Raw genomic sequence first — 71,230 nt, forward strand, 5'->3', positions numbered from 1 at the left:
TTCATTTTATTTTGATATACTTGATTGAAAGAAAAACTATTGTAAAGATAATGAAATATACTGTGATACTGTTATCCCAGTAACCTGCTGTGAAGTTCTGTACCAATTTCACCGTACAATCTTAGTTGGCTTTATTCTGTCTTGTTCGGTTGTATTTTACTACTTTCAAAATAAAATTTAAAATAAATAAATAAAAGAAAAGAAAAATAAATAATAAAAGTTTTGAATTTAGACAAATTTTCTTTTGGTGCTAGGGATGGATCCCAGCATCTTTGCTATGAGCTATAACCAGCCTCCCTCCTGGTTTTTTTTTTAAAGGCTCTCGTTAAGTTGCTCACACTGGTCTCCAACTGAAGCAACCTCTGCATCAAGCTTCCAGCAGGCTGGAGTTACAGAACTGCTCTCCCACTTCTGGATCTCTTATTACCTTTTCCTAGTAAAATCAAATACTTTCATCTTGTAAAGAACATTATTCCTCTTTTTCACCTTGGAATATAGAAGTATACATTAAAATTTTAACTGTCAGTAATCTTGAGTTTAGTCAAGACCAAAGAAGAAATAAATCTTAAATCTTTCTCTCTGCACATAAATGATTTATGAAAACATACTCAATAGATCCAAATATATTATCATTTTATAAACTGTAAAAAGCTGAGTACATTAATCAATTTATGCTTAACAACTGCTATTTTAACATTTTAACTTACGTAAACATAGGTGTTTTATTATAAACATTTACATTTATTAGCTACCTATTTTAACAGTTCTTTTAGATTATTCATAAAAAGTGAGGTATTAAACACACATAATTAGCTTTGTTTGATCAATGACAAAGCCCCAAAATTGTAACATTTGAATCAGAGTGTGATGGTCATTTTATCTTAAAAATTTAACACAGACAAACATTATCCTAACTAACATTTTGGGGAAAATGCATGTAAACATTTTTGTAGGTATTTTTTAATCTTACCAAGAAAATTAAATTTACTTATTTGTTAATTTACTTGAATATGTGAACTAAAGGATATCTTATTAATAGGTTTTGGCAAGGACTCACTTATCTATTTGTTCTAGGGGGGTTGTTTTGGGGTTTTTTGTTTTGTTTTGTTCTGTTTGATTTTGTTGCGTTTTTTTGAGACAGGGTCTCACTACATAGTTCAGGCTAGCCTTGAACTCACTCTGTGGCCCAGGCTAGCCTCCAACTCATGGCAGTCCTCCTGCCTCAGCCTTCCAAGTACTGGAATTACTTATGGTATGCCATCATACCTGGAGAGGACTCACTTATTTGTAAGCCAATTTGATTAGACCTTCCTGAATATGCTGTCATGTAGATACATCGTATAACGTGCACCCAGAGGTAGCAATTAGAAATGAACATCTACACAATCAGAATCACATCACTCTCTGCTGGATCTTTGTTTACAACGCACACTAATATAAGACAATAAATGTAGCATTCCATAAAAATATTGAATCCAAAATATCTTTATGAAAACTTATTCGATCAACTAAGATCACTAGTTTCTCTAGCAATCTGTAATAATCTTCCTCTGAAAATAAGATCTAATCAGAAAAAAATGCCAGATCCAATCAGCCTATCCCTGCCTTCCTTCTATTACAGAATGCAGCTGAGCAGGAGAATAATGAAGTATAATCTTCTGCAAGACACTATCACCATGGAAACCACCAGCTAGAACTAGTTCTAGTTAGATCATTCCAGTTAAGTCTTATTTTAAGGGAAACATGGTATTTGCATGTCTCTTGTAAGCTGTATACTGCCTTGATTTTTAACATTTCTCTCCATTCATATCATCTCTTTTTTAAATCAGTACTGGGGATCTAACTCATGACCGAACACTTGCAAGGCAGACACTTATGCAGCTGAGCTAAATCCCCAGCCCCTATATCATCTCAAATGAACATGAGTTCATTCTCTGCTGTTAACCTTCAATCAGGCCTGGCTAAAATAACAAAGTTCAAAGCTTACATAACAAAATTTTCTTATTAGAAGAACAAAACAAATGAGTAAGGTAATCATGTGATTTTCTATTAACAGATACTTCAAAGTTATTAAAGAGTTTTTCAAAGATATATTAAAGCAGGTATGCCTGATATAAAATATTAACAAGTTGAGGAATCCAAAAGCAAGTTTACCAAACTTAGTGGTTGTTATGATTTGGATCTACAGTGTGCCCCCAGAATCACATGTTCAGCAGAAGGGCTTTTAGAAGATGATTGTAGCATAGGACACTATATTTCAAAGATTGATCAACTGATGCATTCATAATTAAACACATTGTCATGAATGAGGGCCTGGTTAGAAGGGATGTGTCACTGGTCATGCTTTTCAAGAGACAGGAGATTAGGACATGGTAAACTGGCTGAACAGAAGAGTGTAACCTGTCAGTCCAAGAGCTGAAAAGGAGGTGGGGCAGTTGGAGGAACCTGTCAAGGATGGAAAAGATAGTAAATCATAGCAAGGATGTGTATGCAAAACAACTTCTGATAAGCCAAATCTGAGAAGTTACAAAAAACAGAGATCACTGATTTCAGGACCACTGTTGCCCTCCTGCTCTTGCAATGGTCTGCCCTGAATTTAAGATGTAGCTGTACTCTTTATTAAAACTTCTTTTCATCTCCTTCTTCTTTCCTTATTTTAAATAAAAGTTATGGGGCTGGGGATTTAGGTCAGCAGCATAAGCGCCTGCCTTGCAAGCACACTGTCATGAGCTCGATCCCCAATTTATTTTTAAAAAAATAAATAAATAAAAGTTATATTTCCAAGTTTATTGACTGCCCAGGCCAAGCCGAGATGAGTGTAAACCTAATGACCTCCTGCCTGCCAACATTGTCTCCCTAGGAGAGCAGGGAGGTAGGCAGGACCCGCAGCCCAGAGCCGTCAGTTTCCTTCTTTGTCCCTTGCCAGGGAGCAGGAAGCAAGCCAGAGGCTGATTCTGCCTGGCGCACTTCCACTCTCCTTGGAAAGGTGGCATCTCTGCCACCATCTCTTGAGGGAGTGGGCTGAAGAGCGCATGGGGGCCTGGGGTGGGGGGTCAACTGGAAAGGTTGAGGGAACAGTCAGGGAGAGAATGTGTATCTCCTGCTGCCTCTGTTTCTCACCATGCCCTAGTCAGAGCAAGGTCCACCGACCTTCACTGCATTATGTTTATATTTTAAAAAACCATTGTTTTATGTATTTTGCCTCTTCTTGGTTGTTCGAGGTGGGAGTTTTTAATGTAATATTTAGTACTATATATTCATATAACCCTTACGATCCTATGACTAAGATCCGATCAAATATTTGAAGTGCTTAGAAAGTTAAAGCCTTTATGCACAATGGGAACCTGTTCTTAGTCATTTAGAACCACTTACTAATCATGACAAGATACTTTGTTTTTTATTGAGTGTTTGTGTCTCTCCAGATTTAAATAGGGCAGCAGAGAGAGGATTGGCCTGATTGCCTGTGCTGTTTGTGCTCACTTTGTAGAATACTGCTTTGAGCTTGTTTATGGCATAGAGAAGGTTATGGAAGGATGTGCTGAGCTTCATTCCCACCAGATGCTAGTGTGCACATTTGTGTCCATCAAGGACATAAAGATAAGGCCTCTGAGAAGCTTCTAAATGATTCATAGTGGTAGTGATTGTCTGTGTCTTTCTGATGGAATCTGCAATATCCTTGTCCTGTACATCACTTTTTACTGCAACCTCCTAGATGATAGTTCTGTTATCTACAGTGTTGACATACCAATCAAGGATCCATAATGCACTATCTCCTTGAATCAAAGATTTCTTACAGATTGCTTTGACAGCTGTATTTGTTGATTTCTTGGAATCTGAGCATGTGAGAAATGGGATTAAATAAAATTTGATATTTTATTCTTGTAGTCTTGTGAACAGACATGAAGTGTGGGGTCTTTCAACTTTTTTCACATTTATAGAAAAGAGCTAAAGGCCTCATTTTCAGAAAACATGGGACTTGAGTGAGTCCCCAAGCAAAAAATCAAAGTAATAATGGCATTGAATATAAGGGATACTGTTTCCCACACAGTCAGGGAAAACCTGAGAAGGGTCCACCCAGATCTACTGTTTATCAAGTGGCTAAGGGAGTCCCAGGGGCTCCACCCTTCTCCTGATGGAGTGAGTGAACCAGGGTAGGAGAGTCCCAAAGCTGAGAGAGTTACTGTGGAGCTCAACTCATCAAGGAAGTCACTGGTGCCATCACCAGAGATTTAAGCAGAAATATCTGCTTGTGTATGACAAAGGATGCTTGGTTTATACAGCTGGTCTCATCTTTGTGCAGGGGGCACCCTCCAAAAGACCCCAGGTCTAGCTTTTTCTCCCCATAGGCCTTAAGACACACTGTGGGAAATACCCTGGAAAGCACTCCACAGATCCCAGTGACCTCCCATTATGCAGTATGCTTCCACAGTGGGAAACTTTGATCCTGCCAATCTGAAAAAGGAATATCTACTACTGAAAGATGGTTCAGGTCCAGCATAAACTAGGGAATGATGAGAAGTGGGTACAGAATTGCAGTTTATGTTATAGTATTATTTTATAATTAGCTCATTTTTGCAAAAAGGCATGGAAAGTGGAATGAAATCCCTTATGTTTGGGCTTTTGTGCCTCTTATGGTAAAGCTGAGAAACTAGGGTAATTACAGTGGCCACTGAGGAAGAAGGGAAGGATAACATTGACTATCCTGTCCTTGGATCCCCAGCTGTGTTTCAGGGGGAAATAGTTTTCTATTTAATGAAGATAACCACACTGGGAGGCCTTCTCCACCTCCTTATAATTCCCAGCCCATAAATCAGTCCTCTTCCCATCAAGTGACTCAGGTACTCCATCAGAGCCTACAGAGTCCCGGAGGAACTCAGTATCCTTCAGCCCCCTCCTCACACTCCTCAGACGGTTTCAACCCTTACAGGATGCACTCAGAGTGGTTTTCCTGCTCTTCTAACTCACCACTTGTCCTGCTCCTGAGAGACATCTCAGGAACCGAAGGGACCACTCAGACTCGGATCCCTTTTTCAGTTTCAGATATCCAATGATGTAAAAAACGACTAGGCCAACATTCAGAGGACTCTAGTAGGTTTACAAATGAATCTCAAGCTTTGACCCTCACTCTTGACCTATTGTGGCAAGATATCCAATTCGTCTTGGCTACTTTCTGTAGCCCAGATGAAAAACAAACAATCCTAGAAGAGGCCAGGTAATATGCAGATAAACAGTATACTGCAAAAAAAGGTTTTTCTGTTAGTCTGGCAGTTAATAAGCATTTGTGTTGACCTCTCTCATCCCAGAGAGGTTGCTGTGCCTTTGACAGAAACAAACTGGGACTATAACTGGTCCTACTAATGAACTAAAATGATGTCTGACATGATAACTGATCTTCTCGTGTGAATAAAAAGAAGAAATTATGAAAGAGTAAAAGAAGCCAACTCAGTTGTCTTCTTAACCTATTAGAAGTATTTCATAAAGATGTAAAACTAGATCTGTCTTCCAAGGAGGAACAGGCACTGATGGGACATCGTTACACTTGGCCATCAGCCCCAGATATTTAGCATAAATTTCAAACACTGCAGTTGGGCTCCTGGGCCCCTGTGACCCAATTACTGGACACAGACACAGCCTTTTCTGTGTTCAACAGTAAAGATCTAGATGAGGATGAGAGGAGAAGGGCTAAGAAAAAAAGACCAGCTGTCAATGGCAGTGTCACAATTGGTGATGCTTTAAGCACAGCCACGGCATCTAAGGATAACCGAAGGACAACCAAAGAGAGAGTTCCTGCTGTAAATGCAAAAAGACTGGATACTGAGCTCATGGCTGTCTGGGACAGGGCAGCAAGATCCTGGAACCACCAGACACCACATTCCCAGCAACCTTCTCTCTCTGGGTTCTCGCTTCACTTTCTACTCCCCACCTGCCATCAAGTAATTTTCTTCCAAGCTTGTGTGTGTGTGTGTGTGTGTGTGTGTGTGTGTGTGTGTTTTAATGCAGTGTCCCCCAAGCAGAGACTGAAGCTTCTGGAATGCATCTCATAAAGTTTACTTGATTGAGTCCACTCATCTTTTAACAACTGTGTTTTTGCCCAAAATAAAAAGTAATGGGGGATAAAAGGAAGTATGGTGGGAGACGATAGGGTTCTGGAGAAAACTGAAGGATTCACCAGGCCTAGAGAAAATTAAAACAAAGTAATCAGGCGGCTGCTTTTTCACGCATAGTGGAGATTTCTCCTAGCTTTCACTGGGTTTAAGGGTCCTGCAGGGTAAAACCCTTCCCCCTTTATATTTAGCCCAAACCACCTGCTTCGGTAAAAACAGCAGATGAAACAAACCAAAAAGCCTAAAGCACCCATCTTTAACTTTAAAATTGTAATCTAGAGCCGGGGGTTTAGCTCAGTGGTGTAAAAGTATTTGCTTGGCAAACGTGAAGTTGTACGTTCAAACCCTGGTACCAAAAACTAAAATTTCAATCTAAAAATTTTACACACATACAAAAAAGAAAAAGAAAAAGAAACATCGTGAACTCAAAAATCCTTTTGTAAATGGAGCAGCTTTAAGTATCCAGGCTTAAATCACTTCTGGCAACCCTGGCCCAGTTTTCCTTTGAGAGTTTTCACTCAATTGTTCAATGGAGCTGTTGTTGCTGGCCATCAGATTGTTGTGGCCTTTACTAAGTCAGTCATCACAAATGCTTATTAACTGCCAGACTAACAGGAAAAAAAACATAAAACAATGACATTAAATCTGCATACACTTTCAAAGACTGGCAGGATTTTCTCTAAGAAGATGAAGTAGAATTAGCCATTTTAAATGTGCTTATGTGACTCCTATCAGATTTGTTCTAACACCCTGGCTTGCCTGCTATTGTATTTCTTTCCTTGTTAGTTAACTTCCCAAAGCTAAGCCAAGGAGATGCAGAATGGGAGAAGAGGAAAGAAAAACTAGTAACAGCTGCATATCTTTTACACCCACCACTGGCCCAGGGAAAGAGAAGGGAGAAAGAATCACAAGGAAGTGCAGGGGCTTGGGCCACACCACCCAAAGGAAGAGTCCCAAGCTGGGTTTTTAGGGGGGAAAAACCTAAGTATTGCCAAACAAACAACCAGTCAGGACAAATGAGGCTCCAAAATCCAGTTCCTGCTTGGTTCAAAACCTTATGGGACTCTCCTAACCTCGAAAGGCAGTTATGGCATCAATCAGGCCCCTATATTCAATTATTTCCAACATCTCAGGAAATTTAAAGGAAGCATTAGAAGAACAAGGAGAGGTTTTGTTTTTATTTTTGTTTTTCTAGGGAAAAGAATCAAAACATTCCAAGTCAACAGCCAAATACAATAAAGTCAACAACCAATCAGGGCAACCAACAGAGTTGCCAATTACTAGTTATTCTGGATTCTTTGCTAGACTCTCTGTAGTCCCGGGGAATCCACAGGGGAGTTGGGGAAGAGAAAGTAGGAACTAGGAAAAAGACTATAGGGCTAATGACTCCACTATGGTCACTCACTCGGCCACGGTGTCCAATACTGTAAATACTCAGTGCACTACGGATTCTGGGTGACCCCTGAAGCAGGGCTTGAGAGGCCACACACCGGGCATCAGAGAGCTGTCACTGGTTTGTGTGGATCACAGCAAAGACATACAGAGATAGGATAAAATACATGATTTCTGCCAATGTGCTTTTGTGACCTAGACACAGGACCACCCAAGCATGATCAAGCTATTCCAAGAGATCAGAATACATGATGAACAACAACTGCATCCCATCTTGGAGGCAGCCACCTGCAGAGAGGAGGCTTGGAGAGGAATCACTTGGGTCACCTGTTTCTGCCAAAGGCATCATGTGCAGGAGAGCAGTGCAGGGAAACAGGGAACGGGTGTCTCCCTGGGGGGAAAGTCACAAAACTTCCTCTAAGCTGGGCAAAACACAGAGCGAGTGGGCAAACACAGGCTATATCTGTGACCAGAGGCAGGGAGGATGTGGGAGACTCAGATTACCACCTGTGTCCCCAGACTGTGGCATTGCCTGGGGCCCCACAGACACCAGTGTTCCAATGAGCATGGAGGACAGCATGTCAGGAACACAACGGAGTAGGTAGCACAGCTGTATGGCTTGTCAGTTATTTTAGCTACGTTTTAGCGCTTTGAGAGCAGCTGAGCTGGCGATCCCTCACATGCACAGAGCTGAGAGGGCAAAGTACCTGAGAAATGCCCTGAGGGCACAAAGCACCAGGCAAACAGGTGAGAACACAGGGCATGAAAGGTAAGCAAGGGGGCATCACATGACAAATGTATAAATAAATGCACTGCAGAGGTTGAGCAGTTTCTTTCCTCCCATCTGGAAAGAGGGCTCCACCTGACTTCAGTTATCTGTATATTGGCTCATCTTTATTTCTCCATCCTCTCAACATCCTTCCCCCTGGGGACTTTAAGAGCTACTTGGGATGCAGCAATATTGGCACCTAAACACATAACTGGGGTAAGAAGAAATAGGTGAAGGGACACTTCTCATTGTGCCCACAAAAGGGAGAGAAGTGCAATGATAGCATCAGTATTGATCACAGAGGTGTACTGATATTGATATCATCAGGCCTAAAATATGAGACAAAGAACATGTATATAGAAATGATATATAGAGAGATATATAGAAATGCTTATTGTATGATTCTTGTATTTACTTTCTTTTTGTAGAGAATCCATGGGAGAAATAGATTCCAGAAAAGTCAGAGAAATAGGCTAGAGAAGCCTATTTGGAAATGGGCTCACTAGGGCCATACAGAGAAATGAGCTCACTAGGGTCAAAGAGAAAAACATGCTCATTAGAGCTAAAAGAGCGAAACAGGTTCAGGAGAAACAAGCGGGAGAGAGGTGTATTGCTTTTATCAGGTATTAAATATGAGTAAGCTCTCAAGAACAACAAATGTCTACATAAATACTTGTTCTGTTATGGATTTCTGTACTTACTTTTTTTGGGGACTTGAACTAGGAGGTATCTTAATGGTCACATCCTTGTTGACTTGACTGCAGAAGATTTGGCTCAGAGAACTATTTTAAAATCAAGTCACAAGTGGGGTGGGGGGAGGTTGTGGCTGCCCCAATAGTCAGGTGGGGGACACAGCCAGCTGTGGGAGCACAAGTGGGAGCCTCAGGCTCCTAAATACAGGACCCGGGTTTTTCTTCTGCACTTAAGACTGACAGTGTCCCAGTCTATAAGAGCGATGCCTTTCAAACATTTTGTAAAACTTTTCATATTTCCCTTACCATGGGAATTCCTTATAACCCTCAAGGTCAAGGAATTATTGAACACGTTCACTGTACACTCAAAATTCAATTATAAAAACAAAAGAGGGACTCCTTCCCTATCATGGACTGATCACACCCAAAACCTCCCAGATGAGTGGAAGTGAAGGCTTAAATAAGAGACAAAGTAGTATGGTTTTGGGGCTCCAGGAAGATGAAAACCCTCCAGCAGAATTTGAGATTCTCTGGGGGCTGAGACAAAGAACTTCTCTGGTTGTCAAAGAACTTATTGGTTGTCAAACAAGGGAAGGGATTAGAGTGCACATCATGGGAAACTGAGTAGAATTTTGAGAATGGTCCAAGGATTTCTCCAAGCAACAGTGTTAATTTAATTTAGAACTATCTTATGTTAATTAGGAGAAGTATTTTACTAAGTTGTCTTTCACTGCAGGAGTGAAATGCCTGCAGCTCCAGTCTTTATTTAGTTAATTAATGTGGGAGTAAAGGCATCCTAAACTGTGACTTTATCCTGTCCTTTAAGGCATCACAGCATCACAAGCCACTACAGACCTCAGCCAGGACCAGTAACCCATAGAGTTTCACTTACTTTGGGTCTGCTGCCCATCTCCAGACAGAGGGTTTGGACCTTGCACAGACTCACAAGTAAATATACAAAACCAGTTTGTTAGATTTAGCTCTAACCTAACCTTAACCCTAACCACTAACAACAATGGTAACCCTAAACCTGAAACACGAACACTATGATGACGCTGTTAAAGCCTAACACTAACCCTAATCTTAACCATAATTCTAACCCTTGAACTAACTCTAAACCCAACGCTCACTCTTACTCTATCCCCAAAACTCACCTCACTCCTCAAAATAACCTTGCCACCTACATCCTCAGCTTCACTAACACTGTCCCTTATCCTAGCATTACCTTTCTTCACACTGTAGTAAAATTTTCTTCACAATGTGCTTAGGGATGAAAATAGTATACAATATGGCTACTAACCAAAACACTAGCATTAAAATTAGCAGTGAACAAAATCCCAGTACACCTACCCCTAAAGACCCACTCATGAAATAGGACCCTAGGGGCTGGAGGTTTAGCTCAGCGGCATAAGTGCCTGCTTTGCAAGCAGGCAGTCGTGAGTTTGATCCCCAGTACCAATAAAAAGGAAAAAGACAAAAAAAAAAAAAAAAAAGAAAGAAAGAAAGAAAGAAAGAAAGAAATAGGACCCTAACCTTGAAATTAACATAAAAAATGTTAACCTAACCAGGCCCAGTTTCCTAAGCCAACTTGTTCCAATAACCACTCAGCCCTACTTCAAGGACATGTCCTGATGTTCACCCTAAACCTAACCAGAGCCCTAGACACCACACTGCCTCTCAGTTGAATCCTTCACCCTGTGCTTCACCCACAGCAACTTCTAATCTATGGCCTGAGCCCCTCAACTTTAATACAAAGAAGGAGGGCCAGGCTCTTAACCAGCTGTCTCTGCCCATGGGAAGCTGGCTGCCCTGGGGTCTGCACAAGGTTAATAGTACAGAGCATGTTGGTTTGAGTATTTCCAGTTTTGCAAATAGCAGGTTGGGAAGGGACATCTAGCAGTTGGGGGGGGGGGGCATGGGACATTAGCAGTTGGAGGGGACATGGCAGAAGCAGCTAGGGGAGGAGGACCCCTGGAATGACTTCACTTCCTTGACAACACGCCAAACAGAATTTAGAATCCCCAAGGCTGGTTGGATCCTTGTGCAGAGACTCAAAAGCCAAGAGGACGCTATCCTGCTGTTTCCCAAGTGGCCTAGGATCCAGTCATAAGAGCTGGTGGAGGAAGGACCTTGTTTGAGGGCAGAAAGGCTTGGGCAGCCATCAGCCCCAGCTCCTTAGGCACATTGCCCCCAGAATCCCCAAGGTGACACAGGACAGCCTAGAACAGGTCAGAGTCAGCCTGGAGGGCCCAGTCCCCTGCCTGCCTGGTGGTGTGTTGGGGAGTGTGCATGTGTGGCTATGTAGAAGCCCAGGGACTCCCTTGGCAGCTGAGCAGCTGGCTCCCATTCCCAGGATTCAATCTTCCCTTCTCGCTGCCACCTCAGGGCCAAAAGGAATCCAGTCCAAAGCTGGAGGAGGCTGGCAGGATGAAGAGCCTGGATCCAGGCACCCTGAAGAAGCTGGTAAACCACCTGGTGCCCACCCATCTCCATGGAGACTCCTCCTTTGTGCCTGCCTTCTTGGCCACCTACAGGAGGTTTGCCACTCCACAGCAGGTGCTGGATCTCCTCTTCCTCAGGTTGCCCTATCTCCAAGTCACGGACCCACGGACTCCTCAGAGGCTCTTGGGGATGCCCTGCACCATTTCACACCCTGAAGAAAATGAGGTACTCAGAGGACTCCCCCTCACATGGTGTATTCATGACCAAGTAGGCTGCAGCCCCAGAGCACCTGGCCTAGGTCTGACTCTGGGCTGAGGGTGGGGTCCCAGAGCTGTCTGCCTTCCACAGCCCACCCCTTGAAGGAGTTGTCTATCTAGGGCCTCCTTTTCCTAGATTCCTGCCTAGGAGAATCCAGAATGGGGACCCCTAAGGGAGATCCAGCACCCTGGTGGCATCCTGAGATATTTGGGCACAGCTGGCTGGGCTCACTCACCACACTCATGTCTACAAAGCACCTACTGTGTGCGGGCACCTTGCCTGATGCTTTCCTGTCATTCAGATAACAGTGAACAAACCTCATAGCTTTCCCTGCCTGCAGTGCCATCCTGCAATCACATGGTCCCCCAGACATCCTGGCAGGTGGGGACACTTGGGTGCTCAAAGTACACATCCTCCTGGCTCTTCTAGATACCACTTTTTCTGTCCCAACTCTTGAGTAGGACCAGCAGAACAAGAGGTGAGAAGCCTTGGTGTAAGGGGAAGGGAGGGCTCCTGCCTTCAGAGTGGAATACATCAGATGAACTGGGTTTCAGGCAGGCTGAGAAAAACCAGGGCCCCTCACTGTTCATTGATTCCCATTAGAGGGCTGGGATCTGAGGCTAGACCTCCCGGAGGAGAAAGTCAGACAGCTGGGCTTGGGGTCCTGTGCACAAGGGACAGGGGTGGGCTGGGCACAGAGCAGGTCCCCATGAGGATGCATCTACACGCAGTCCATTCCCTGCTAGGAGAGCCCACACCATCCTGGATGGAGGCCGCCCAAGTGGTGTGGGGTGCAGACCACTGACACCTGGGCACCACACTTCTGCCTGGCTGCTGGCAGGCAGGTCGGGCTCTGTTAGACAGTGCCCTTCAGGCTCCATGACAGGGGAGGCTAGGGCATGGGGGGGGGTGGAGGCTGAGCCCCTGACTCTCCTACCCGCCTGCCCCTGAGAGACCTGGTTGCTCCAGTACCCAGGAGACTTTGGCCAGTGTCCAGACCTGAGCCTCAAGCAGCTCGTGGCCTATGCCCTCATCAACCTGCCAGACTCGGACATCATCCTGCAAGTGTGCAGACTCCCAACCTGACTCAGAGAAGAGTCCTCTAAGTGGGATCCCATCCCAGAGGTGAGTAGGAGGCTGGGGTTGGTGACTGGGGGTGGGGGGTGAGGTGTTGCAGCAGAGGTCACGTGGCCCCACCAGAGGTTCCAGAGCCAGGAGCAAAGAAACAGGACGGGACCACCCATGGGGCTGATGGAGAGTCAGGGTGGGGTCCTGCTGTGGGCTCAGCGCCTCGGGCTTCTCTGGCAGGAAGTGGGCTGCTGTGGCTTGGGAAAGGCTCAGAGAGGGGCGATCTTGCAGGAATTTTCTGTCCTGTCCCTCTCTTGCCACTTCTAGGACCACAACTGTTTCCACAGCAGCAACCATCAAGAAGAAGCAAGAGCAGGGGTGGGGTGGGATTACAGCGGGACAGAGACTGCCCAGCCTGACCCTGAGTCCGTCCCTCTCCCTCCTCTCGTGTAGCTGGTCATCAGGTTGCAGAACAATCCAGACCACCTCACCATGCAGGACTCCAGTGGCACAGCTCTCCCTCCCTCACCTGGAAATATCGCCTTTTGTTTTTTTCTGGTTTCACTTTAGTTTTTTTTCCATTAAATATTAATAAAATTTTATTGTAATATAAAATAGAACTGTCCCTCTATTTTAAGTGCACATCTAGTGGAGCTAAGTACTCATACTGTGCTGTGCACCCCGAAGCACTGACCAACTGTAACCCAGAGCCCCTGGCAGAGCCCCTGGTCCTAGGGGGATGAATCACAGCGCCTGCTGGAGGAAGGGACTGAGGAGCTGAGAGGGACAGGTAGACAGGTGGGCCCTGCCCCAGATGACCCAGGACTGGCTCTGCACTGGGCAGGCAGCCCCCTGCATCCCCACAGAGCCTCTCCTTCTCGAGTGTCAGCTTCCTGACCCACGAGGGGCACAGCAGCACCCTCCCTGGCCCAAGTGATGACACAGGAAAGGCGCTGGCATGGAGAGCTCCCTGCAGCCCTGAGGCTGAGCTGGGCCCGCTCCCAGTGCGCAGTGTACACAGGCAGACTTCTAAGGGCAAAGCGCATGCTCGGCAGGGATTGGGGTCTACAAGAGAGGTGCAAAGCGTGGGCGGTGCTCTGAGATGACTGTAGGTCCTCCACACGCGGGGACTGGAGTGTAGCTGGCAGAGTGGGGTCTGCAGGAATTTCACCCATGTATCTGCAGGAAGATCTGGGAGGAAACCCACGGAAGTGACCACACACTCAGGACCCTGCCTCCACCATGCCAGGGTTCACTGCTAAAATTCTCCAGTTATCTGAGGGCCTGGGCAAGATCCCACCTCACTGAGATAGCAGGGACACAACCTCACTGAGACAGCGGGGATCTCAGGAGCAGCAGCACCAGGACACAGCATAGGTGTGACCACACCATGCGCTGTGTGCCGTGAGCCACGGCCCTTCCTCTGCAGCACCCTGTGTTTCCCCAGCCCAGCCAGGGGACCTCTGAGCCACAGGCACAGACAGAAAGGGTGCAGGAAATGAGACACTGTTACCAAGGACAATCCAGAAGAAACCCTGGGCTTTGCCAGTTCCCAGTACACCTAAATCCCGGCCCCTAGCGGGGCAGTGAGTGCATGGCACCTCTGAGCAGGGTCTTTATGGGAGTAGCTGCCTGTGGGACTGCTGTTGCTGAGACTGCTTTTGCTAAGAGCACTGCCCTCTCCCTCTGCCTCCGGGAACCTGACAGCTGACTGAAATGGAAGAGGAGTTCCTCCTCTGTCTGCTCATTGTGTTTTTCTCTTGCTCTCCACCCTCGGGTCAGTGCACACTCATCTGCATCACTTACATGTTTAGTCCATCATAGACAGTCAGGAGACCTGACCGCACTGTTTCCTGCTCCCTGCACTGTGGCTGCACCTTCTGCCCTCTCATCCCCCTCTGAACTCCACTAAGGGCCAGCTGCCACTACCTCTGAGGGAGCCTGACTGTCCGCAAGATGGGTCTGCAGACAGGAAGCCAGAAGCTGCATGGGAGGAGGACTCCAGCACCTCTAGGCACAGCCTCTTCTGCAGGCAGGGGCTCATCCCTGAGCTCAGTGTGGGGTCTGAGACGTGCCTCCTGGCCCTCATCACTGTCCCCCAAGAGGGCCCTCCGAGTGTGTTCTTCTAAGCTGATGAGCATCTCAGAGGTTCCTTATCCTGGACCTCCAATTTCAGGCAGTGTTCAGGATCTCCATAATGCCACCCCATCATAGGAACCTGCAGACCCAGCTCAGGATTGTGCACTGCAACGTGTCCCTGAAGACTTAATGCCTCAATCCAAGAAAGCAAGACCCTGTCCTCAGCTCTCCCTGTCCCACATGGGAGCTATCTGGGGCTCAAGAGAAGACCCTGTGTCCCTTGAGAGCCGCCCCTCTTTTGCTGCTGTCATCCAGGGTGGAGAGGGGACGTGGACTGAAGAGGGCTGGAGGCTGCTTCAGGGTAGAACCTGCCATCAGCAGGAGAGGGTCTGCCTTGCAGTTCTAAAACAGCCCTGCAGGTTAGTAAGCCCACTGTAGACAAGGGCAGTCCAGCCTCCCACTGCAGTTTAAGGAAGTTCCATATAAATAAGTAGAGAATTTCGGGACAGAGCACTCCCAGAGAGGCATGGGGCACTGCCCAGCTGCAGCCAGGGACTTGTGCAGTGCTGGAATGTTCTCCCCTCATCACCTTCATGAACAAATCCTGGAACTGTCCGAAGATTACCATCCCAGAGTCTCAGGGTCAGAAGTGAGCTAGAGGGGACAAGGACTTTAATCCCACCCTGACACTGTCCACTGTGGCCCCAAGCCTGAATCCCTTGCTGGAAGTATGTGGTGCCCATGTGGCTACTGTATTTTGAGGCTCTGTGTATGCAGGATCTCAACCCCCACAGCAACTCTCCAGCACGTGGCCCCCGAGACAGCGTCTTCCACCTCTGGGTCCTCAGCTCTCATCTCTGCATCTTCCTCATCCCTCCTGGACTCCTCAGTTCGATGCCCCAGGGCTTCCTCAGAAGGAGTGTCAGGGCCTCTGCTGAGCATGGTCTCCGGAACCCTGTCTGTCATCTTGCCCTCTGACAGGTCTGCTGGTGGGGAGGCCCTGGGCAGGGTGGACCTGGAGCTAGAGGGAGGTTGGGATGCAGGCATATAACTGGTGTTGCCCATCTCAGCCACATGGAGGCCTGAGAACTGGACAGTCCACTGGGGAGGAAATTGTTCACATGCTGCCCACTGTCCCCCCGGGGGCCTCAGCAAAGCTCAGCACTCAATGTCTTCCCTTGGCTCCTCTGCCCTAGAAGGGTCAGTGCCCACTGCACACGGGTGCTGTGTGCATCTTTTTGAGTACATCCCCTTCACTGCAGTCCCAGCAGACAGGAGGACCCTGCTCTGACTCCTTCCTTTCTCAGTGCACCTGAGGACAGCTTGGTGCCCAGCACTTTGTACCACCTGTTCCTTCTGCTCTTTCCCTTGGGCTCCTCCCAAACACCAAGCTCAGCAGACAAGGATTACATGTTTATTCAAACAGAAGAGGCCCAGCTTCTAAGAGCAGCAGACCATTCCTACAAGCCGGCTCCAGAGGAGACTGCAGACAGACCAGGAAGGAGCCTTTCCCGGCACTGAGCTGGAGGCCGTCTCCTGATGCACAAAAGTTGAGTGGGGGAGGTGAGTGACGCCCTTGACCCCCTCGTGACGGTGGCACCTTCCCTTCAGTCTGCAGCCCACACTTTGACATGAGACTGTCCTCTTACAGCCAGAAATCAAACCATTCTCCTAACTCTTTTTGGTCCCTACATGCTCCTGGAGAAAAAGAAGAGATCTCGTTCTACCTCTGCCTACTGAGCATCTGCTAAGCGACTACATCACCCTGGCTCGGCCTCCTCCCGAGGCTTGGGAGCTGGGTTAACCAGGGAACTTGGCGAGCTGGCGCCGGGCCTGGCCCAGCCGGGTCAGCCGCTCCTTCAGGAACTTCCTCTTCTCACTGGTGTCGCTCCGCTCCTTCAGGAGCCAGGCGCAGTTCTCCTTCTCCTGAAGCAGCTGCAGCATGGCATTCTGCAGCCGCTGGCCAAACAACTGCAGGACATAGTACTGGATGATCAAGGGGATGTGGGTGGAGATGCGGCTGTGAACCTCCTGGAAGAAGGGACAGATCACAGAAGTGTTGAGTGGCAAGCATAAGGAAGGGACCCTGATGGTGACATGCGAGCATCAGAAGACCCAGGGATCCAGGGAGGGAGATCTTGGTCTGGGTTCACACTCAAGCATTCTCCGTGCTGGAGGCAGAAGGGGCTCCACATGGACAGAGAAGGACCTGCCAACCTGGGTGGCCTCTGTCCCTGGTGATGGCCTCTGTCCCTGGCTTCCCTGACCACCATCTGGATGCTGGAAGGAAGAGAGTGAGGTAGGCTCTGAGACAGTGAGGGGCCCACTCTGCCCAAAAGGACATCGCACATGCCTGCACCCCGGGAAGAATCCCAGGTTTGGGCTGTGACAGCCCCAGGCAGGAGCCTGAGTCCCCACGCCTCTTCTTCTGCCTATCTGTCCCCGGCATGAACCCTTTCAGACACACATTGATCTCAGGGCTCTGACGTGTGGCTCATCAAGTTCGGCTGCCCCTCTGTGACTCAGTTTTCTCCTCTGGGATGTAAGGACAGCATAGTCACCCATCTCGTCCAGCAGTGAACCACAGAGAACATGGCAAGGGCCACAGGCTTGGGAAGAAGCCAGGCAGGTGACAAGCACCCAGGGACAGTTACAGCAGGGTCAGTAAGAGAAGAGAGGAGCAAGTGAGCTAGACTGGCCTGTCCCCCAAGGGCCACGGAGGGGAGGAGACAAGGTACCAGCATAGGGTGGCTCACAGTAGCGGGACACACAGAAGCCTTGGGTAGGGACCCGGACACAGCTGTCAGGAAGGAGTGGGTCAGCACACAGAATTCTGACTCGAGTGACACTGTGCCCAGACATATCAACCAGCCCTGTTTTTACAGGCCTGTGAGGCTCAGGTCCCTAGAGACAGACAGGATGATGCTGGTGCTGGCCCTGGGGATGGGGACTCAGAAAAAAGCCCAGGCTCAGAGAGATGAAGGCACTGGGCGGGAACCATGCACCAGTCCAGGCCGGAAGTGGGGGCCTCTAAGCCCACAGCATCTCTGTCTAGCTGAGGTGGAGCTGCTTCCAGGGGCCACACAGAGCTCCACCTGGCACCCCATGACCCCAGATGGAGGGCTCTCAGAAGGAAAGGACTCAGCCCCTGGGGTCTGTGACATAAGCATGCGCACCTGGCAATAGGCATTCAGGTGCTGGAGGATTTCACCCATAGCAGTGGTCTCTGAAGACTGAAATACTTTTTTCTGCTTCTCCTCCTTGGCCTCCTCCTCTCTGATCTTCTGCAGCGCACCTCGGTAAGCCTAGTCCTGGCAGTAGACGATCTGCTCCATCTGGAAGTGAGTGCGGATTGCCTTCTCCGCCGCTTCTTCCTGATCTGATCGAATATCTTCGATTTTGTTCTGGGGGAAGAGAAAGATGACTGAAGATCCCCCAGGAGGTGGACCCAAAACCATGAGAAACAGCTCACCCGTGAGCCCACAGGAGTGGCCACCCGACCAGAATGTCCCCACCAACAATGTGATGAAGAGATCCCACCCAGGGCTGGGCCTTATCTGTTTTGTCCTCAGCCAGAAATCAGTTTCTCTCTTTGCTCCCTTGTGGGTCTGAGGGGAACACATGAGGGCAGGAAGGGATCGCCTGGGGTCAATCCCATCCCACACGTGCTCCCCCAACTTTTAGAACCACCGGGGAGAACAGTTTTGCCCAGAAAACATCCACACCCTCTACCTTGCTGAGGTGGGTCCTGACCATGTCCCTCTTGTCACTCCTACCTCAGGACACATCTCTTGTCCATTCAGGGCCATGGGCCAGTAAAACAACCACCCTCAGCTCAGACTGGAGGGCAGCAGAGCCTGAGTCCCTTCTATGCCAGGACTTGGGCCATACCTGTCCCTGTCCCCCCTCCCTCTGATCTGGTCCAGTGTCTGTGCTGAGCCTCCTTGCCGAGAGTCCTGATGGAGTCTTCACTCCCTTACATGCTCCTCACTCCCCTATCCGCTATCCCATGTCTACACTGACTGGGATTCCTGGTTCCTGGTTTCATTTCTGAGTCACCTCAAACCCACTGCTTTAACCAGACCTTGCTGGGGCACCAGCAGGGAGATTACCAGGCAGGGGAGAGGATTCCTAATGTAAATGGGAAATGCATGCAAACATATGCAAGAAGTGCATGTTCTACATATTTCTTCTTTAATGACAAGCTTGTCATGGGTTTTACCTTGGTGGTTTTGTAGAGGTTAAAAAACTCAGTGAAGTTTTTTTCAGACACATCTGTGAAGGCTGCCCGGACCATATCTGATCAAAGAGAGAAAGGCGAGTCAGCCTGGCGGGCTCCTGTATACCCACCTAGGCTGCCACACATGCAACTCTGAAACAGGCTTCTGTCCCTTCTCTTCCTCCTCCTCTTCCTCCTCCTCCTCTTTCTTCTTTTTCTACTTTCTCAGCCTCTTCATCAGTCCCTTCTCCATCCTACTCTGTTACAGTGAAGACAAAGCCGCGCTGTGTGAAGTCAGAACCCACTGGAGGATTCACAGCTAAATATCCCCTGGCCGGTCTCTGTTTCCCGTTAAATGTTTTATTCAGATAGAAACTGTGTTTCCAAGAAAGTCATTTCTTATAAATTACAAACCTATAAATACTTAAAAAATAAAGCCATCATGCCATTCTTAAATTTATCAACCAAATCTGTGTGTCCGCACTCTTCACTTCAAAAAGAATTGCAAGAACATGTTCTTATTTAAACGAAACACACCTATGTTCTTACTTTTGGAAGCCATGTCTCTATTCTGATTTCTTACAGGGTGTTACTATCACACTGCTGAGAATCAACATGCTGGCACATCTTTATTGATGTCCAGATCACAACTTTCTGAAACTGATTTTCAACTCTGTTGTATGACTAGGAGGTAATAAGGATGGCAAACTTTCCTCTGGCCATAAAAAAGCAGGTGATGATGGCATGGAAATGAGCCAGGTGCGTTGTCCTGAGGCCTGGAGGAAAGGTGCATTGGATTCACTGGGCATGGGGTGTCTGAAGCCACCGTGACCCTGTCCCTTGAGGAACCTTGAAGGACTGGGCTTTGCTGAAATGGGAGGCAGAGTCTGGGGAGGAGGCCAGGAAGGAGCACCTGAGAGGAGACATCCATTGGATTCAATCCAACAGGTGACATATTTTAAGAAGGGGTGAGTGGAAGATGAGACTCAGGTCTCCCTTGGGGGCTCTGATCATGCCCTGGCCACAGCGACACCCCATACCTAGGAGAGCCCAGAGGACTCACGCCTGGCACAGGCATTTTGGCTCTGACCTAACTCTTCAGAGCCACCCCATCAGCAGAGCCTTTGGCAGTGGATACAACACAGGCGTGAGGCAGAGTGACCTGCAGCACGAGCCCCCAGTTCTGCTCTGGTAGTGTCCTGACACAGCACAGGATGTCTCTGCATGTCCTCTGTGATGGAAGCACCCTGCATTCTAAGGAAGAGACTGACCATGGTGGGCTTGGATGGCTGGAATGAGGCTGGTCGCCAGATGGACCAGGTCAGGATGAAAATCCAGAGACTCTCGTTCCCAACTTCCTCACTTCAGCAAAGGAAACTTCCAAGTTTCCAAGACCAGATGGAGCCCGAGTACTCCGGGAGGGTGGCACAATCCCACCCCACAGTGACTCAGGCCCTAGATGTCTCATCAGCACAGTGATGGTCAGGGAATTAATCAAATACAAGAACACATTGATAAGACCCTGACTGATAGATGGTCATTCAGGACTTGGGATGGAGCTATGAACCTGAGGACAGTCTTGGGGACTGAGCCCTCACTGGGTAATATACCAGCTCCTGCTACTATCAAGAAAACAAACTCTGGGACCCCGGGCTGGCATCCGGGGCAGCAGAAAACAGGTTTCATACAGCAAACACCTAGGGCACAGCTCTGAAGTTCCATTCTGCTTCACTCTCCGCTTTCCCTGCCACCATGGGAGCCACTCACCGGTGGTCTGGTGCAGCATGTCCACAGCCGGCTCCTCCAGGGCCTGGAGTTCCTTTTTGATGATTTTCTCAAATGTCCTGTAGTTCACAAACCCAGGCAGCTCTCTGCCACGATGCTGGTTTTCAAATTTCCAGATCTCTTTTTGTAAACCATCAAAACCTATAGCAGGAAAAGGCACATTTGCATTATTTTACTAAAACATCTTGAGGGGCTTGGCGGATCTGGGGTGCCTGCATCGGCCTCTCCGTGTGTCTAGAGGACTGTGGATATCTCAGCAAGCAGGGAGAGATCACAGGTTCCTGAGGCACCGCGGCCTGTGATGAGTGCTCAGCACACTCTGCCCAAATCTCAGACTGTTCCGGACCCTCCAGGCTACCGGGTGCAGTGAACTGGAGAAGTGGCTTTGAGGCCTCTACATCCACCTCCCCATCCCGGCTGCACTTGGAGAACTGCTGAGCTTCCGACGGGTGGGCGGACCCACACTATCCCCGGAGCCCAGCTTGTTTCGGACTGCCGCACCTAGCCATCGGTGTGCAGAGGAGGGGCTGGGCGGATCTGGGGCGCCTGCATTGGCCTCCCCGTGTGTCTGGAGGACTGTGGATATCTCAGCAAGCAGGGAGGGATTGCAGGTTCCTGAGGCAACACGGCCTGTGGTGAGTACCCTAACCCAGCTGCGATTGGAGAGCTGTGGAGCTTCCAAGGGGCAGGTGGGCATACAGTGTCCCTGAGCCCAGCTTGTCTGAACTGCGGAGTTCTGAGCAGGCAGAGGAGGGCCATTGGTTCTGCAGACCCAGTGGCTTGGGGTAGTGTGGTGCCAGAGTCTCAGTAGCTCCAAACATAGAAGGGGATTTTCAACAGATCCTGAGGAAGCTTTCAAATAACACTTGAAACACAGAAATATAGGAAAATGACAAAACAAAAGACCAAATTACAACCTCAAACCTCCAGCCCATCTCAAGAAACCCTAGGAGCAATGTATATAGAAGAAAATATATGCCATCCACCTCAAATATCGGACACAATAGCTACTGAAATTAACAAGCAACTCCAGGAAGCTTTAAAGAAATTCAAACTCGAAATAATCTCCCAGATAAAAGAAGAAATGATAAAAGAAATGAAAGAGATTCTGAATATATCTAAAGAAAACACAGATAAAAAATTGGAGGAACTAAACAAAAAGATAGAATCCCTAGACGAGCAATATAAGAAACAAACAGAATACATAATGCAGATGCACAGAGATATACAGAAAATAAAAAACTCCACTGAAAGTTGTAAAAACTGCCTTAATGAAAGTGAAGATAGAATTTCAGACCTTGAAGACAGGATTGCAGCTAGAGAACAGGAAAGGAAAGATCTTTCAAAAATAACAAGGAATCAGGAAACAACAATTCAACAACTGCAAGATAATGCAAAGAAGAATAACATAAGAATGATAGGGATTAACGAAAAAGAAGGAGACAACATAAAGGATGTCAAGAGGATATTTAGAGAAGTAATAGCTGAAAATTTCCCAAGCATGAGATCAGAAACTGACATCAGGATCAGTGAAGCATATAGAACTCCAAATAGTCATAACCAAAATAAAACTACACCCAGACATATAATAATCACCATCCCAGAAATCCAACACAAGAATAGATTATTAAAAGCTGTCAGAGAGAAGAGACAGATCACTTATAAAGGAAAACCTATCAGGATCACAAGCGGACTTCTCAGCACAAACAATAAAGTCAAGAAGAGCATGGAGTGAAGTATTCCAGATCCTAAAGCAAAATGATTTCCAACCTAGACTGATGTATCCTGCAAAATTATCATTCAAAATTGATGGTGAAATACGATACTTCCATGACAAAGAACAGTTGAAGAACTTCATGAACACCAAACCAACCCTGCAAAAAATATTGAAAGACAGTTTAGATACACAAAGGAAAAAAACCACTAAGCAAAGCAAATAATTAAACAGAACAGAAAGATAAAGATGCAACAGCAGAGAGATAACATTCCAAGAATAAACCAGCATTTAACAGTAATAACCATTAATGTAAATGGTCTCAATGCACCAATCAAAAGAAACAGACTAGCAGAATGGATCAAGAAACAAAGTCCAACCATATGCTGTTTACAGGAAACCCATCTAACCCAGAAGGATACTCACAGACTGAAAGTCAAAGGATGGAAAACAATACTTCATGCAGCAGGAATCCAAAAAAAAGGCAGGAGTAGCCATTCTGTTTGCAGACAACGTGAACTTTAAACCAACAATGACCATAAAGGACAAAGAAGGTCACTACATACTCGTAAGGGGAAAACTCCAAGAGGAAGAGATAACTATCTTAAATATATACGCACCAAACTCCAGAGCACCCAGTTATATAAAATAATTATTAACAGAAATGAAAACTCAAAATATCAGTAACAAAATTGTAACAGGAGACCTTAATACGCCATTGACACCAAGGGACAGATCAACCAGACAGAAAATGAGCAAAGAAATAATAGAACTGAATCACACCTGTGAACAAATGGGTTTGATAGACATATACAGAATGTTCCACCCAACAACATCAGAATACACATTCTTCTCAGCAGTACATGGATCATTCTCTAAAATAGACCATATATTAGCTCACAGAACATATTTAAACAAATGCAAAAGAGTTGAAATCATCCCTTGCATGTTATCAGATCATAGCGCTCTGAAATTAGAAATTAATGATAAAAGATACTGCAAAAATCCCGCAAACATATGGAAACTGAATAACACACTCTTGAGTAATCAGTGGGTCACAGAAGAAATTAAAGAAGAAATTAAATAATACCTAAAAGAAAATGAAAATGCAGGTACAACTTACTGGAATCTGTGGGATGCAATGAAAGCCGTCCTGAGAGGAAAATTTATTGCACTGAGTTCCCACATCAGGAAAACAGAACGAATACAAATAAATAACTTGATGCTACACCTCAAACAGCTAGAAAAAGAAGAGCAAATCAAGTCCAAAGCCAAAAGAAGAGAGGAAATTATAAAAATCAGAGCAGAAATCAATGCAATAGAGACTAAGAAAACAATCCAAAGAATCAACGAATCAAAGAGTTTGTTCTTTGAAAGAAAAATAAAATCGATAAGCCCCTAGCCAACCTTATTTAAAAAAGGGAATAAAAAGCTCAAATTCATGCAATAAGAAATGAAAAAGGTGAAATCACTACAGACCCAATAGAAATACAGAAGATCATCAACACCTATTTTGAAAACCTCTACTCTCAAAAGTTTGATAACACAGAAGAAATAGACAGATTCTTAGAAACATATGAAGTACCAAAGCTAGATCAAGAGGATGTAAAACTGTTGAATAACCCAATCTGTGTTAATGAAATTGAAAATGTAATTAAGTCCTTACCCACCAAGAAGAGCCCAGGCCCAGATGGATTCACTGCAGAATTCTACAAGAAATACAAAGAAGACCTAATGCCGACACTCCTCAAACTATTCAATGAAATCAAAGGGGAAGCAATCCTTCCTAAGTCATTCCTGGAATCAAATATTACTTTAGTACCAAAACCTGAGAAAGACCCAACTAAAATGAGAACTATAGACCGATCTCCCTAACGAACACAGATGCAAAAATCCTCAATAAAATATTGGCAAATAGGATGCAGCAAATCATCAAGAAGATTATACACCATGACCAAGTGGGATTCATCCCAGGAATGCAAGGATGGTTCAACATACGCAAATCAATAAATGTAATCCACCATATCAATAAAGCCAAAAATAAGAATCACATGATCACTTCTATAGATGCAGAAAAAGCCTTCAATAAGGTCCAACATTTATTCATGATAAGAACTTTACAGAAAATTGGAATAGATGGTCTTTACCTCAATATAATAAAGGCCATTTATGACAAACGAACAGCCAGCATCATACTAAATGGCCAAAAATTGAAAGCCTTTACTTTAAAATCAGGCACAAGACAAGGATGTCCTTTATCACCACTGCTATTTAATATAGTATTGGAAGTACTAGCCAGAGCAATTAGGCAAGAAAGAGAAATAAAAGGGGTAAAGATAGGAAAAGAAGAATTTAAATTATCATTGTTTGCAGATGACATGATACTCTACATAGAAGACCCCCTAAACTCCATTGAAAGACTCTTAGATACAATAAATAAATTCAGTAATGTGGCTGGATACAAAATCAATACTCAGAAATCAATAGCATTCCTATACACGAACAACAAAATCACAGAGAGGGAAATAAGAGAAACTGGAGTATTCACATTAGCAAGCAAAAAAATGAAATATTTAGGAATTACTCTTACGAAAGAAGTGAAAGACAGTGAAAGACAGTGAAAATTATAATACACTGAAAAAGGAAATTGAGGATGATCTCAGAAAATGGAAAGACATCCCTTGCTCATGGATAGGAAGAACAAACATTGTGAAGATGGCCATTCTCCCAAAACTGTTATACAGATTCAATGCAATCCCAATAGAAATACCATCAACATACCTTATAGATCTAAAGAAATCACTCCTAAATTTCATCTGGAACCAGAAGAGACCTATAATCGCAAAGGCAATTCTAAGCAGCAAAGACAAAGCAGGAGGCATCACAATCCCTGACTTGAAGTTATACTACAAAGCAACAGTAGTAAAATCAACATGGTATTGGAATCAAAACAGAGCCAAAGATCAATGGAATAGAAGATACAACCACAACTACACACACACTCAACCACCTTATCTTTGATAAAGGAGCCAAGCAGGTTCATTGGAAGAACGACAGTCTCTTTAATAAATGGTGCTGGAAAAACTGGCTCTCCATTTGCTGAAAACTAAAGCTAGACTCATGTCTATCACCATGTACTAAATTAAAATCTAAATGGGTCAAAGATCTGAATATTAAAACAGAAACACTAAATCTATTGAAAGACAAATTGGGTAGAAACCTTGGAGACATAGGAGTAGGTAGAGAATTCATGAACAGGACTCAAACCGCACGGGAAATACTTCCCAGAATCAATAACTGGGACCACTTCTTATTAAAAAGTTTCTGCATGTCAAAAGAAATCTCCAGCATAGTGAAAAGAAAACCCACAAACTAGGAAAAGATTTTAGTGAACTCTCTCTCAGACAAGGGCCTCTTGTCTAAAACATATAAAGAATTAAAGAAACTCAGACCTCCAAAATTCAAAGATCCAATCCAAAAATGGGCATCTGAGATGAATACGCACTTCTCAGATGAAGAAATGCAAATGGCAAATAAATACATGAAAAAATGTTCATCATCATTGGTCATTAGAGAAATGCAAATTAAAACCACACTGAGATACCATCTCACTCCTGAAAGAATGGCCAGGATCAAGAAAACCAACAACAACAAATGCTGGAGAGGCTGTGAGGAGAAAGGAACTCTCCTGTACTGTTGGTGGGAGTGTAGACTGGTACAGCCTTTGTGAAGGTCTGTCTGGAGATTTCTCAAAAAGTTGGGATTGGAAATCCCATTTATTCCAGCTATTCCACTTCTAGGCATATTCCAAGAAGAACTGAAAGTATCATACCACAGTGATATATGTGCACCTATGTTCATAGCAGCACAATTTGTAATCGCCAGATCTTGGAAACAACCCAAGTGTCCATCAACTGAGGAATGGATAAAAAAGTTGTGGTATTTCTATACAATGAAGTATTATTCAGCTATAAAGAAGGATCACATTGATATATTTATCAATAAATGGGTGCAGCTTGAGACCACACTCCTAAGTGAAATAAATCAATCTCGCATGTGTGAATACCGAATAGTTTCCCTAATATAAGTAATGATTCAAATATATAAAAATATGTGGTAATCATGATTCCCCATTATGTGGCCTTGAAGCCTTATAAAGTTTTCACTTATTAATTAGAAAGGCTTTATTCTGGGCTTCTTGATATGTAAATATTTGAAGCTATAGTATATGAAGTTTTATCCAAATATTTCAAGGGAAAAGACAGACAGTATGGTAACTACTATTAAGTCGGGTTATTTGGTGAAGCACTAGGTTGCTGAAACAGTCATGCTTTGACCTCTATTGTTATATTGTTATGTCCTGTTTTATCTCAATCTCTCCCTTATTTAGTTATTTCTTATGTTTGTTTTAATTAAGGGGAAAAATTAAAAAAAATTAGCAGGATATATAATAGTAACTTTTTTTGATTTCCTATTAACTTGTTTAGAAGTCCTGTAATACTCCCACGATTTTGTTTTGACTGATTAGATTCTGTTCCATTCTGTATGACAGTATCAAGTTTGAGGGTATAGGCAACTACTATGAAGGCAATAAGATTCACTAAGATGCCCATTCTGGTTTGACTATTGTCTCCTTTGGAAGTCCTGTAATGTTTACAATGCCTAAGTTTTATTGGTCTTGTTCTCTACTGTTTTGTTCAACTTTATAATATCTAATGAGATAGACAATTCTTTTTAAGGAAACAAGAGACATCGTTGATAACCATTGTTGATAACCTTGTACTCTGTTCTACACCATGTGCTATGTCTATCCTTGGTTTTGACTGACAGCTTTGTTTTGCCATATTTGACTGTATTCTCTCCCCCCCCAAAAAAGTAATAAGAACTAAGGAGTAATAAAGTCCAAAATGTATAAATTTTGTTGTAAAAAAGAGAGGGGAAATAAAAGAGCTCTAACGGATATAACAGCAAGTGTGTTTAGGGGTGTTAAATAGCTGACTATATTAATGTTTTTGGATCATTGAACACAGCTGTTGGCAGTCTCACTGTTTGAATGTCCACTTTGTATTCTTTGATACTGTGATTTGAGCAACTATTTCTAAGATGATAATATGTAATCTATTAACAGGTGATTTCTTACTTTTTTTTTTTTTGTAGTTCTGTACTACGTGTATCCTTACACTGCTTTGTTTTGTTTTGTGTTTTTCTCTTTTTCCTTTTAAATAAAATTTAAAAAAAAGAAAAGAAAACTGTGCTACTAAAAAAAAAACATCTTGCAGATTTTTCTAAAACATGAGCAGCGAAATCAAAAATAATTCTTGGTTTTCAAATGGAAAACTACACTGGGACTGGCCTAAAGAAATCAATCTCAAGATAATTTGCTTCCACTGAGTCCGCGCTGGCAAGGGCAGAGGCAGAGAGCAGAAATCAAGGAAGATGAATTTTGGAGAAGCACGGGACTATGGAATTTCATAAACCCCATTAGATTTTACCAAAGACAAAGGACCAGGATAGTGAATGCTCCTTACCCACAACAGTGGCCTCTAGGACACAGGATGACCTTAAGAAACAGTTGGAGCCACCTGCTGGCTGCCTGCTCCTAAGCTGTAGCAGGAGCAGGAAATGTCCCTCTCCGGGGGACCACACAGTGAGCTGGAACCTTGGAGTGTGATTTGGGCTGTGGGAGACCCCATCAGGGTGGAGACACAGAAGGGCCTGCCTCCGCCCTCCGGAATGGGTAGCCAGGTTCCCGTTTATGGACAGGAGAGATTTTCTCAGAGGAATTACATTACTGAGATAATTCACATACAATAAAATTTATCCTACTCAGGTGGAAGATCTCATGATTTTTGGTATCTTCACAGAGTTGTGCAATGCCTCCAGCGATTCCAGAACGTCCCCATCACCTGGAAGATGCCCCACAACTGCACAGTCCCTCCCCATCTCCTTGCTCTAGTCCTTCAGCCCCTCCTCCGCTTCCCACTTCAGTGGCTTCCCCATTCTGCACATTTCCCAGGCAAGGAATCTCAGGCTGTGTGGTCTTTTGTGACTGGTTTCTTTCATCCCACATCAAGTTTTCAAGGTTTAGCCATGTTCAGCGTGTATCAGTGCTTCGGGTTTTCTGTTGCTGAAAATGTCACCCTGAGCGGTGTTATAGCCTCTAGTCATTCCCATGCTAGCATTCCACAGAATAACTGTGCGCCACCTGCAGGAACTCCATGGAAAGTAAGGGGAAATGAGGTCTTTAGCATGGGCTCTGATGTGGCCTGAGAGGTCCCCGTACACAGAATGGAGACCAGGACGTAGACACGCCCAGGGAAGACCAAGGACGCGGGGAGAAGGTGCTGCGACATGGCAAGGAACGAGGCCTCAGACAGCTCCAACCGTGCAGCCTCCCTGACCTTGGATCACCGGCACCCAGAACTGCAGGACCAGCTCCTCCTTGTCTCATCACCCAGTGCCAGAGGTGCATTGGAATAGCCCAAGCAAACACACACACATTTGGCAGTTATCAGCCAAGGGACCCTGGTGTTGAACACACCTTCAAGTACCATGAATGATGCTGCCTTGACTACCCCTGTGTGAGCTGTGTGTCCATATGTCTCTGGGTCCCTGGGGGCTTCCTAGGAGTAGAGTTGCAGGCCGTTTATTCCATCCACCCTCCATGCCTTCTGCCAATGACAAGTGGATCTGACAGTGTACCCAACCCAAAAGACAGCGTGGTCCATGTTCTTTACTCAAAGCAAAGAAAACTACTACTCTATTACTCTGAACCTCTGTTGATTAAGGAGGACTGTGGATTCCTATCAAATTCCTTGAAGAACAGCAAAATTGCTTGGCAGATAATCCATGATGGTTTGATGGATGATTTCCTTCAGGCTTCTTGTTAATAGAAAGGATTAAGAGGCTCCCGAAGATGTGCTTAGATCCTGGGGGCACCGCATCCCTCAGTGGCCTAGATGGAGAGTGGATGGCTGGGTACGCCTGTGGAAGCCATAGCTCTCTCTTCCCTGGTGTTCAGCTTCCCAGCCATTATGGGAAGCTCTGCAATGCCCTTCCGCCATGATGCTTCTGCCTTGGAGCCAGCTGAGCTCTGAAACTGAGAGCCAAGTAGACCTCTCCTCCTTCCACTTGTGTGTCAGGTTATTTTCTTCCCAACCAATGGGAAAGCTGACCAGTATATTACATATCCTTTGAAATCAGTTACAGGTTCCTGTTGGCCTCATTTACTGACAAAGAACCTAGGGAGTATGTTTAGTTCCCTACGCCTCTGCTTCCTGCCTTGATGGTTTCCCCCATTCTGCATATTTCCCAGGCAAGGAATCTCAGACACACTCCTGGGACTCACATCACGCTTCTCTGTGTCCTCATAGCCCACACAGATGTTGGACTGCACCCTGACTTGCTGATGTGGTCTGCATGTGTCCCCCAAATTCAAATGTTAAAACTTCACCCACAGGGTGCTGCCATTCAAAGGTGGGTCTTCAAGATGTCAGGTTTCAAGGGCTGCACCTTCATAGACCGCATGGGTGTAGAAAAGAAGTGAGAAGGAGCTGGCCTGTCCTCCGCTACAGCCAGAAATCACCACCTTAGAAACAGCTGTAGAGACCTAGCTCTCATCAGACATCCAACGGACTGGTACCTTGACCTTGAATTTCCCAGAATCCAGAAGTGAGAGCGATGACTTTCTGCCCTTTATAAACTACCCTTGCTAAGATTTTGCTACAGCAGCACAAATTAAAACACTCACCCTTTGAAAAATGCTTCTCAATCATGGAACTCCACAACTGGAATTGCCTTCGGAGTTTGGCAAACAGCCTGGAGCCTTCAGTGCCTACACTTTCCTCCCCGTCAACTACAGCATTGATGTCCAGATTAAAGGCATTGATTTTCTGTAAAGAGCAGGAACATCGTATCAGCAGAGATACTTCAAATGCTGGGGTCTGGGTGGCTTGGAAATCTCGTGTGCCTTGAGGCTGGGTGAGTCATTCTTCACATGGCCACTCTGGGACAAGGGGAAAGATGAGGCAAAGGGACAAAATGCCCTGGGGATCTTGAGTGAGGCCCTTCCCAGAGTCCCTGCCACAAGCAGGACTCCCTGACCTCTGACTCTGCTAGTACCCTTCTCATGCTAAGTGGGCAAAGTGTGCTTGGGGGAGTCTTGGGTCAGCACAGACAGCAGGTATCAGTCACAGGATGCGCTGGAGCACAGCAATGTGGGAGTCTCCAACACCAGCCCACCGGCTCTTCTTACCTCTATCAGGAAGAACATTTTCTCGCTGTCATCTTCTGGGATGTCCATGCCAAACTTCTGTAACTCATCTGTTGTTTTCTGGTGAAGGTCCTTGATTTTATTTTCCAATAGTGGCAGAGATTTCTGGGGAAAGGACAGAAAAAGGGACATATAAATACAGACTAGGAATGGAAAGGAGGCCCTGGGCCTGCTCTGCTGAGGGGCTGCCTGGTCCATGTGACAACTCGGTGGCCTTTCATAATTTCCCTGGGGCAGAGAAGCACAATGTGCCATGTTCCTGTTCACAGCCATGAGCCATGTATCATGGAGCCACCAAGGAGGGACTCCTTCTTCACCTGCTATGAGCTCTCTGCAGGGAAAGCAGCCTGATGTTCTTTTTCAGGAAGAGTGGCAGTTGGAACAACTTGAAATTCTGTAGCTTTTATGCTGTTTACAGCAGGAGAAAAGCTATCAGAGACTGTTGTTTCTAGCCACGTGGCCAGCATGGACGGCAGCACAGACCACGCTGGCAGGGATGTTAGTGCTGTCCCTTCCCATGTGCCAGATGACAAATAAAGACACTAAGAGGCTGAAACTAGGACTCAGGGGTCACCCAGGGTTTTGAGAAGCCAGCAGCAAGGATACCAAATGGGGCTGCAAGGGAAAAAAAACCTGCACTCAGATTCAGGAGCTAGGCCCAGGGCAGGGGAAAAATGAATCCCTCAAGCTTGGGCAAGGCTGGGAGTCGGACAGGGGAGCAAGTGCTTCTTGCACTTGCCATGGAGAGCTCTGCTTTCACCATCAAGGTCTGCAAGACATCACCCTGCTCTCTACCCAAACGATGGGGTCAGGGAGGAGGACTTCAACCTTGGCTCTGGGCAGAGGGGAGAGAAGACCTCTGCTGAGCCTCAATGCCCACAAGCTGCCTTCACGAGGGTCTGCTGTGCAAACTCAGATTCTGACCAAGTAAACCCATAACCCCGGAACTTGTGGTGGAGGTGGAATCAGCCCCAGCCCAGGGCTTCTCCCTCCCATGGCTCAGGTCTCCCGATGCACAGCATGGAGCTCGGTATGGTGTCACAGGGTTCTGCCTGCACTTACACAGATGTGTGCAATGAGCTCTTCAGACAGTCTCTCTGCCAGGCAGGGGACAGTGGCCTTTCTGGCCTCCAGCAGCACCCTGAATGGGGACAGAGAAATTTCCATTGGGATGTGAACAAAACACACACACATCTGTGCATGGGGGAGTCAAGCACAATTCAGTTGTTTCCAACAGGGTTGTTGACACATGACTGATGCCCATCATACATTGAGTCACGGCTGCAGGGAGCGAGCTCTGATATAAGCTGCATGACCCCTTCCAGCACAACAAGAAAGTGTCCCAAGACAGGACTCTCAGGTCCAAAATGCACACATACATAACCACAGGAAAACATGTTTCCATGGCAAACACACACACATATGCACATACACCAGCTTGTTAGCCAAGTACCCTCGGAATACAGGAGTAGGTATTCATACAAATGCACATGTGTGTGAGGAGCACGGTGCAGGGAGATTCACTCTGGCCTGGAATGTAAATCATGACACATGCAGGGAGGAGGCCGTGCAGCCTCTCACACTTCCTGGATCTGTTCATCCAGGGTGGGCTGTTTTAGGCTGCTCTGGGGTTGACAGGATTACTCAGGGTGACAGGCAGCAGAAGGATGAGCCATGGCTTGGCTGTGCCAGTACACTCACGCCAAACTTCTGTCTCCACACTCATAATTTAAAAAAAAAATCTGTGGTAAAATATATATGAGGGAAAATGCAACATTTCAACTATTTTAGTGGCAGGTTAGTGACATCAATTTCCTTTAATCACTACCGTCCTTCTCCAGAGTCTTCCCATCTGCAGAGATGAAAGTCTCCCCATTACACACATCCTGCATCCTACCTCTGTGAGGCTAGTACCCAACAGTGTCACTCAGTGGGATCATGTAGCATCAATCTCACTGTAACCAGCTACCTTGCTCTGCATTACATCCTCAAGGCCCCACCAAGCTGCAGCTCTCAGGGGAACCTCCTCCTTCCTGAGACTGGAAAATATTCCAGCTGCTGTGTAACCCAGTGCCTTTCTCTGTCCATGGACCTCAGGTTCTTGCACTCTCAGGATGTGTATAGAGTGCTGCCATGTGTCAAGGCTTGTGGAACACACCTGATGTCCTGAAACCGCCTTCCTGCAGCCCTCTGGAAGGACTGATGCCCTAAGGATTCCACCTTTGCATGCACTTCCTTGAAGACCAAACCAATCTGCAGTCTTTTCAAAGTATTTCACCTTGGATATGACCACTGAAATTATTCATTTTCACTGATTTTGGCGGGGAGAGGGGAGCGGAAGGTACTACTTTGTGAACTCTCCTTTTATTTTTGCAAGCCAGAGAGCAAACACTGCCACACACAGTCACTCACTCACTATCACCTCCACTCACACACACCCTGGATATCTGCCCTCAAGGGGCAATCTCCCTGTGTGCACAATGTCTACAGTAGCATTGCGAGGGACAGGTGGCACACTGTACCTGAACTGTGGGTGGTCCTCAAAGAAGGCCTTCTCCCTCTGCAAGGCCTCAGTCAGGCACAGGTTCTCCTGGATGTCCTGCTGGCCGCGGCACTTGACAATCATGTAGCCCTTCTTCAGGTGGCACACCAGGTTTTGAACCACATCCACAACTTTGTCCTCAGTCCCTTTATCCACTAGATCAGGCTTCGTCAAGATTCCTGCAGCAGATAGTTCTGATCAGGCGACACACAAGGTGGAGGGGAAGCCCCCAGGCCCCAGCATCTCAGGGTAGAGGGTAGACACAGCCCCGGCTAGAAAGCCTCGTGAGGCAGGCACAGGAGGACAGGAGTGCTGCCTGCACTACTGGCACTCCAGACCTTCTTCACCACCTCCTGGCATAGAAAACAAAACCATTCATCCTTGTGTCCTCTATAGACACCTGCTTTGCTTCCTCCTCCCTCGATTCCCAAAGAATAGCATGACCCATCTGCCCTACCAATGACCTAGTCCTTCTGCAACTTCTGAAACATTGGGGAACCAGGCCAACTCTGACCCTCAACAGCCAAGCAGAGTTCAACTCCTCATGCCTTAGTGGGACCTTACCTGTTGCTCCCACTAGACATAAATTTCCATCCTCAGTAGGTGCAGAGGCTGGCCCCTGAATTCAATCCCTGCTCCTCACCTATGGTCCTGTCTCCTTCAGGATCCACCTCATTTGCCATGCTCAGAGCCTCCGTGGTGGCAATGTCCACATTACTAGGGACCACCACCAAGTTGATGGTCTCTTCCTTTTGGATGTACTTTCTGATGAGTCGCTTGATCTATGAGAAATGACACTATTGGCCTCCTGAGATGAGAGGAAGTGGTCAGACCATTCCGACCTCACACATGCTGGGCTCTCAGACTCTAGGAGTGTCTGCCCCTAAGAAGTAAGGATGGAAAAGTGGCCCCCACCTGCCAAACATGAAGGATGACCAACTTGTCTGTAGCAGTCAAAGAGCTAAAAGGTCCAGGATGACCATGAGGTTTGAGCTGCTTAACTTGCCCCTGAAACCTCAGGTCTGGCAGACACAGTGGACAACTCGATGCTAGAAGTGCTGCCTGGCTCATGCTCTCATCCCTGTGTCCATGAACTGAGATTCACCCATCCTCCAGTCTCCCTTCGTATCGTATGCCCTCTCTTCCAGCATAAAAGTCTTCTCACCACACACCTGTGTGGATACACCGCATGATGGAGCTGTAACCAGTGGTTACAGATCCACTTCTACGAGTCACTGCATAAATCAGAAGAAACAGAACACCTGTTTCCAATTGTACCTGTTTGCCTCACTTTCAGTGTCAACCCTGGGAGCTGATGATCACAGGGTTTTTCCAATGCCACCACACAGTGCAGCCCTGGACTCACAGCCACCCTCTGGCAGCACCACCTGCACCCCAAGGCCAGGCCTGAAGAGTCTGAACCTCACCTGTCGACCGATGTCCGCAGGCTGATTGCCCACAGGTACCCTGGTGATCCCAGGAAGGTCGATGAGAGTGAGATCCGGGACTTCGGGGCAGCTGACCTCCAGGCTAATGAGCTCATCCTGGATTCCCAGCCCATCCCCAGCGATGTAGTTCTGGGCTGGAGAAAAGGAAAAGAAAAAGCCCACGGGGCTTAGTGTCATTTCCCACCCCAGGGAAGATGGAAAATACCTTCACTCTCGGGGCTCCTGGGCAGCAGCTCCTTTTGGGCAGAGTCCATTTCACACATCAGACTTCAAAGACTCCAAGGACAACTCAACACTTTCTAAACTGTAGCCAGCCCCCCTGGAGAGGCCTGCGGATGCTGCCCATGGGAACCTCAGCCCAGGGCAGTGTGCACTGGAGCGCAGACTCCCGGGAGCTCTTGTGTCGCTCCCTCCACGCTGGGGTGATAGTCACAGGAGGAGGTGAGTGAAGGCACAAAGGATCCCTCACTAAGCTGCAAGTTTACCCACGGGAGAGGTCAGCTCAGGCAGAGGAACCCCAGCTGTGGTATCCTCCTTCCCCACAGGACAGATCTAGAATCGAGATGGAAAATAACAGCAATGGCGGGTATAGGCAAGTCTGCTAATTGCCCAAATTCCTGTGCCCAGTTCTTTGATTGTGATATTGGGCTCAGGCCCCTAGCACATATGAAAATGTTACATGCAACGTCCAGAAGGTGATCGGGGGCACTGACCTGCCCTTTGTCACTGCCAGTCGGCCAGAATGTGACCTTGCTAACTCCACTGTGAGGGCAAGAGGACAGCGGTCGCCCTCAGCACAAACAGAAATAGGACACATGGTTTCTGACAGTGGAGCCTCCAACCCAGCTGTGCTGTGAGTCCTGCAGATGTTTGTGCATCTGTGACATGCTGCCCACCCTCTAGGATTCCCATCATGCCTGAACATCCCTGCCTCACAGCCGATAGCCCTTGTCCTATCTACAAATAGCGTGTTCCTCCAATCGAGGTGCAGTCAGCACCCACAGGTATGTTCCTGAGTGTGAGTCTGTGGATTGAAGCTGCTATTTGTCAGGCTTTTCTGGTCTTGCTGCTCCAAGCTACCCCTGCCCTCTTCACCAACAAACCCCAGAGCTCCCTGGAGTATGGAAGTCACACCAGCCACGACCCAGATACGTTATAGTCTTCCCAGACTATGACCTAGGACAGCCCACACAAAGAATTGGCGTTAGCACAGGGTTAAGTGAATCATGAGAAATGTATCTTTAAGCCATGAAGCTTTCGGTCAGCTTGTTATTCAGCTGGGCATGACCAACACACAGTTAATTTGAGTCTTCTGCCACAGGCAAACAAACTAACTCCAACTCAGACCAAAGAAAACTTTGTGACATTATTTAACTAAGACTGTGGACCAGGCTAAAGAGCCCACTATACAGAAACAGAGGTCTCTGTTCCCCGTTCCAGACGTCACAGGAAGAAACACAGAGCCTCACAGCATGGTCCTACTTCCCCTGCAGTGGCTGCTCTGTCAGTATCCTGCCCGCAAAGGTCACTGCAGGGCTTGTCTCCTCCCACGCTTTACACTGACTCTGTGCTCAGGTTCAGAGGGTTCCGGGGAACTCTCCCCAGTCAGGTGACTGTAACTACACACATGTACACACTCTCTTGGGGACAAGGCCCACAGGTCCTTGTGGGGATTAAGGTGTCACAGCCTTCAGGGAGGCCCTTGGATGAGGCAGCAAGGCAGCAGTCCCTTTGCTCACACCCACATCCTCTTGCCTCTGATCCATGATCTACAGAGTCAACAGGCCCTTGGATGTGGGTAGCAGAGCACTGGGTTTGGAGACAAGCTTTAAATTTAAGACTCACATCATTCTCAGATATTTCCTTACATGCTCCACAGTCACTTCCTGATGCCAGATTCTGTGCCCACGCTCGGTCTTTGAGAGGAGAAAGGCAAGAGAGGAGCAAGACTGCGGGTGCCCATAGTAAGGGCTTTGAGAGCACGGGGTGGGCCAAGCTTGGGATAGTGGAGACCATCCACAGCCCGCATTGCGCAGCTGGAACAGGCATCCTGCAGACCACGAGGCACACAGGACACTTACCTTTGCGGATTTCCTCTTCTACCTTGGAGGCGTCCGAGATGTCCTCCTCAATGTCCAGGTAGCTGACCTTGCCTCTCCATTCCTCTTCTGGCCTCAGCTTCTTCAGTTTCAGCACCAAAGGGCACCTGGTGACAATGCCTAGGGGCCACATCTATGTCAGTCCTCCAGTCTTAGAGCTTCATATGGGGCCTCCAGCCAACACTGCTCACATTCCCATAGTCCCAGGAATGGGGGGATAGAAAGACAACCACCCTGGATGCCCTCAGATGTGCCAAGACCTCATGTTGGGGACCTCAGGCCTCTGCATTTGAAACAGGCAACCAAGAACTTTTCTCTTCACGGTTGAAAGCCACCACTCTGGTCAGACTTCCTGTGTCCTCCCACTGTCCTGCGGCCAGTTCAGGGGACAAAGGCAGTGGCAATGCCAGCACCTGCACTTGTCCTCAGGGTCCTGATACATGCTGCACTCACCACTCTCCCCAGCACCGTCCCACAACCCCCTACTGTCAACTTGCTCCTGATCCACTGGTCTCTCACTTCCCCTTGCACCCTGAGCTCTGCCCTCTCACCTGGGCTCTGACCTCTTCCTTTGAGCCTTCACTTGCCCCCTTGGCCTTGCACCTTGCCAAGTACCACTGACCTGAGTGCAATTCTCCACCTCCCCAGGGAGGGGCTCAGGACAGTTACCCACAAGTACACAGCACTGCTGGGGCCCCATCCTTTTATTCAGACCTGCCCACAAGACAGGTTCCACAGAGCCCATAGACACGTGCAATGCAATGGTGCTACTGACTGCATGGTCCTCCCCAAATCATCTGCAGAAGCCCTCACTCCAACATTTCTGTGTGGGAGACAGGGCCTCAAGGGAGGCTGTTCAAGCAGGCATAACAAGGGTGGACTCCCTACCACTATGCCTGGTGCCCTTCTCAGAAGTGGCAGAGACACCAGGACCCTGCCAGGGGAAAGGTCAGGTACAGCAGGTGAGGGGCTGGCTGGCTGCAATCTGTAAAGAAAGACTACAGCCTTGCTCATGTGCTTGCTGTGCTGGAGCCATGGGAGGTCCTCTTCTGTCCTTAAAGACCCCTCCCCAGTCTGGGCAGCTCAACCTGACTAAAGAGGACTCCGTTCTCACCGCTGCCCCTGGGGAGGGCGACTCCCGACAGAGCCTCCAGCAGGGAGCTCTTGCCCGAGCTCTGGTCCCCGATGACAGCGATGGCGGGCAGGGCCAGGTCCTGCTCCACGCCCAGGGCCCGCAGAGAGTCGATGAGGTCGATGCAGGGCCGCACCTTCTCCTCATACTGCCTGCAGAGGTTGTTCTCAGCCACCTGGAGGAGTGAAAACGCAGAACCTCTTCTGTGCTGCCCGTGAGGCACGCAAAAGACAGTCAGCTTCAAGAGCAGCAATACACAGGCTACCAGAATTCCAAAAAGGACTGAAAGATTTTTTTAAAATTGCAGTAAAAGTAATCTGCACAAAGACCTCAACTGATGAAAACTGTGAACCCAAGAAATTCAATGAACCCCAAGCATAGAACACATGATACAATCTACATGAAGACACATCTCAGGGAAATTGCTCTAAACCAGTTACAAAGAGAAAACATCAGAAGTAGAAAATATCATATAACATACAGAAGAACAAAGACAAGCTTGAAAGCAGATTTCTAGTCAGAAACAATGTCAGTATGAAGATAGTAAGACAATAAAACTTCAAAAAGATTTTTTTTCAGAAGTGGGGAATAAGCCTGACTGTCCCATCAGGTGGCTTTTTATTAATTTTATTAGTAAAACCACTAATAAGAATTATAAGATCTGTTTGCACCACCAGTAGTAGTATAAGCCACCTGATGGGTGGGTCAGTCTTCCACATACCGCCAGGGGTTTGAGCCTCCCAGTGGTGAGATATAAAAATTATGGCCCCATTATGAATGTGTTCATTATAAAAGGTCCAGAGCTGCTAGGACATCCCTTCCTCACTGGGAGGCCCTGCCAACATTTCCAGTGTCCTGTCAGGGACAACCGTGCTCTGACGCACAACTCGCCAGAGTGTAAGTAAGGGTTCTTCTACCTTGCTTCTCAGAGCACATGGCATTTCCATGCAGGGCCCTGCAAGGCAGGAGGATCACAGGCATGAGGGTGCTAAAGAACTAAGTACTTGCTGTTCTAACACTTTGCAGGCTGTGCTGATGCTGCTGGTCTGGGGCCCCACCTTGAGAACTGTCCCCATCCACCTGTGGTGGAGCCCCAAGATGACAGACACAGCTGGACAGGAAAAGGCCATGTCCAGGGCATGTGGTGTGAGTGGACGCTCCAGTTTAGAGCTGAAATGTCCTCCAAAGGGACAGGGAGTGAATGTTTGGTCCCCAGCTTGGCGCTATTGGGAGGTAGAGGAAACCTGAAAAGGTGGGCCATTGGGGAGAGCTTGGATCGCTGGGGAGAAGAGGTTGAAGTGGATAAAGGGACCCAGCCCTTCCCTTCTCTTGCTTTTATTTCCCAGACATGAAGTGTCTGCATTGCTCTGTGACACTCTCCCACCATGCTGTGCTGTCAGGTTCCCAAAGCAACTAAGTCAACCGGACCTGGGCTGAAACCTGTAAGACAAGTAAGTAAACCTTTCCTCCTTGTAAGTTCATTGTCTCAGGACTTGTGTTACAGTAACAGAAAGCTAACACAAGGCTGTGAGCTCATCTAACCCCATAGCCTGAGGATCATAGCTCAGCAAGTGGGACTAGTGGGGCAAACGAGGGAAATAAAAACAGAGACTTTATGAAGAGGACAAGACAGTAGCTGTTCTCCTGGCCTCTGATCTTTAACAATGCTGTAAATTAGAAAAGCTGTTGAATGGTACCTAGGTAGTACGCTGACATGAAACAAGCTGGTGGCCCAGAGTTTAAAACATTAATCATAATAAACAGAGCACTTTCAGAGGGTTTGATATTAGTGGCATTAATGACTCTCGGCAATCACGTACTGTTTGGTGCCATCTTAGACATGGAAAACCAGGCTAATAAGTGAAGAAAGAACTTCTCAAGGTCAGACAGTTGAAAGGGTCAGTGTTGGGACCAAAGTGAGAAGGGACTCATCCTACAGCCACGGTTTAGTTTCCCCAAAAATAGGTTTCAAGCCCAGGAAACCAGGTGCCACGTGATTTCCCTGGGAAGAAAGTGTCCTCATGCAGCCCTGGGCTGCATGATAAGCCAGGATCTGGGCAGGACCCACACGATGCTCTGGGCACCAGCATCCAGCCAGTTCCCAGGTGAGCTCATTAGCGTCACCTCTGCTTTCTCAAACCCAAAGGGCACCCATTCCACTGCACATTGTCCTAAGCAGAGTGACAAGCAGCTCAGATCTGCATCTGGCCCCAGGAAGGACAAGGAAGCCACGATTTGAGGGAAGGAGCACCCCACTCTCCTTTATGCCCTCCACCCACTACACAGACCCTACTGTACCCCTCAGATGGACACAGCTCCTGTCCACATGGCGTTTGACTCTAAGACAGCAACGTACCAGAACCTGGCCTTTCTCTGCCTTATTCACGTCTTCTGTGGCTTGCCCAATGGAAGGACCCATCTTCTTCCCAATTCTGTTGCACCTGGTGCTTCAAGAAAGACAGCAGGTGAGCACTTCCCACACACAACCCTCCAGCAGCCCCTCTTTGCACCCCAAGCCCGGACATGTGTGTCCAGACCATCATGGGCCCTCACTGCTCCATTTGAAAAGGACAACTAGATGCACTCCTGTGTGAGGATCAGAGGGGTGACTACGAAGGACCAACAGTTACAAGGGGGAGCCATGGATTCTGGCAGTCTGGAAATTTGTTCTAAAATCCTTCCCCCTCCACTGGCCAGGCAGCTCGTGGGGGGCAAGTTTCAGAAGCACCTGGGCCCCTCATACCCCGGTTACCCCGGGAACTTGAATGGCGCCTGAAGGTGCATGCGGTCCTCCCCACTGAGTCTCCCAGGAGTCCCCTGTCCCCGGGCAGAAGGATAGTGAGCAGCCTCCAACACAGCTGGGGTGTTTTTTGGGGGGTTCAAAGAACGCAAAGGATCAGAAGCCTCCTCAGTACCCCCAGAGGAGGTCCTGTGGCAGGAAGGCTCAGGTGCCAGCTGCTCCTGCTGCCTACTGTGAGCATCATTGCGCGTGGAGGGCCATGACTCAGCGGGTACGCACCCACTCAGAGCCACAGTTACTCGAACTCAGAGACGCCCGCATCCCATTCTGGGAGTTAGCCCACGAGGACCCCTCACCTCACGCGGTCCCTGTCCTGCGCGTCCTGGAGATGACAACCAGCGACAGTCACCAACCCCGTTTTGGGAACAAACACAGAAGTCAGGCTCAGCTTTAAGCAGCGCAGGCCCCGCCCCCGCGCCAGAACAGGAGGAGCGCCCCGCAGAAACGAAACTGACCTGCGGCCCCCCCGCGCCCTCCGAGGGGGGCCGTGTTAGTGAAGCCGCCATTCCACTGAAGGCTGTACCCCGGACCTGGGGTTCAAGGCTCTTTGAAAGCCACAGACATCCGTCCCCTCAGGACAGCGCCCGACTCTGCAGTGACTGGGGAGCGGCTCACCAGCCAGGGCTACCCAGCTGGGCGAGGTTCAGGGAGCCTGGAGAGCCTCCTGGACCCAGACTCCTGGGCTGAGCAAGCAGGGGCCGACGCCCACAGGGGCCAGGTCCTGGGCTGTTTACTGCCCCTTCCTGGGGTCTGGCATCCCCAGCCTGGTCTGGAGGGGAAGCTAAGCTCCCCCGGAGTTCCTGTGAGCCCCCTCAAGCCCTCTGGGTCCTTCACCTGCCCGTGAGGAACTGGAGTGACACCTGCCCCGGGCTGTGAGCTTAGGGCTGAGGCTTTCTGCAGAGGACGGGTCTACTGCCCTGCAGATGGAGGGTGAACCCCACAACTCACTCTGGGCAAAGACAGCTCTTTCCAAGGCTGGATCCAGAACGCCCCAGGACATATAAAAGTCCCTAAAACAGAGAGAGAGTCTTTGGCAACCTGCTCGGAATCCCTTCTGTCTCTCTCAGCTTTCTTTCTCTCAATAAATATGTTCTGCTCTTAACCGCCATTGTCCCTAAAATTCATTCTTTGATTTTAGAGAACAGGACCTCATACCAGACATAGTAGGTTGGAAGTTTCACTCCCCTATATCAGGGCACAAGCTGGTTTTTAAGTGGAAGTGGGCAGTGATACCCTTCTAGCTGCCGTGAATGAGCCCTTAGTATGTTCCAAGTCAGCCTGAAGGGTGCACCTGCACTCACCCACCAACACCTCTGTCACCAGCTAGTTTGGGTGCTTGAGCTTGGTAATAATGGAAATGAAAACAGAACATCATTTCACAGGACAAAGCTGTGGTTGAAAAGTTAGAGGAAAAGCTGAAAAGAACTTTAAGAAAGCCGCAGGGGTCGTGCTCTGGTTCAGGAATCCAGCCTGGCCCACCCACAAGGGCAGAAGGCCTGCTTCCCAGATAGCTGGTGGGCTGAGGTCCCCTCCGTCATTGTCTCAGTGCTGATGTCACAGCTCTGGACTTAATGGTGGGGGGGGGGGGTCTGTTCCCAGGTGACCTCAGTTTGAGTGCACCAACCGGAGATGTCTCAGGCATAGCTGAAGCCTGGGAATTCCCCATCTTCTATTTTCAATTTTCAAATGGAAAACAGAAAGGGTGAGAGCATTCAAGGGTGATCAACCTTGGAGAGCTGAGATTTTACAGCAACAAAAGATGGAAAATGAGTTTTGTTCTATGTTTAGTTACCTATTGGGCATCTGTAGTGAAGAGTCATGGTTCGCATCAAGACTAGTCTGGCTTAGAAGGAGAAAACTCATGTTTTTAACACGCAGTTGTGATGGGCCTAGGATTCTTCTCTTTCCTCATCCCCGTAGAGATTCCTGAGTTCTAGCTCTTGTAAAATAAAAGTGGGTGTTGGGCGCAGGCGCTTAACATACCATACCCCACCCGGACTAAGGACCACGCCAGCTTCCGCAATGCGCTACGTCCCTCTTTAAATTAGCCAACCCGTGCGCACCCCGCGCTCACTCCGTACTCTGTGGCAACTCCTGATTGGCCACAGCTGGATATAGTAACCAGAGCCTGTATCCCATTCCCGCCCTGCTTCCTTGTGGCAGCCTGTGATTGGTCACGGCCAAATATATAAACCAGAGCCCGCGTAAATAAAGGAGCAGTTAACTGTCGTCCACAAAAGCGTCTCCTGTCTCCTGTTTCATTGGAGCTTTGCCGGTCAAGTGGGCTGTGTGTACCTGCTGCAGAGAGAAGCCATCCAAGGGGTAAACAGGGTGATGACAACTCTTTGTTTGGAAACAGGGTTTCAGAAGTAATCCTGGCTGGCCACAGACTGGCTGAGGTCTCCTCCCTAAGCCTCCCTGCTGCTGGTCCACTATGCCCAGCTTGTCTCCAAGACTTTCTAGCCCCTTACCCTCCGTCTGTACTTCCTAAGTTGCTCCAAGCTGCTCAGCATGGTATAGATGCCCTGCCCAACCTTCCACACCCACACCCACTTCAAGGCCAAGCCCTGTGCAGACCTCAGGCCCCTCCCAAGCTGAGCGCTGGCTCCTTCCACCGGCCTCCCCGGCCCTGGGGTTTGCTGGCTGATCTCGCACTGCCCCCTGGCAGGCAGAGCCCACTGTCAGCCTCCTCTGCCCCTAAGAAGCACAGGCCTGTGTGGGTCTTACCCTCTGCCATTACGTGAGGACTGGCTCAGGGGACAGCACCCGGTTGCCATGTGGGTTCCTTTCCTGGGTACCCCACTGTTTCAAGCACTTATGAATTTGGGTCTCCAGAAGGAATGAGGAGTCTGAAGGTTGCTTTTGGTCTGCACTGTGTTTCTAGATGAGGGCATGGAGCATAGAGCTTGGGGACTTGGGGGTACTGTGTGGGAGTGGGGCTAGGCGGTGAGCTGTAGGATGCAGGGTGAGCATGAAGGCACGTGAGGATGTGGTGAGGGGTGGGGATATGGGGTACGAATCAGGTGGGGGTGGGAGCATGGGGGAGGGAGTGGGAATATGCGCGTGGGATGGCAGGCGGGGGTGGGGCGGGCTGGGGTGCGTGTTACCCAGGCCGCTGATTCTGCCTCTCTTCCTTTCCCTCTTCCCCCTTCCCGCTAGTCTCTCCATTCAACTTCGGTTTCAGTTTCGATTCTCCTCCCAGGGTAGCAGAAAAGAAACTCTTGAGTGGGCTGGGAAGCAGCGGATGATATAATCTTGGGGCGGGGCCGGGGCGGGGCGGTGAGGATCAGGGATCAGAGGAAGCCCCGCCTCCAGGCTGCGCGTGTGCTAAGGAGGCCAGGCTGAGCAACCGCTGGAGCGGGAATTGGGTTTCCGGTGCGGGCTTGGGGACTGGAAGGATGAAAACCAATGGGAACCTGCCACAGGAGGGGGGCGTCCGAGGCTGCTCCCAGTGCCCCCTGGGTCCCCCTGGGCTGCAGGCGGGCTCCTTGCTCCAGTACCAAGTCCTTTACTCTGTGCAATGACCAGGGACACTCCTGCACTCACCTCACCTGCTAGCAGGTTGGAGACACAGAGTGTGGGGTCCCTCTAGATCCCTGTATTCACACCCGCACTTTAGAGGGGCTGGGTGCTGATTGCTGCTTCACTGTCCTCAAGGTCACAGCCAGGACCTCCTCCTGTCCTCTGCCTTGAGCCCAGCAGAGCCCTGCGGGGACAAGAGGTGGAGCCCTTTATGCTGGCCTAGCATAGGGGAGCAGTGAGCAGCTAGGCTGCGGCCCGGGGTTTGGGCCAATCTTGGAGTACCAGGGATCCAGCCCATCCTCCGGGCAATGACCGATGGAGGTGGGGCAGCCTCTCCAGGATCAGGGTTCCAGGAGGCCTAGCCACTAGCAGCATTGCATCTGATAATGTTACAGGCAGCTGAGTTAGTTAGAAATATTCTAGGTAGACAGAGAGACACAGAGAGGGCTGAGCCCTCAAAGGAGCCAGAGCAGAAGTTCAGACACCTTGCAGCCTTGGAAGAGGCAAACGCCTCCTGCCTTTGGCAGATCTCAAGACAAAAGGCAAAGCAAATACAACCACATCCCAAGGATTGATAGGCCAGGTATTTCCCTATCACCCTGAGAGAGTCAGGAGTCAGCATCTCACTCACTACAGGAAGGGTCAGTGCTGTTAAACATGCCCGCTCACTGTGTGACTCGCTCCCCATTTGCTCCTAATTTAATCAATTTCACCTGAGAATTAATCTTATTGGTTGACCGCAATTCTGTCCCACCTTATGCCCACCTTGTAAGTTCCCATTTTTATCCACTTTGGACACGTCTAACCTCATGATTTTACTCTATAAAAGTCCCTTAAAAGTCTTTGGCAACCAGCTCAGGACCACTTCTGTTTCTCTCTCAGACAGAAGCTTTCTTTCTCTCAATAAATATACTCCACTCCTACTCTGTTGTTCCTACAATTCATTCTTTGACTTTAGAGACCACAAACTCGTACCGGACATATAGTAGGTTGGCAGTTTCATTCCCCTATATCAATTAGCCTCTTGTATGGGAGGGGAAAGCACTGTCTTCCCTCCGTCCTCTCACCTCCCAACTGTGCTTCTTTGAGTTGTTCCACAAACACTGAGCACCTGCTAGGTTCCGTGCCAGGTGCTAGGATGTGAGAAGGAGGAGCAAGCCACCCAAGGGACAGCACTCAGCCACGGGAGAGTGGGGCTCTGGGCCCAGTGGAGGGGGCATGGGAGCCCAAGAGGCCCTGGAGCATGGGGGACCTGGACAGAACACAAGAAAGGACTTGGGGAGGAGGTGACAGTCACCTCAAAACCCATTCCAGTGTCCTCATACCGAGGAGAATGACGGAAAGTTCGCGTGCTTCTATCTCCCCCATCCTCCAATCAGGAGTGAGGTCAGCCAACATGTAGCGCACCTGCCTCTTGCCAGAGCTTGGTGCCTCTGGACATAGGTGCTGCTGGGTACTGCATAAGAGCCTGGAGGTGCTCAAGCTGTGTTTGTGTGGCCCAGCTGGTCCTGGGCTCGTGGAGTCATAAGCCGATGTTGCAGGGCAGCTGTCTTCCTCCTTTCTCACTTTCTACCTGAAACACAGCTGCCAGTCACCTAGCACCAAGACACCTGGCAGGAAGGATCCAGGCCTGGAAGATCACAGCAAGAGTGGAGCCTCCACCTTGCGCTTGGAGGTAAAACTTTGTACATCTGGGCAGGGCAGGGCTCCCTATCCTGGTCCCTGTCCCAATCCCCTCAGATGCTAAGTCAGAGGGAGATTTGAGAAAGGAGTACTTCAGATGGGTTCTGGGTTCTGGATGCTGGCATGTCTCTGAAGTTGATCAAAGTTAGCAGGACGAGGGACAATGTGTGGCAGGGAAGATTTTACCGCTCATGCACTCAGGGTTTCCTAATGGAGATACAGTTTGGTCCTCACACCTTTCTGGGAGTTTCCAGCCCTGTCTAGCTCCCCTGTGACCAAGAGCCATGTGGAGCTGGGGGATCCTCAGGAGGAGCACCTCGATTTTCCCAGAATCCAGAGGGGACACCTGGTGGCTATTTCAGGTTTGGAGAGCTTGTGCCAGAGTAGAAGGTAACTGAATTGCAACCAAACTCCGTGTGCTTGGTGGACAGGAAGCAGAATGCCAAAGTCTGGCTTTCCATGGGTGCTGAGGTGGGGCTTTCCGTAAGTGTGGGCCTTGGAGTTAGGAATGTATTCTTCCAGAGCTTTCAAACCTTGGTTGTGCCCAGCATGTGCATATTTCTCATTCCTGCCAGGAATGGAATTACATCCCTTCTCCCAGTTCCTATGCTGACGCCCTGGATCTAGTGTAACTACCTTTGGGACACGGTCTGTGAGCTGTGGAACTGTCAGAGAAATCAGGACAGGGGCAGCAGCAAGCTACCCACACTGCCAGGTTTCCTTTCACAACAGAGGATGCCAACATTAACCCGGTGTTTTCTGCTGTTGTGTTTTACTTTTCCTGCTTTGCAAGCAGAGTCATTTTGAGACGACCTTTCTGCTTTCTAGCCCTCTGCTCTTTCTTGTCTTTCTCCAGCTATAAAACCAGCTTCCTCTGCTCAGCCATCAGATCTGTCCTTCTATTTGATGGAATGAAGCTCTCTAATTCTAGAATTACAAATAAGGCCAACTGTGATCTTCAAACTGGTATAATATTTGTTCTTTGGCAACACAGGGTTGATTGGTATCTTAGGTCCCCCTTTGTATCCATCTACCCTGAAACACTGAGGTCCACTCACTGACCAGTGGCCATGAGTGGCCACCATGGGCAGTCCCAAGCCTTGATGATCATATCAGCTTGATACTTGTCCTGTGAGGCCAGCCTTGATCCAGGACCTTAGATGTACCCACAATCACCTGCCTGTTGTCCCCTGGCCTGTGCTGCAAGTTTCTCATGATGAGCCTCAAGTGACGCTTAATCCAAGAAGCAAGAGCATGTGCGGGCCATGGAACTGCAATGACCACTGAGGGGACCATAGTCTTTGATGAGCATGTACAGCTTGGTGTACTCCCCATGCCCCACACAGAAGTTCTGTTCCAGTAAATGGGGCACTGTTTGGGGGAGCCCTGCCCAAGGCTGTCCTTAGGTGTTAGCTGTAAGTGTGGACCTAGATTTTACACTCCTGATGGCATTACACAGGTGAGTCTTCTTCTCGGGCACAACTACTAGCTTTTCAGGGCCTGGTAAGCACCTTAATTTTCTGAAAATGACTGGAAGTCATTAGTCTGTGGTCATCAGGCATCTGCATGGCCCAGGCAGCAGGGGGTGGTTTTGGCAGCTGGGGGCTGCAAGGGTGAGAAAAAGAACTGCATTTGTAGTCACAACAGGTCCTGGCACTGCATGGCCACCTCCATGACACCCTGGGGGACCCAGGAAGGATACCCCCATCTCGAGAGCCCTGCTGACACCAGAGGGTATGTGTGTCTCAGGGTCACCTGGGTTCCAGGAACATCCTCCCATCCATCCCAGAAAGCAGATTGCCAGCTTCCTCTTGGAGTTGTCGCCCCACACTGACACAGCTCATCTGTCACCCTCTGATGGCCTCACCTCATTTATTTCCTAAATCAGGAGTGATTTCTGCTCAAAATAGTTTCAAATCATGAAACTGCGACTTAAGGATCCTGCCAACAGATTTCCCAGGGCTGGGGTTGGAGCCCACATTAGAGCATTCCGGAGGATGTGGAATTTCTGTGACTGTGTGCAAGACAGAGGGACAGAGCCCGTGTGGGACTCATAAAGGCCTTTTGTGTGACGGTGCCTGTGCTCTGCAGGTGGAAGGACCGGGTCGGATCTCTGCAATTCTGTTACACAGCTGGGTGGCACGGATACAGGAGGGGCAGCTTTGGCTGTGCTTCGCTGTTGGCCGGTGGAGGACAGGACAAGCACTTGAATGTGATACAAGATTCTTTTAGCTAAATGTTCACTTGCTGAATGTCAGGAACACATACGTGGTGCTGATGGAGATCTGGAGGGACTGCATTCCAAAGAAAATCATCTTTTTAGATGAGCAAACTGCACACACAAACACATATTAATGGTCACACATGTTTTCAGAGAACCAAGAGAAAGTTCTTAACTCGGATTTGAGACCAAATGTGGCACAGGTGAAAACCCTACATATAAGTAATGACTCCTTCACAGGCTGCAGCTGGCCTGTAAGGCAATTTTCAAACATGGTGGCAAGACACCAGTGACCAGCTACCCAACCTGACAACACGAATACATTTAGTTCAAGTTTCTAGGGGGCAGAAAACAGAAGGTCAGATGTTGATGCTTTGCGCCCGCTCAGGGCCAGCTTATGAAAACCGCTCCATTCAGTAATTTATCAGAATTGCACGGAAGAAAAGAAACCCAAAATCTACCTTGTGCCATTCCCTATGTTGGATGGTAAAGACCAAACACAATGTTCCATCCGAGTTGTGATTTTTAAATGATTGTCATAGCATGAGTGCAAGATAAAACAATAAGCTAAGCCATACAAAGGCAAGGAGAATCACAAAACTATTTTTACTACAAAAAAAAATTCTATAGAAGTTTCCAGATGAACCACACGAAAATGTCACAAAGCCTTTTTTGAAGTGCAGGGGAGGAGCTACATGTGACAGGCCAGTCACACATTGCTAGTGAGGCTGTGAAACTTGTGAAATGGTCCCATGTGGTTCCGAAACAGTGAAGCTTGTCCATCTGCTTCATCAGAATAAAGTCAGACGTGACTAGAGAGCGTGCCCAAATATCTGCATAGGTGCTGCTAACCGTAAAAAGGGGAACAGGAACCTCTGCAATCAATGAACGTAGAACTTCCTTCTCCGTGTGGAAAAAAAAGTAACGCGAAATAGAATTTTACCCATCCATCCACCCCCATAGCACCCACTGAGAGGACCTTCACTCTCGGGCTTGATATTCAAACCATGATGGGGGACAAAACAGACAGAGCCACAGTGTCCCAAGGTTTCACAGCTTCTGCGCCTGCAAGTGCTTTATGGCACGGGACAGGACAGGGCAGAGTTTGGCTAATGTGCACTCAATCACCGAGGAACAGAGTGTCTGGCTCTTACTCTGGTGTTCCCAAGACTGCACCCACTAAACGTGAACAGTGATGCTGGGAGCCACGCAGAGTATACGTGGCCTGGGGCCCGGCCCATGCTATAGCTGAGTCTGAGGCTGGGCTTCCTTGGTCTCGCTCTGCTCCCAACACACTTGCTAGGGGTGCTTGGGATTAGGAGCACTGAACACAGCTCCAATCGAAGCAGGACTTGTGGATCTGAGGTCTGGGAGCGCTCGTCTTTCAAAGCATCTAACATAATCTCCATATCTGTCCCTGTTAGGATGGAGACATCACCTGGAAGCACTAGGTGCCACTGCTGGGTGCCCTTTTGGAAAGAAGCCTGCCAGCTTAACAGTCCCTGAGTCACCAGTGACCTGGGTCAGCATCATGGCACATGGAAATCAAACGGCACCGAATTCTTTTGGACACAATGTGTCTTGCTCTGTAGTTCGGTCTGCCTCCAATTGGTGGGATCCTCCTGCCCTGAGGCTCCCGAACGCTGGGAATACAGGCTTACACCACAGTGCCAGAATCATTAATTAATTTTAAAGGGAAGATGAAAGTTCATTACAGTAAAGAAACACACTGCTGTATAATAAGCAGCTCCAGGAAGAGAAGTGACTGCTTAACAGCAAAAGCTACTTCAGAAAGTAATGCAGAACAAAGGAAATGTTTCACTTCAGGAGGTCTCAGAGGGTATCACTACCCCTGGGTTTTTACCTAAAAGGGTTGGGGTCTCTGGACAGGGTGGGGCTAAGTTACCACGCAGCTGTGAGGTTGCACACGGCTGTGGAAATGTGTGGTCCCCACTCTCTGGGAGGAGAATTTATGATGCAAACGCCCTGTCCTGTGTGTGTAACAGTATCCGGGGCAGCACCTGGCCAGGTCTGCGCCACCTTCACTTGCTCTGTCTCCTCCAGTGGCCCCCGACCCCGCCTTCCCATCTCCAGGGATACAGCAGAGCCCTGGTTGACCAGCAGCCTCCTTTGTGGCCGGCTCTAGTCTTCAACGGTGCAGCCCCCGCTCCTCTGCTCTGGGGACACCACTCAGAAGTCGCACTGGCCCTGCTCCCTCAGGGGCCCGGCCAGGCGTAGTCCTCAGGGGAGCCGAGGGGCCATGGTCCATCTTCTAGGGCAGCTGCAGAACGGTTGGAGGCAGCTGGCCCTGCCCAGTGTGGGGACACCGACCCTTGGCTGCCTGAGCTCAGGGACCTAGTGGCCGGCTCTGACTTTCAGTGCCAGTGGCAGGGGTGGCTGGAAGACACACGTGACCATCTCCGATATGACAAGCGTGGGCCACAGACAGGCAGCAGTCAAGTGGTGACGGGGGCCTGGAGACACAGGAACCAAGTGAGCCTGGCCAGGCACTTTCCTGCTGTCCGGCCCGGCACCTGGTCCGCAGCCCATCTCATTTCCCCCTCTGCTACACGGGAAGTCAGGCAGCAGCCGCACATGGGTAACAGTGACTTTTCAGTGCGGAGTGGGGGTGCCTCAGGTTGCTCACTGACCTGTCATCTACCTTTCAGCCATTCGGGGCCTTGTTCGTGCAGGCAAGAATGTGACTTAGTGCCTCTTTCTAGAGCAGGACAGTGTCTGGGGAGTGCCCGACATCCCTGACGATGTCACTGGAGGCACAGGGAGGCTGGGCCCGGGGATGCCCGCATTGCTTCTCTAAGCGGGCTGGGGTTAGCTCCGGCCCTCGGAGGGCACGTTTCCTTCTCTAGCTCTGCCAGCAGCTGGGTGGAGTCTGAGGCCCCTTTTGTTCCCTTTCCTCCCGGGAGGCCTGAAACAATGGCCTTCCTTTCCCTCTGCTCCTCATTGCCATCCCTCCCTGCACCCTGTGGTCCTGCCTTCACGCTGCAGCTTCCAGGCCCAGTGGTGACCTCTGTGTGCATCAGCCTTTGTCCCACTATCTGGCAGCCTCAGCGGAGGCTCCCTCAGCTCTGTCCCCTCCCAGACGTGTCACCTGCCAGGCCAGGCCAGGCTGGCACCAAAGCACTCGGTGACCGCGCCTGCCAGCACTGAGGACACGGCCACGCTAATGACTGCGCCCTGCACACTGCACACAGCCCCTCCTGCTCTCTGGAGTCCACTCGTCACCCCACGAGGAGCTCACCAGGGCTGCAGGGCCCTTTCCAGGGGTCTCGCCTTTCCTTGTTGGCTGGGGAGGGAGGGAGGGAGGGAGGCAGCGGCGAGGCACAGGTCTGCCTTTCAGCCTCCCACCTTCCTTCATCGCGGCGCTCAACACACAGAGGCCAGTTCCACCGTCCCGATTGGGGGTGAGCTGCTCGGCTACTGAACACACAGAGGCCAGTTCCACCGTCCCGAGTGGGGGTGAGCTGCTCTGCTACTGAACACACAGAGGCCAGTTCTACCGTCCCGAGTGGGGGTGAGCTGCCCTGCTGCCTCTGGAGCATCCTCTGCAGTGCAGGCCACTCTGAGATGGAAGGCGGACTGGAGATCGTCAGCCTGCGCTTGAGTAGGGTTAGAGGGGACACGGCTGTCTGTCTGCCCTCCTGTACGTGGCAGCCCTCGTCTCAGAATCTACCCGGGATGTCCTGCGACTGCTGGCTGACAAGGGGCAGTGGATATCAAGCTTTACAGAGAAAATACACAACAGAGCCAACCTCAAAACCAGCCACTCGGGGGTGAGGTACCTCCGAATCATGGAGTGCAGTATCTTAATAATACAAATTTTCTTCAAGTTATTTGAAGAAAAAATGACTTCTTTGAAAATTGCTTTTTAAAAATTTTATTTAAAGAAAAAATCAAAACAGAAAAAAGGGTAGAAATACTACATAATTTAAAAAAAACAGTAAAAAATCACCAGTTGATAAATTACATATTGTCCTCTTAGAAATAGTCATTCAAGTTACAAAACTAAAGCATACAAAGTGAACATTCAAACAGCGAGACTGCAAACAGTTCTGTTCAACTATCCAACAAAAATCTAGTAACATGGTTGTTAATCCTATATACTTATACATGCAGTTATATCCTTTAGAGCACTTTCTTTTCCTTTGTTACAATAGCAATTACATATTTTGGGTTTATTACTGCTACAGTTCTTATTTCTTTTTACACTAGAGACACAATGTGACGTTTATAAATATGATTATATATTTCACTTATGAGGATAGTCTCAAGTTGTCTCCATTTACCTATGAAGGCTTCAAGACTATCCTCTTTATAGCTGAGTAATATTCCATTGTATAAAAAATAACACATCTTTTTCATCCACTCTGCAGTTGATGAGCATTTTGGTTGTTTCCAAGAGTTAGCTATTACAAATTGTGCTGCTATGAACATGGGTGCACATATATTACCGTGACAGGACCTTTTCAGTTTTTTTGGGAAAATTCCCAGGAGGGGAAAGAGCTGGACTGAATGGAGCTTCCAATCCAAGTCTCCTGAGACATGTCCATAGTGATTTCCAGAGTGGCTGCACCAGTCTACATTCCCACCAATAGTGGAGCAGTGTTCCTTTTCCCCCCGCAGCCTCGCCAACATTTGTTATCAGTTGATTTCTTGATGGCAGCTATTCTCTCTAGAGTGAGATGAAATCTCAATGCTGTTTTAATTTGCATTTCTTGAATGACCAGTGATGAACACTTCATGTATTTATTTGCCATTTGTGTATCTTCATCTGAGAACTGTGTGTTCATCTCAGATACCCATTTTTGGAGCAGGTATTTGAATATGGGGGGCTTGATGTTTTTCAGTTCTTTGTATGTTCTAGCTATAAGTTTTTTTTCTGAGGGGTTGCTGGCTAAAATTCTTTACCATTCTGTGGGTTTTTTTTTCATTCTGTTGGTGATTTCTTTGGAAGTGCAAAAAATTTTCAACAATGTAAGATCCCAGTTGTTGATTCTTTGAAGTGTTTCCTGTGCAGTTTGTGTTTTGTTCATGAGTTCTCTGCCTATCCCATGTCTCCAAGGCTACCTACCTTGTCTTCCAGTAGACTTAGCATTTCTGTCTAATATTTAGGTCTTTGATCCTTTCAGACTTTAGTTTTGTGCATGGTGATAGGCATGGATCTAGTTTCAGTCTTCAGCATGTGGAGAGCCAATTTTGCCAAAACTATTTATTATTAAAGAGGCTATCCTTCTTCCAGTGAACACGTTTAGCTCCTTTGTCAAATATCAGGAGGCTGAGGGTCTTTGTAGTTGTGCTTGCATCCTCTAATCTGTTCCACTGATCCTCAAGTCTACTTCTTTGCCAGTACCATGCTGATTTTGTCACTGTGACCTTGTAATATAGTTTTAAGTCAGCAACTGAGATGCCTCCTATCTTGCCTTTGTTGTCCAGAATTGCCTTTGCTATTCTAGTCTGTTTCCAAATGAATTTTAGGAGTGTTTTCTCTAGAGCTGGGAGGTATGTTAATGCTATTTTGATTGGGATTGCATTGAATCTGTGTAACAGTTTTGGGAGTATTGCCATTTTCACCATGTAGGTTCTTCCTAGCCAAGAGCAAGGAATATCCTTCCATTTTCTAATATCCTCTTCAGTCTCCTCTTTTAGCATAGCATAATCTTCAGCATATAGGTCTTTTACATTCTTTCTTAGGTTGATTCCTAAGTATTTCATCTTTTTAGATGGTACTGTGAAGGGCGATATTTCCATAATTTCTGTGTCGGTGAGTTTTTGTTTGTGTACGGGAATGCTTTTTTTTTTAATTTTAAAGAGATGCTGTTGATTTTTGAGCATTGACTTTGTATCCAGCTACACTGCTAAATTTGTTTATTACCTCTAGTAATCTTTTAATGCAGTCTTTTGGGTCTTCTATATAGAGTATCATGTCATCTGCAAATAGTGATAATTTAACTTCTTCCTTTCCTATCTTTATTTCTTTTATTTCTCTCTCTTGTCTTACTGCCCTGGCTAGTATTTCTGAAACTATACTTAATAGGAGTGGTGATAGTGGACATCCTTGTCTTGTTCCTGATTTTAATGAAAGCTTTCACTATTTGTCCATTTAGTATAATGTTCGCTGTTTGTCATAGATGGCCTTTATAAAGATTGAGGTAGACACCATGTATTCTGAATTTCTGAAGGTTTTTATGATGAACATGTGTTGGACTTTATTGACAGCTTTTTCTGCGTCTATTGAGATGACCATGTGGTTTTTGTTTTCGGCTCTGTTGATGTGGTGTTTCACATTTATTGATTTGTGTATGTTAAACCATCCTTACATTCCTGGAATGAATCCCACTTGGTTGTGATGTATAATCTTCTTGATGATTTGTTGCATTCTATTTGCCAGCATTTTATTGACAATCTTTGCATCAATGTTCATTAGTGAGATTGGCGTATATTTCTTTTTGGTTGGGTCTTTCTCTGGTTTTGGTGTCAGAGTAATACTTGCCTCCAGGAATGACTTAGGGAGGATTGCTTGCTTTTCAATTTCATTGAAGAGTTTAAGGGCCAGAGATTTAGCTCAATGGCCTAAGTGCTAGCCTGGCAAACACAAGGTCATGAGTTTAAGCCCTGGTACAAAAAAAAAAAAAGAGTTTAAGTAGTATTGACATCAAATCTTCTCTACATTATTTGTAGAATTCAGCTATGAATCCATCAGGACCTGGGCTTTTGTTTGTTAGTGTGTTTTTATTTGTGTTTTCAATTTCAGTAGCTGATATTGGGTTATTGAAGATTGTTATATCTTCTTGGTTGAGCTTTGGTAGTTCATATGTTTATAGAAAGCTGACCATTTCCTCTGTGTTTTCCACTCTTATGTGAGTAGAGATATTCAAAGTTAAGTATTCATGATCTTTAGAATTTCCATAGGATCTGGAATAATTTCCCTCTTTTCAATCCTAATTGCATGAATTTGGGTTTTTCTTTCTTTTTCTTGATAAGGTTAGCTAGAGGCTTGTCAATTTTGTTTATTCTCTCAAAACCCAGGTTTGTGATACATTAATTCTTTGTATTTCTTTTTAGTTTCAAGTGCATTGATTTCTGCTCTAATCTTTACAATTTCCTCTCTTCTATGAGCTTTGGGTTTCATTTGCTCTTCTTTTCCTAGAAGCTTGAGATGAAGCATTATGTTATTTGTGCTTGTTCTGTTTTCTTGATATGACAATTAAGTGTTATATATTTCCCTCTTAACACTGCTTTCATTTCATCCCACACATTACAGTATGTTGTGTCCTCATTTTCATTGAATTGTAGGTATTATTTCTTAATTGTAGCCCACTTTTTGTTTAGAAGGTTATTTAATTTCCATGTATTTATGCAGATTTTGCAATTTATTTTGCCATTAATTTCCAATTCTAGTGCACTATGATCAAATATTATGCAAGGGATAATTTCAATACCTTTGCATTTACTTAAGAATGTTTTATGAGATACTATATGGTCTCTTTTGGAGAATGTCTCATGTGCAGCTGAGAAGAATGTGTATTCTGATGTGGTTGGGTGGAACACTCTGTAAACATCTATTAAGTTCAATTGCTCACAGGTATGATTCAGTTCTATTATTTCTTTGCTGACTTTTTGTCTAGTTGATCTCTCTCTTTGTGACAATGTGGTGTAAGTTTCCCTTATAATTGTGTTCTTGTGTATTGGGTTTTTCATGTCCATTAGTATTTGTCTTATATAGTTGGGTGCTGCAGTATTTAGTGCATATACATTTATACTTGTTAGTTCTTCCTCTTGAATTTTTCCACTAACAAGTATGTAGTGACCTTTTAAATCTCTTTTAATCATTTTAGGTTTGAAGTTCACATTGTCTGCAAAGAGAATAGTTACCCCTGCTTTTTTCTGAGCTCCTGTTGCATGGAATACTGTTTTCCATCCTTTGACTTTTAATCTATGAGTTTCCTTTTGGGTCAGGTGTTTTCTTGCACACAGCATACTGTGGGATCATTTTTCTTGATCCTTTCTGTCAACCTATTTCTTTTGATAGGTGAATTGAGGTCATTTACATTTATGGATATCACTGATAGGTACTGATTTGACTTTGCTATGTTGTGTTACAGTTGTTTGCTTTCTGCTTTTCCCCTTTGTTTAATTGCTTGTCTGAACTGGTGATTTCTTTTTGTTGTTATTCATGAGATTGTGGTCATATTTCTCTCTACCTAGTATCTCTTTCAATATTCTTTCTAGGGTTGATTTGGTGGATATGAATTTCTTCAGCTGTTCTTTGTCATGGAAGTAGCTTGTTTCTCCATTAAGTATGAATGAAAGTTTTTCTGGATACATCAGTCTGAGTTGAAAGCTGTTTTCTTTCAGGGCTTGAAACACCTCACTCCACCATTGACTTGCTGAAAAGTCTGCTGTGATTCTAATGGGCTTTCCTTGATAGGTGAGTTGTTGTCTTTTCTCCAACAGCTGTTAGTATTCTCTAACAGTTTTTATGCTGCATGTCTGGGATCTTAATTATTATATGTATGGGTATAAATTTATGTTGGTTGTGACTGTTTGGCATTCTATATGCCTCACTTATTTGCATATCAGACTTTTTCCCCATGTTTGGGAAATTTTCTAGTATTACTTCTGTGAATATGTTAGTTATGTCATTTGCATTGACTTCTGCATCTTCACTGATGCCTATTAATCTTGTATTGTTTCTCATGGCACCATCTTGAAGCTGCTGGATTGTCATTTCATGCTGCTTTGTTATTTCTAAAAGTTCTATCATTTCAAGATCACTAATTGTAATCCTGTCCTCAAGGTCCAAAATCCTATCCTCAGCTCCATTTAAATGGTTTTGCCAGCTTTGAATAGAATTTTTTGTTTCTTGGCTGTCTCTTTGAGTTTCTTTCATGGATTCTGCTTGTTTTCTATATTGTTCATTCAAGTTTTAAATCAGTTTCCCATGCTCCTGTACTTCTTCCTTAAGCGTGCTGGGCAACTCCTTTACTAAGGTTGTTATTTCTGTCTTTGCATGAGAGATTGCTTCTAATTTGATTTCCTGTATAGCCTCATGGAGTTGTTTTATTTCACTTGCTATCTTTTCAGAGATTTCCAGTGTTACTTTGAAGTCCTCTATTTCAGTGTCTCCTGTACTTGCTCCTGGTGGACTAGATTTTGAGGTTGCATTTTGCTTTTTCATTTTGCCATTTTCCCCTTTCAAGTTAACATTTGGTCCTTCAGTTCCACTAGTGTCAACTGTTGATAGTGTGTATCTTGGGGTCCTACTGTAAGGTTGATGCTTGTCCAATTTCTGGGTCCCACAATGAAGAGGTGAGCCAGTTGCCTGGATTCGCCCTGCAGGGCCTTTTGAGTGAGTCCTATATTCTTCCTGGGCTGACAAACCTAGTAGTATTGATGTAGGTCAACTTCTATTTCCTGCTATTACCTTATCGTCGGGTTATTCCAGGTCACCAAATCTCCCTGCCCCTATTGTGTCCCTACTGTGTGCCTGTGTGACTCACAAGCCCTTTTGATTTTCTCCAAGTTGGGGGGATCCTTATTGGCACACTCCTCATGCTGCCTGATGTTCTCTGTGTGCCAGAAGGGGTCACTCACACTCTTACCAGACTCACCAAGGTCTGACAGTTAGCGGCAGGGAGCTTTACTACCGGCCCTGTTTACCCACTGTACAGGTAAGATTTAGGGCCATACACACCACACCGACTGGAGCCTGCTGAGATCCTTTGTTTGAGAGAGGCAGTTACTAAATCTCCCATCAAGCTAGCACAGTTAATCTGTTGTATCCCAAGTTTCTGGGAGAAAGGGTGGGAGTTGAAGATCAATAGCAGTATTAAGTCCAGGAGGTAGGGAGTATCCCCAGTGGGCCAGCAGGTGTCCTGGGTTCAAGCGTCCACCATACACTTGGGAAGCACGGTGCAGCGGCATATGCGGTCCTGGGCGGAGGGACGGGCTGGTAGCATCAGTCTGTGTGTCTGCAGGGTGCTATCTTATTTTGAAGTCTTGTATCACTTTGATGATTTTTTTCTCAGTGGTTTCATCTATTTGGTCCCATTCTACTTAGTGAAGCTGTAATTCGAACTGGTTGTTGAAGTTGTAGGATGAATGCCAGAAGTACAGGAGCATAGTGATTTGATCCTGCTGAGGTCCTCGGTTTGGGTGAGAGGTCACTGAGTCTCCCTTCAACTCACCACAGTAATCCACTGCAGTGCAAGTTTCTGGGAGGAGGAATGGGAGCCAAAGATCAAGTACTTGGTCTAGGAGAATGGGAGGGTCACCGAAGGCAGCGGCCATTGGCGCAGTGTCCCTCCAGGTGAAAGGAAGTTGCATAGGAAGCCAGTGGTACAGATGCAAGGTCCGAGGGTGGCGCTGTGTCCTACAGGGCCAGCAGAAGTAACACAGGAAGTGCATGGCAGCATGAGCCAAGGTCCGAGGGCAGCGTGCGTTCCTCTAAAAAATAAGTTTATTTTTGCCAGAAAGCTGTTCACAGTACTTGCTAGATTCCCTTTGAGGAACCTGTTCACAAATGCTTCAGAGAACAGTCAAAATCAGGGATGACAAAAGGCTCAGATGAGCTACAGTTAAAACTCCGAGGAGAGTTTAGCAAACAACAAAATGACCCATTTCCCAATGGCATTTTAGGGTTAGTAGATGCGACTGACAGCATGATATCAGGACCATACACTTCAAAAAACATATTTGACTTCCTGTTTTACTATGCAGTGTGACAACATTAACAAGATGTAATTTATAAACAATGTCACTTTATATAATTACAATTTTTTTTTGAGACAGGGCCTAGTTCCTGCTGGCCTCAAACTCCTGATAACCCTCTGCCTCAGAATCCCCAATTCTGGGATTAGAGGCATGCACCACAACACCTGGCCAATCACAAAACCTTAGCCACATAAATCTGCATGAAATTTTGTCTCTCAGCAATGATGGGTTTTCTTTGGCAGTGCCGGCTGCTGAGTCTAAGGCCTGTGTGTGCTTGGCAAGTGCTCTGTCATGAAGCTGCATGCTGACCGGGAATCACGGAATGTGTTAGATAAAGCGGACAGTGCTCCTCACAGATGTACTTTAACTTTTTCAGTCGCAGAGTGGCACTGCTTGGAATGCACTGTGCTTGGGCCTGTGTGAGTATTGTCGCCCAAAGAGGGCTGTCACAGTAGAACCAGGAGCACACGCACACACACCTGCACATGCCTGTCATTACCAGTGACCAAGTCAGAAGGCTCAGCATGGTGAGCTGCTCCCCAGAGCTGTGCACTGTAGAAGACGGAACACGGGAGCAGATACATGTGACACACAAAGAACCAGCAACATTTAGCATCACGGCTGCACAGAAGTCCTGCCCACACCAACCCAGCTTTTAACTTTGCAGTGAATGTCAAGGTAACAATGCTGACAGAATCAAAGGAGACTTATGGAGCACCTCCACGCTGAGGAGACAGTGCTAATGGCCACAGGTGCCTGGGTACCTGATGGACAAGGGCAGCGAATTGGGGGCTTTTTCCCACTCAGTACTGAGTGCAAAGGACACAGGTGCCCAAAGTTTTCTGGTCACAGCTTTCATAAGCAGAAGTGATGCACAGTGCACAAAAGACAACATGTATTTGTTATCTGACATGCATTCAACCTATGTGCCTTCAATTTTACAAACCTTTGCATACATTTAGACAAAGCTAGGGCACACGGCATATTTAGTCCTCAGAGGTAATCTCACAGTTGGTCACATATACAGGTGCCAGATTCACTGCAACCAGGGATGAGAGTGTCATAAACTGATGATGTAAAAAGACTTTACAGCAAATAGACACTTTAGATCTATCTAGCTCTACTGAGATACACTTCCTTCAGTGTATCTGACAAACACAAAATCTTTGTTTTCTAAGCCAGCACAACACTTTGTATATTATTTGAGACAGGTTCTCAATACATAGTTTCATGCTGGCTTCGAACTCACTATGTAGCCCATGTTGGCCTTGAACTTGTGTTGATCCTCCTGCCTCAGCTTCTTGAGAGCTGGGGTTACTGTCCTGGGACACCATATGTGGTACACCACCTTATCAATATTTTAAGAAAACTTTGGTGTATTAAGCATAGAGGATTGGGTTTTGGTTTTGTATTGCTGCATTAAACTGTTACCTTAGAAAATCCCTTTAAAGTAACGTTTTTTTCTTGCTGTTGTTGTTGGTCCAGGGGATTCAGGGACTCCCCCTGGCCTCTTCTTAATTTTCATTTTGAGGCAGATCTTGCTAAACCACAGTTCATGAACTCCTGACCCTCCTGCCTCCCTCTGGCTCCTAAAATGCTGGCTGGGGCTGCAGGCACCACCACACCTGGCTTTTACAATTAGAAATATATTCCTTCAAAACAGCCTTAGAAAAGTTTTGAATTTCGGCAAATGCCTTTTTGTGTGTGCTGGGGATGCCTCCCAGATCCTGGCGGGAAGCCACGCACACCCCCCGGGTTTATTACTTTTTGAGGCAGGCTCTCACCAAGGGGCTCGGCCTGGACTCCTACCTTGGAACCCCCTGACCCAAGTTCCCAGAGCACTGGGACCACAGGGGTGCACACACCTAGTAATGATCCCTTTCCTTAGCAAAAGGCTGAGTCACTTCATCAGATTTCTAGGAAATGGGGCGGGGGGGGGGGGAGAATAATCAAAATGAGCAAAAATCCAAAGAAGCATCCTTCCTAAATGAAGTCTCTCATAGGAAAAGCCTGGAAAGTGGCCCTGTGACCTCTCACGGCCTCCACCTCGTGGCAGAAGGTCCCAAAACCAGGTCTGAAGTTTCCAGAAGGAACCTCAGAAAGTCTACCTGGTTGCATGCATTGTGCTTTGCAGTATATGCGAATTCTTCCCCTAAGAAAAGCAATGGGGCAGAAAGAGATGTGTTGGCAGGTGGATGACAGGGCTCTGGAGAAAGCCTGATGATTCGTGTACCCTGGAGGAAACTGAGGCACCAGGGTCAGTCTGCTGCCTGCCCTGATGCAGCCTGGGTTTCCCCAGGTGTCACTTATGCCTCAAGGGAACCCCGGGAAAATTTCTTCCCCTCTTAGAGTTAGTCCAAACCAGCATTTCAGTAAGATCAACAGAGAAAGCATCTTTAAGACAAAAGTAACTATCTTTACCCTCTAATTACAATCTATGAATTTTATACGCATAGAAAGAAGAAGGGAGCAGAAAATCATAAACTCAAAAGGTGAAAAACAGGAAGCAGTCACAGACTAAATTCACTTCTAGGGATTTGGGGTCAGTTTCCCTCCAGGTGTTTTTCCTCCAGTGTCCACTGGGATGATCCTTGCCGGCCTCCGTGGTCCCTGGCTTTGCCCAGTCCGTCACCACACACAGATTAACCGCCAGACCAGCAGACTAAGGAACCTGTGGCGTGCAGGAAACAAGCCAGTCAATCTGTGTGCACCTCAGAGCCGTTGGTCAGAACCCAAGGCAGGCCACTGAGCTTGTATTTGCCCCTCTTAGCTCACCCCAACAAATGTGCTCCTGTGAATAGAATACTAGGGGATTTCCTCTTACACCCGGGGTTGTCTGGTATTGGTTTCCTTCCTTGCTAGTTAATCTCACAAAATTCAAGCAAGCGTCCCCAGAATTACAGTTTCCGCAAAGTTAGAGCCAGATACAGAATGGAGAAGAAAGAAGGAAAGAGAGTGTTAGGTGCACTCACAGATCCACCACGCCAGGTCTCAGGCCAGCACCTGGGAGGAAGTATCACAAGGAAGTCCGGGGGCACTTGGACCCCACTGGGGATTCAAGTTATTCGTGGCACCCCTGGGAATTAAATGGAGGCCTGGGAGAAGAGGGAAAAGATTAAACAAACAAACAAACAAACAAACAAAGTAATCCTGCCAGTATAAAATAAACACCAGGCATAATGAAACTGATGGCCAATCAGGGTGACTGACAGGGACTGCCAGTTCCCGGATTCCTGGATTCCTTCAGTGACTCTGCAGTCACAGGAAATGAAATAGAAGGGTTAGGGAAGACCAGAGAGGCACTGGGAGAGCAACTGAAGCCTGGAGATCCCCCTGGGGTTTTGCTCCTCAGGTCTTCCAATGCAGTGACCGCTTAGTGCATTACATGGTCCAGAGCCCACTGCAACAGGCTGGGGAGGCCCCCTTTCCGTTAGTCACTGGAAAGCTGTCACCGGTGAGCATGGGTCACAACAAAGGTGCTTGGAGCTGACACAGGAGACACGATTTCCTGCTAACACCCTTTCTGAGTAAGGCTCTCAGCACCTGGATGAGATCAAGCTAGTCCCAGAGCTTGGGAGAGCAGATGCAGTGACCCTGGAGAAGCAGCCTATCATGGGGCACAGGCACTTCCTGGAGGCTGCTGCCTGCAGGGAGAGGAGGCCTGGAGCAGGCCTCCAGGGGCCCCGCCTCCTGCCAAAGCCAGGGCATCACAAGCAGAGACTGAAGCTGGAGAACGTCCTGTGGGCGCTGCAGGAAACACCACAGTCAAGGACTGTGGCTGGGCAGCAGGCGCAGGGCCCGGGAGGAGCTGGCCAAGATCCATGGCCGCCCCCTATTCTGTGCTCTGGAAATAGTGCGTGGAGAAGACAGCAAAGGGGAACAGAAGGGATCACAGTGTGTCGTGGATAGCTATGAAAACTCCCCGTGTGAATGGAAGATTTAGTCAATGAGAAGGACCCTGAGCATCTCGGTTCCCTCCCCCAATCGACTACAGCTCTGCTCACTGGCCCATCACTCCACGGAGGTCAGTGCAGAGCAGGTGAGACCCGACCCGGCTCAGAGACCTCCCCTGTAGCAAGTGTGGATCTGCCTTCACTGCACCAGCTCCTGACTCCCAGACCAGAGAGCTGTGTGCCTACGTTCCCCATGGGCGAGGCTGGCAGGATTTTCCTCCTCCCACTAGGAATAACTTGCTCCACGTGACCAATGAGTCTCTGCATACAGTGTTCCCATCGGCCAGACAAGGAAACACAAACAGTGCAACCTGTGAGGTGCGTAAAACATGGAGGAAGTGACTTTATAACTGCCTGTCTTTAGGGTTCACTAGAGGAATATGACACATAAGGATTTGCTTGGGGTTTCCTGTGGGGTCCCATAGATGCCCAGGGCAGCCAGGCACTTGGCTTACAGTGGAGCCCTCAGTGGTGGTGGCCCATGAAGGGCATCATGCTGGCCAGCAGGGGGAGACAGGGAGCAGTGAGCTGGCACAGAACAGAGCTGCAGTTTCCAGGTGCCTGCTACCCTAGGAGACCCTTAGGATGCTGTGTGCATCCTGGACTCAGGGTAAATTCCTGCGCGGGCAAAGGTGAGTCGAAGACGGCCTTGTTTCCAGTGTGATTTGTCTCATTTGGAGAGAAGGTTAATTGAAGCCACCCACAGAGAGATAAAATTAGAGAATGAGACTCAAACTTTTCGTCCTGATTTCGAAGAAAAGTACAAATCCCCAGAGCTTCAGATAATGCAGCAATCTGCAAGGTACTGGAATCAGCTGCATCAGAAGGAGGCTCACAGAACACACAGCCCTGCGACATAAAATACACATACTGCAAAATATTAAGGAATTTCAACAGGAGCAAAGGCAAGAAATAGATAAACAGTCTCTAGAAAAGGCATTACGAAAGGCACATGCAAAGCAAATGACGTACTGAGACCTCAGCATGGCAGAGAGTGAAGCAAGTATGAAGAACTTCAGAATCAACGAGTTAGAGTAACCAAGAGTTAGGGTAACCGAGAACTCTAAAATATGTGAGATGCAGAAAATGATTCGGCTTCTCCAAACCGAAAAATCAGAGTCCATGAAAAAATTGAAGAAGTAGAGGGTAGAAGCCTTAAGTAAAAAATCTTCTGTGCAAAGTGTCAGAGTCCACTGAAAGGCAGAAGAAGTGCTGAATATTGGAAAAGAGTCAAATAAGTGAACCCTCAGAAGGAGATGGAAATCGCAGGCTTATGCCGTGGTCAAAGGGACGCTGTGCTGGAGAAGGCAAGATGTCTTCCACAGTGTCCCTCTGAAGAAGAAATGCTCAGACCACAAGAACCAATGTCTGAGGACAAAAACTTTACAGGGAGGCTGAGCAGCGGCACCATTTCTTCCCACCCGAGGTGCTGTGTCAGCCTTCCTGGAGGAGAACAGCCTCACGCAAGACAATGCGAGACACATTGCCTGTCCAAACCGTAGAAAGAGAGAAGTCATTGTCAAGTCAAGAAAAGCAAGAACTTCAGTATAACTCTCAAAACTAAGATGGAGGAGGAGTGTCTGCCCCTCCTCCTTGTGCCCCATGCACCCCAGCGGAGCTGGATGGTTTCTGTCACAGTTCTCCCTGGCTACCTAGCAGTGTCCTCCCCGGCTATCAAACCCCCATTGTCCACTCCAATGGCAGCCAGGCCATGTGCGGCCAATGCCCCGCCATACCCACTCCAGTGGATATTGTTGCTTTTTCGGGAAGAGAGAGCACCTGGGACTTGCTCACATCAGGCAGGAAGAGACCTGAGCCACTTACCCTCTGCATGCACAGCACATCTTCCAGAAGAGTCCATGGCTTCAGCCCACACCCTCACTCCAATAGGTTGCAAGCTCCTGTGTTAGCAGCGCTTTAAAGACCTCGGTTCTTGGACTCGGAGGGGCTCCTCTTGTGGAATACAAGCCTGTGCTGTAGCCCAAACCCTAATAAAAATTGTTTGGTGTCCTGTGAACCTGCTCATTGTTTCTTTCTCTGCTACTGTGGGCTCCAAAAGTCCTGAACAATAATTTGGGATTTGATCCTGAGTAGGGCAGGCAGACAGCATGAATTGTGCTGTTCACACTGAAGAGCTCCAGACACCAGCAGCCAGTTTAGAACGGCAGCTAAGGGAGACCAGTGGCAGTGACCCAGCACCTGCTAGAGCCGACCTATAGGGTCCAACACAAGTTGGCATCCGATGGTGACAACTGGCAGCAGCAGTGACCACCAGCTGGCCGTGTCAACTGGTCACAGGGTGTGATGGAGCCTCCGGCCAAACCTTCATTCTGCTGCTTCGCGAATCCCATCTCAGTTGAGCAAAAGAAACCTCATCTGATTGGCAACAAAACTGTGCACTGAGTGTGAATTACAAGTCCAGCTGAGAGAGACGGGAACTGTGATGCAGGATGATATGACTTGAGCCTGAACTTGAACGTGAAGGCTCACGCAAAGGCAGTGCTGATGGGTGAGATAGAAGAATTAGGCAAACAGAACCAGGAAGTTACAAAGCATGTGATTTCATAAAAAGGTCAGCTGTCCAAACAGCAAAGGAAAGGATGTGGCAGCACCAAGAAACAGAGAAGAGCAAAGCGGTAAAAAAAGAAAGCTCCTCAGTGTGAGGGTGGCAAGGTGAGCATCGTTCGAGGGCAGGATGAACAGAGACAAAAGTGAAGGCGAGGTGACAGGTTCTGATCGATTTGTGTTGAACCCAGGAAAGCCTCGTCAGGAGATCAGTGCAGCTGGAGTCTCTGCAGGGAGAGCTGGGCCCGGCCAGGAAGGGAAGGCACGGAAGTGCACTGCAGCTTCCTGTCTCTCAGGAGCCAGCGGAGCGGGCCACAGTCATCAGCTGACCTCCAGACAGTCCTAAAAGACTTCCAACAAGAGGGAAAAACAGGTTCTGCTGAATTAGAACAGCAGCACACCTTGTGGCTGAATGGAAGGGAAAGGCAGAAAACCTGGGGGAAAGGCGTCGTCTTTACAGGAACATTTGCATGAGGCAGGTGCGCTAACAAAAGGATCGAAAGCAAAATTTAGTAAACAGCGGGAGCTGAAGAAAAAACAGACTGAAGAATTATAAAGCAAAATGAGCTCCAAAAAGAAATGTAGGAAGATGCACAAAGGAAAGGGTGACGTTGGTCAACAGCAGAAGAGGAAGAGTGGTCCGAGTTCATGTAGGAGATCCCCTCCGTGCCATTGCTGTGCACCCAAATCCAGCATTAGGAAGTGTCCCCACTAACAGGAAGCACCCCAGGGAGTGACGGGAAGAAATGGACAGTTGCTGATGAAGATCAGGTAGATGTTTCTAGATGAATTCCTAGGGGGCTTGGAAGACCAAACAGTAACCTAACACATCGTTGAGACCAATCCAGCAATCTGTGCTTAAAGATTCCTTTTCAGAACTTTGTTGAATTCCTAGAAACAGAATCCCACTCAGCTGTTACATCACCACACTTTTCTGTTCATGCCTTGAACCTCTAGATTCACCAACAAGGAGAGAACTAAACTAATGCTGTCAGAGAGCTTTTCAAGTCGAGCAGAAGCCAGGGAAGCCAATGGAGGAGCCAGGGAAAAGGATGACTGGCTGACTGAGGGTCACCTTGGGGTTCCACATGCTGACGGTGTCCAACACTGTGAGCACTCAGGGCATTATGGGGTCCCATTGTCTCCTGCAGCAGGCTCAAGAGGCCCCACATTGGGCACCAGAGAGCTGTCACCAGTTAGCACGGGATGCAGCCAAGATGTGGAGATCAGAGAGGAGACAGGAGTTCTAGCTGAATGGCCTTTTGCAATGAAGACACTGAACCGCCCAAATGTGATCAATCTGTTCCAAGTGCCCAGAACAGCTGCTGCAGTGTAGCAGGTGCTGGTGTCCACCAGAGAGGGACAACAGCTGCACTGCATCCTAGAAGCAGCTACTGGCAGGAAGAGGAGGCCTGGAGAGGGATCAGGTGCACCTGGCGCTCCTGACAAAATAGGGCATCACAGAGACCCGCAGCTGGACCATGCCCTGTGGACACTGGAGGAAACACCAAGGTCAGGGACTTTGGCACGGACAGCAGGTGCAGGGCCCAACAGAAGCAGGGCCAGCTCTCCAGCCTGCTTCCATTCTCTATTTCTGAAATATTGCAAGACAAAAAATATGATGCCTCCTCAGGAGACGTCTGGACCCCTGTGACCTCCTGGGTGACACGGGCACGGGTTCCTCCCTTTCCCTGTGCTCTCCGCTGTTGCTCTTCAGCAGCAGGTCACACAGTCAAGGCACAGTGCCCGACTTTCCCTTCGCACACAAGTACAAAGTATCCCCAGTCGCCAAATAAACTGAACCCCAGGCTGAGGTCCAGACCGGACTACACCATGGGCAGGCAGGGCAGAGCCACGGGTGGAACATTCACCCTGTCCTTATGGACTCTGAGGTCCTTGTCTCACCTGGGCTGAGCCTCTCACCTGGGCCGTGATACGAGACTCGGAGACAGAGAACGATTAATGAGGTGACACAGAGCACAGGCACTCCGCGGCTGTACCGTCGTGGTGAAACTCATGAATCTGGGGATGTGCTTTTCCCAGCACCCTCGATCCTTCCATGACGGCATCTCCGCCCCACAGAGGAGCCATGGGAGAGCCCCTCACCCTGTCACTGTTTTGCTCCCTGAGGATCACCTGTCTGAGAAGGACGGGCAGGCAGGGAAGAAGGGGTAGTGGAGCCCCCACGCCGGCCACTCCCGCCAGCACCCACACAGTGGCCGACGCCCCCCACATAGCCCTCACTGTGCTCCTCCTCCAGCCCAGCACAAGCAGCATGTGAGAAGACTGGAGTGCGGTGGTCCCGAGGGACAGAGGCAGAGCACTTCCTCCAAACTGCTCAAGCCAAGGAGGGACGGCAGTGACAAGAGGCAGGGGGCAGGCAGGCACCTGGGTCACCACCTGTGTTGCGGGCCAAGGCTCCCCAGACACCTGCGCATGCAGAAACCACAGGCACAGCGATTATGGTGACCAGAAGCACAGACGACTAGGCAGAAGGGACAGCGCACTGCCTGTGGTCCGCTCATCTACACCTGGTGGCGTCATTGTCTACCACGTGAACCTAACTGGAAGGCTCCATGGCAGGAGAGAGAAGCACAGGGACCTGTTGGTCACAAGTCACGGTTCCAGGCAAGCAGGAGGGATCGGCTGGGAGACGTGTTCCTCAACAGGTGCTGGGGCCAAGAGCGACACCTCGTAGATTGGACTGTGTCTGCATATGAAGCGCCAGAGCCAGAGAGCTGTGAGCACCGCCACGGGGACATCGTGCTTTGGGGGCTGACTAAAAATGGATGCAGATTCTGCAGGGGCTGAACTGTTCCAGAGGCTCCTGGGCCCCTTCCCCTGCCTGCCTGTCTCTCTGCTTTCTCCCCTGGATCATTAATGGGCCGTAAAGGCCACTGCAGAGGAAGAGTCCACCTAGGGACACTGGTCAAGCATCTCCTTCCCAGAAGCGCAGCAGCTATAAAACTCCAGCTAAAGACACACGACAAGTCCTCCTTCCTCATGTTGCAAGGGCTTGTGAAGAAAGCTCTGAGTCACCCCGGCATTATCCAGCTGCTTCATGTGGCTGCAACAGCACACTGGGTGTGTCAGGGGACGGCGCACGCAGGCCAGGACAGCTGTGCCACTGCATCCTGGAGGCTGGGTGCCTTCTTTGGAGGCCTGCCATTCTCAGGTAGGCGGTGTGTCCCATCCAGTACTGTCATGAAAAGGGGGTAATACACGTGGACCGGAAGGTTGCAAACAGCCAGTTTGATGCCAAGTGCAACATGACAGTGAGTGACCTTGGGCTGGGCGCCAGGACCTTGGGAGGGCAGAGTCACTCTGTTGCATGTCTGGCTGCCCTACGCTGCACGAGAAAGGTTTACAGGGGAGGAGACGGAGGACCTCTGAGGGCCACAGGGGACCTGGGGCTGTCCTCCACATCCTGCTCACAGGGTCCCTTCCATTTCATGAGGACGCTGTTCCACAGCAGCAAGTGCGAATCCTGGGGGAGGATGCACCCTTCCTGGTCTCCTGTCCTGGACGCGTGAAGACTTCTCCACCACTTCCTCACCTGGAACCTGAGCAGAGGCCCACACTCAAGACGAGAGTGGCCACCTGTGATTCTGCCAGGGCAGGCGCTCCACTCAGTCCCCCACCAGAGCCACTCCCAGACAACCCGTCCTTCCTGTGGGTCATGTCTCTCATGGCATAAGGGAATCCTCCAGAGAAAGCAAACAGGACACAGGCATGGCCATCTCTGAAACCATCGCCTCGAAAAGCTTCCCCAGCCAGAATTGCTGGGGATTCCCAGCAGATTCCCAGCAGACCCTGTTCCCTGGACTCTCGTCCCCTGGAGTGGGACGGCCAACCTGTCCTCTTCCTGCCCAGGGAGGATGCGCAGCCAGGGTGGAGGGAAGCAGCCAGGCCCTCCTGCATCTCAGTCAAACTCCCTCTGGGGTGTAAAGACAGGGACCCCAGTTCCCAAGAAGCCACAGTCTCTACCGCCAAGAAGTGGCACGGCTGGAAGGGGGTACCCAGGAGGATGGCAGTCTGCATTCAGACCCTGTAAGGCTGCTGCCTGCCAGCCCATGAGGACGACTGTGGGTGCATCGTACCAGAGGCTCCCACACACATCGTACTGGACAGCAAAAGAAACAACCAAACTCACAGTGCAGGGCTGCAGCTGCGTGTGCTGGAGTCTCCTTCCAGGCCTTTCACAGCACCATGTCCAACAGACAAGTCGTCATTTCAGCACCGGGTTGATGGGACAGCCCAGGAGGGGCAGGGCAGGGCAGGGGTGAGGGAAAGACCAGTTTCAGGTGGGCTGGACCACAGCAAGCTGCTGGAGGTCCGCTGCAGAGCGGGGCGGTTAATGGAGACCAGAACCAAGAATGTCCTATATCTTCAAGTAGCGTCCCTGTCACATGCCTCCCTGCATCCCAAGGGAATAGCTGCCCTGGTTTCGTGGCATGCACCTTCAGAGGCTGCAGGAGGCAACTGGCGGGGCTGCAGGTGGCAGTGTGCCGGCCACTGCTCAGAGGCACCGGCCAGCTCGGTGGAGGAAATGACTACAAGGTGCTGCAGGCCTTTGCGTGCCTGGCGCCTGCAGCCGTCTGGAGTGCAGAAGGCCTCCGGACCCTGTCCTTGGTGGCTCTTCTGCATGCCCTCTTCCACATTTCTGGGACAGAGGAGGTGGACCTTCCTGGGTATCTGTGTCTCGCACACCTCACCATGCTCCTGAGAGACAACTGCCGCTTCCCCGTTTCAGTACCAGTCCTCTTTCGCTGTACTTGAGACAGAGGTGCTGAGCTCGGCAGCAGCTCGACAGGATCCAGCTGCTTCCGGGGGCTGTGCCGGGCTCCGGTGCCACGGGAGGAAGACGGCTGGAGCACTTCATCCTCAAGGCTGGCTGTCTTCTGCAGGAGCCTGTGGGACCTCAGACGGAGGGTGCACGCCTCACACCCTGCCACACCACAGGCGCCATCCACGCTGACCTGTGACTGGAAACTTCTAACTCTAAGACTATGGCAAATAAGTGACTGCATCTGTGCTGGGCTCCAGGACCTCAGGAGAGCAGAGGCTGGTCCCACGGTGTCCCCTGCCCTACTCGGCACCAGAAAACATGTTAACTGAGGGTCCAATGGCTGTGGCGAAGGTGCGGGTCCTGGGGAATCGTCCTCTTGCTAGGCTCACAGGATCACTTGCCCTGCCTCGCATGTGGACTCCGTTCTGGCCCTGCAGGCACAGATCCTGGTGGGAAAGTACAGCCTTCCGCTTACCTCTCCAGGGACCTCAGTGGTCACTTCTCCTTGGCCAGCTGCCTGCCCTGAACTCCTAGCAGAGCTCAAGGTTGAGACCATCTCACACTAACCATGGCTCTGGAAAGGGTAGCCCGCAGCCTCTGCCTGGGCTGCTTGAGAACCACCCAACTCACCCATCCTGCAGCTCTTATCTCTCACGGGATGAGGGCCTCAGGAGGTGAGGGAAGCGCTGGGATGAGGAACATTCGACACACAGCCATATAACTTCACGCTAGGGGCCCAGGCACCCGAGAGACATGCTGCACTCACCGCGTGGAGCTCGCCACGCCAGCAGTGTGGGCTCCTGATACTCCTGACTCTCATCCCTTACAGAGGCTGCTGAGCCTGCCCTGTACCTCGTTCCCTTCCTGCTAAGGGGGGACAAGTGGCCAGGGCAGGAGGAGGCGTCTGGACCACTCCACCACCCATTCACCCTGGACCCTGAAGACAGGGAT

The 71,230-nt window shown here is 48.3% G+C and overlaps 2 protein-coding genes across 2 annotated transcripts; one reads left to right on the plus strand and one right to left on the minus strand.

The window, feature by feature from the left end:
- The first annotated feature begins 10,985 nt into the window (after nt 1–10,985).
- Nucleotides 10,986–12,743, plus strand: LOC111755242 (ral guanine nucleotide dissociation stimulator-like). The gene is made up of 3 exons (XM_023562520.2): nt 10,986–11,185; nt 11,343–11,624; nt 12,627–12,743. Exons 2-3 carry the CDS (start codon nt 11,385–11,387, stop codon nt 12,741–12,743), a joined length of 357 nt encoding a protein of 118 aa, XP_023418288.2. The 5' UTR covers nt 10,986–11,185; nt 11,343–11,384.
- Nucleotides 12,744–16,204: 3,461 nt separating this feature from the next.
- Nucleotides 16,205–42,757, minus strand: LOC134470419 (interferon-induced GTP-binding protein Mx1-like). The gene is made up of 14 exons (XM_063224464.1): nt 42,608–42,757; nt 40,372–40,462; nt 37,998–38,190; nt 36,866–37,003; nt 34,764–34,918; nt 33,980–34,118; nt 33,317–33,515; nt 31,857–31,935; nt 30,777–30,899; nt 30,273–30,414; nt 20,791–20,949; nt 19,027–19,103; nt 17,981–18,208; nt 16,205–16,835 (listed from the first exon to the last, which is right to left on the minus strand). Exons 1-13 carry the CDS (start codon nt 42,676–42,678, stop codon nt 18,110–18,112), a joined length of 1,665 nt encoding a protein of 554 aa, XP_063080534.1. The 5' UTR covers nt 42,679–42,757; the 3' UTR covers nt 16,205–16,835; nt 17,981–18,109.
- Nucleotides 42,758–71,230: the final 28,473 nt, after the last annotated feature.

Source organism: Cavia porcellus, unplaced genomic scaffold (assembly GCF_034190915.1).
Source record: "Cavia porcellus strain 051 isolate PalLab524CR breed Dunkin Hartley unplaced genomic scaffold, mCavPor4.1 scaffold_15, whole genome shotgun sequence".
Classification (NCBI taxonomy): Eukaryota; Metazoa; Chordata; class Mammalia; order Rodentia; family Caviidae; genus Cavia; species Cavia porcellus.

Excerpts from the sequence above, each read along its gene's own strand:
- LOC134470419 (XM_063224464.1), bottom strand. The coding sequence starts at position 42,678 with ATGAGTTTTCTCCTTCTAAGCCAGACTAGTCTTGATGCGAACCATGAC. Across the intron at positions 33,516-33,979 it reads TGAAGGAGACAGGACCATAG|GAATCTTGACGAAGCCTGAT; the intron begins GTGAGGAGCAGG and ends TATCTGCTGCAG. Across the intron at positions 30,415-30,776 it reads AAATGTTCTTCCTGATAGAG|AAAATCAATGCCTTTAATCT; the intron begins GTAAGAAGAGCC and ends TGCTCTTTACAG.
- LOC111755242 (XM_023562520.2), top strand. The coding sequence starts at position 11,385 with ATGAAGAGCCTGGATCCAGGCACCCTGAAGAAGCTGGTAAACCACCTG. Across the intron at positions 11,625-12,626 it reads CACACCCTGAAGAAAATGAG|TACCCAGGAGACTTTGGCCA; the intron begins GTACTCAGAGGA and ends TGGTTGCTCCAG.